This window comes from Cryptomeria japonica, chromosome 2 (assembly GCF_030272615.1).
Source record: "Cryptomeria japonica chromosome 2, Sugi_1.0, whole genome shotgun sequence".
NCBI lineage: Eukaryota > Viridiplantae > Streptophyta > Pinopsida > Cupressales > Cupressaceae > Cryptomeria > Cryptomeria japonica.
The window spans coordinates 434067297-434139385 of record NC_081406.1 but is presented as its reverse complement, the minus strand read 5'-3'; positions in this window follow the sequence as shown (position 1 = coordinate 434139385).

Genomic DNA, 72089 nt, shown 5'->3' with positions numbered 1-72089 from the left:
AGAGGGGGGTGAATCAGTGTTCTGCAATTCACAAATCTATTAAAGTGATTCTTAAACCACTGAATTCATAGGAATGAAAGTAAAGTGCAGAAATATATTTTAATCAAGCACAATACCATAACACCGGAATTTTAACGTGGAAATCCAGAAAAGGAAAAACCGCAGTGGGATTGAGACCCATAATTTTATTATACTTTGATCAGGAATATGATAATATTACTGTAGTGTCATAAATTGTACACCCTTGCTAGGGTGGTACAATTTCACACTTAGGTTAGCACCCACCTTAGTGTGTCTTGAATCTTGCATTTCTAATTCCCCTTTAAGAATTTAATTAATTAATTTAATTAAATCTAAATTCATGTTTCATCACTTTACATATTATAAAGTTGGGCCCTTAACCCTAAGTGTGCCCCTTTTCATCTTATTCCTTCAATAAATAATTTAATCATAAACCCTAATTATGTCTTATTTCGATCATTTAAGCCTAATTTCGCATATCAAAACATCTCCAAATCAATTGTAACTTTGGGATGTGCTCTAATATCATCATATCTAACTGCCCTGAAAAATTTGGTGAAAAGTTTGTAGGACCATGGCGGGAATGCACATGGTCCTCGGCTTTTTCACCGAAATTTTGAGAGCATAATCCTATGATATATTAATGCTTAACCCCAAAAGATTGGCGGGAAATTCAAATCCTAGGTCAGCCTAACCATGAAATTAATATCTAAGGTTTCATACTTAAGAAATCTCTTTCTTCATTTGAAGGGGTCTTCTTCTAAGAATCTAAGAGAAGGTTTTTGGGAGAATAAGAGCCTTCTTTGCAACGAAAGAGTAGATCTTTGAAGTCTTCAACAACATTCAGCATTCATCTACCAAACATTTGTCAAGAATCATTTTATCAATTGGTGGCTTTTGAATATGTAAAAGAACAATAGGAGATCACTGACTAATGATTGGCTTGTACCTCTCCCTTGGGGTTGGGTATGGTTTCATGTCATTTTCATGTCTTTGCATAAGCTTCATTTTGATTCATATTCATGCTTTAAGATCACTTTTCATTGTGGATTTAAAGCATTTACTTTGTCAATTATAAGAAATTAGGGTTTACTCTTTAGGGTTGCTCTAGATTGTTTGCTTTCATTTTAGGATCTTGCATGTACACAAGGTTCTTGCACACATATTTTTGGTACTTTATCGGTTATTTGTGGAGGTAGAAATCACCAAAAGAGGGGTTTGACTAAGGCAAAACCCTATATAGACACCCCAAACCCTATTTTTTAGCTTCAGGTACAGGTTCAGATTCGGGCGTCGTTGGAAGTTTCGGGACCGGGAGAGCATACAGAGACAGTTCTTAGTTGCAGATCTCAGAAAAAAAAACCCTAAGGAAGGGGGCATGGCACCCTATTCCTGTCCAAGATAGTGGCCTGGAACCATGGTCCTACCCTCTATCAACAAGATTTGGCAGAACAAAGTCTTACAGGCTTCTGAACCCATCCTGCCAGTTGCAGCTCCAGAATTGCAGAATCGGGATAGTGGCGTGGCACCCTGGTCCTGGACATTTCTGCTCAGATTTCAGACACAGGTGCACCTCTAATTTTTCCTTCTAATCTATACTTTTTTAGTAGTATATCAGTTTTCCTTTGATCTACATTCACAGATTAGGGTTTGCTTGCTTACTTGCATTATAGGTTAGATTGCATTTTTGCATCATTCCTCTCTCTCATTTACAAGAAAGGAATAGAAAACCTAAGAGGTGATCCTCATCTCTCTCTTCCACACAAGAAGTAGCCTAAAGTGTGTCACCTCCCTAGTCTCTTTCATATTCTATGAGTGTGTATGAGAGTGGGATTAGGGTTTCCATACTCGGTCTCACTTTTTCCCCTACACAATTACAAAAGGAGAATGCACTTTCATTCAGGCACATTGTCTAGAGGAAGGCTCACTTCCTTATAGATATTTCAAATTATTACGAGTATGACTTAACTAAATAATAGCATCTACTAATGCAAAAAATTAGTTCTAATTAAGCTCAATTAGACTTCTACCACCAATCTGTCTCTCTGCTCTATTATGTTGCTTTGTCATATACCGGAGCACTAAAATATTCAATCATACTCACAAAACATTGCATAGTTTCTTATACAATATTCACACACTCATACCATATCTAAAATGTTCAAATGAATCACTCTTATATATTTGCACCACCAAAAAAGATCAATTCCCATGTCGGCTTCCAAAAACCACATAGCATGCAACATGAAACGTGTACCAACAAGTTGTCTCAATTCATCCACAAATCCATATGCGAACCTAAACAAGATGATAAAAATATTCTCACGTGTTGGCATAATTACCTCAAACTCATCAACAACCACTGAAATCATCACCAAAATAACTTTGATCTTCCTGAATTACTGGATATCAGACCTTCAATATCACTCATGAATCAACATCGAATACTAGAATTACAAAATAAGTTGCCTCCAACTTTGAGTCATTTTCCTCTAATACCACAACCAAATTTATACAACCAAAATCTCTGCTCCTCTATGATCTTGTGGAATACTCTTATGATAGGCATGCATTTCTGCTCCTCTATGATCTTGTGGAATACTCTTATTTAGAGCATTCATTGCATCTTGCTTACTACTGATCAATGTATGTATCCAGGGAGTGATAAGGCTTCTTAATTCTCCAACTCTACCCAAAATTTTGATCTTCTCCTGATTTAAGCTCTTAATCTTATCAAGTATACCCATAACTTGAGCTTCAAAATTGCTAGCAGAGACTGATTGATGTGCATAGGATTGAGATATGCTAGCTAACTACCCTTCACACTCTTTTATTTTCTTGTCAATGTCAATAGTAAAATTAGGCAAAATTAGGCATGACTTATATATTTGATTGTATTCATCTAATGCATCTTGTATTCTCTTCATAGCAGTTATCATACCGACCCTATCTCCTTCAATCATCTTCAAAATTATCCTCAATCTCATAGCATTAAATTAATTCAAAACTTTAACATTTGTCGCTCTCTCCAAAGACACAAAATGAGAGTCTGTTGCATTAAGCATGCTTCTAAGATTACCAGAGGGAGTATCACCTGAATCAAGCTTAAAGGATGGCAAAATTTTCTCCAATACATTTGTGGCAAAATTTATCAACTCTTTGTCTTTGATGTGAAACTTGAGGAAGTCCTCACTTTCTTTTGCTTAAGCAAGATTTGCTAGCTTCAGTGCTTGGATGGGACATAATGAACTCAGATCTATTGGTCCTTGACTGAAATCATCCGAGTCAGTGACAATATGTTTTCCCTTGATTTCTATAGTGTTTCTTGCCACAGTCACTGGAGCTTGATCATCCTTCTCTTCTCTTATCTCCTTCTCTTCCAACTTTGCACTTAATTTATGGCTTAGGTGGAGAAAGAGGATTTTGAGCACTGGAGGTAGGTGCTAACTTGGTTTTCCTTTTCTTGGTTTTCTTGGGAGGAGTGGAGGCCGGTTTTGTCTTCTTAGGCTTTACCATGTCCTCCTCTTTCAGAATATTTTGCTCTCTTACCCTTTGAAAAACTTCATTTGTTATAATCATTTTCTCTACAAGCTCTTCTACTTCTTTTCTAACCTTCCTCTTTCTATCGGGCTAAGTGAATTTCTTATGCAAGTCTAGACTTTTCTCCTTATAAGTATTGAACCTCTCTTTCTTCTCAGCTACCGATTTCCTTAGAAGATGATGTGCATAAGCATCAATAGTGTTTCCATCCACTTCATACCCCATGGGCATGATCCATACTATTCTTGGTTCAACTGCCTCCATATGGCCTTGGTCTTTATCTACCATGAAACATATAGTATCCTCATATTTTTCAACAATGTCCTTTGGAATCCTCTCTTTGCTTTGCATCATAGCTAGAAATGATTTGAAATAATGCCATAAAGTATATTTTTGTGCTACTACATCACCCAATCCTTGCAAACCTTCTTTAAGTTGAACTGCCACTGGTTTACCATAAGCCCACTATACTTTTCCTACACCAGGGATTTCATTCAAAAAGTAAAGTCCTAAATAGATAATCAACGAACTAAACTTGAAAACTTATTTCTTATCTTTCTTAATCTTCTTCAGGTTGCTCATAAGCTCACTGAGAAGCACTTCACATAGATCATATTTCTTGTCCCCCTTGAGTATCTGATAGGCTACATATATTGCAATACCAGATACTAAATTTTGTATTCTTGATTGATACACCTTATACCCTATCACCATCGATGAAAATCTCACATCATGTTCAACTATATCACTATTTGTCATTGACCGGTTATCATGTTGGGATCTGGTTACCTCTGTCATAGTTGTGTTCTTTATATGTCTCAGACTAGGAATCTCACCAGTTGCATTTAAATAGGTTACCACTTGAATGGTTTTCTTTGTGATCTTATGAGGTTTATCTTGCCTTATAAACTCATCATGGAAGTGGCTCAATACATACCTAACCCATTTGGGTTCATCAAAAATCGAAAAGTAAACAAACTGGATAAAACCCTTGTCTTGCAATATTTCAAAATTGGGCTTCAGGTTCCCCATCTCATCCATCATATTCTTAGTTTATAATGATAGCATGTCTACATTTCCAAGCTCTTAGATGTTGTAGTAAATATATTCCCTTATGTCCTCGTTATGCAACACTCCATACGACACTAAAGAAAATGCTCCATTTGGATCATCTCATGCCGATTTGAACGATCATTTCTTAAATAGTGGCCTTTCCCTATAAGTAATCTCTACTACCACTATGATTGTTACACCAGATGATGATGCCATTTCAAAAATAAGGTATGAAAATATCTCGAACATGAATAAATACCTTTTCAACTTCAATCGGATACTAGGAATCACTGTCGGATCACTTCAAGCTCTATTTTTAATACTTAATCTAATTCATCTTGCTCTGCTTCTCTTTGGCTTCATTTGTAATGTGAAGAGAGAATGATTGAATGCCTTTTTATTCATCAAAAACATAACTTTAAGTTGTAATAAATTCACAACCCTAAAGGTTTCCCAGATACTTTGCTTCCCAAGAATTCATCACTGGATTTTCAGATAGGCATGTAGTCTTTCAGATATCAACTGCATAACTAATCTCAATCATCTGCAACCTTTTGCACTAGTTACAGATCTTAAGAGGGGGTTTTAAGGATCTTAATTGGTTTTTCCATCAATGCCAAAGGGGGAGATTATTGGCAATATAGCTTTATAACAGACAATGAAATATTGTTGGCATTTCATAAGGATATTGAGAAGGTTGTTGATGATTATGGATATAACTGATTAAGGATGTTTACTGTCTTGATATTATTATTTTGTCAATGATGTCAAGAAATTGATTTTCTAATTCAGTATGATGTTGCCATATCTTGAGAAGTATGATTTGAAAAGTATAAAGATGTTGGTAAAAGACACAGGAAAGAATATGATGAATAAGGGGATGAATAAGGTATTCAATGGGCAACTAGTACCGAGTCAGATAATGATGAGATCATGATGTTTTAGATTGTTTTAACATCATACATATGTTGTAAAATGTAAAGGTTAATACTATACTATGTTATTAAGCAAAGAACCTAGTCGGTAAACCCTAAGGTTATCGCTATCGGTTAATGAAGATGGAATGTCTATTGAGTGAAGTTTAGTATTCACCAAGTTGTTACCAAGTTGTAACCAAGCTATAACAGAATGCATTAAATGTTTTCATGCGGTATTTAATGAAGGAAGATGATGAGCTGGAACTGATCAATGATTAGTGAGCCACATAAGAAGTTTGTTAACGAATCTAAGGCAATGAAAAGTCGGCATGAAGATCTACAACTCAGATTGAACCGCAATACCCTGGCACAAGTTCCAAGACTAATATGCAAGTTCCAAGGTGGGGTAAAATATTTTCAGATCGAAAGATGCATTGAACCTGGACAAGATCGAAGATCTGATGGCTATGATTGATCATGGGAAATGTCATCAAGGAGATTAAGCGGTTACCTAATTGTTTATAAATAGGAAACTGTTGATAAACAATGGATACAGGCAAGTGTATGTACAGGGATGCTACATAGTGATTACCGAGCACCGAAGCTTGAAGACCTGTTAGAATAATAGAGTATAGAAGCCCAGCAGATAGACAAGATTAGTTCTATGTCTAGATTGTATTGAACAAATAGGAATCTGCTTTAGCATTTTAGATGTGAAGTTGCAGATAGATTTTATTACTGTTATTTTGTGAAAGTGACAGAAAATCTCTTAATCAAGTGGACTTAACAATCTTATTTGTAAAACCCTCTAGCAAGGTGACATTCTGATTGAGTGTTTGAAATCCTTTAACAAGGTCACTTCTAACAAAGTGAAGATCCTAACAGATCTGAGGGGAATCCCTTAACCGGGTCACATCTAGCAATGTGTTTGTAATCTTTAATAGGATTTGCTTTTAATCGAGCATACTCTAGAAGAGTATATTTCTTAGTGGGTCCGAAATCCCACAGTGGTTTTTCCCTATTTGGGTTTCCATGTTAAATCTGGTGTTATGAGGTTTATGATGTTTATATGCTTTTGAGTTTGCATGTTTGACAGTTTTGGTTATATTACTGAAATATATGTTACCGAGGTTGAATCTGATGTTTTTATGGAAGATTAAGTTTGTATGATTCACCCCCCCCCCCCTCTCATCTTGTTGGCTATTGGATTTGTACTTATATTAAGTATCAGAACTATCATTGTATATGTTTTAATAGCAAGGAAATTAATTCACAAGGGAAGTAATCATGGATCATTTTTACTTTTGGCATTGTTGTCAAACGGGGAGAAGACTAATGACAGGGGGAGAAGATTATGAGAGAAGAATACAGCTCAAGGATGATAGGAGAAGAATAACAGCAGTTCAAATCAATTGGAATAAATCAAGTTGGTATTGCCATCAATGCCAAAGGGGGAGATTGTTGGCATTACAATCAGTTTGTTGGTATGATGATATTGAGAAGGTTGTTGGAGATTGATGATATAATTGATAAAGGATGATTATTGTCTTAATGATATTATTATTTTGTCATTGATGTCAAGCAATTGATTTTTTGATTCAGTATGACGTTGCCATATCTTAAAGAGTATGTTTTGATGAGTATAAAGATGTCGGTAAGTGACACAGAAAGAATGTGAAAATGAAGGGGAGTAATAAGTTATTCAATGGGAAACTATTACCAAGTTAGACAATGATGAGATTATGATATTTTGATTGTTTTGATATCCTATATATGTGTATTCAAAGACTAAATAAGAAGGAGAAAAGATTTCATGCAACAGAATGAGTAAAGGTTTGATATTGTTCTATTTTACCAAGCAAGGAGCTAGTCGGTAAACACCAAGGTTATCAGTGTCGGTTAAAGAAGAAACAAGTTACCGAGTGTCATCAGCAAGCAAAGCTACCGAGATAGTAACCAAGATGAATAGAGAATGTCTACCGAGTAAAGTTCAGTATTTATCGAGCGGTAACAGAATGCATTGGATGAATAAATACATTATTAAATGAAGGATGCCAATGAGCTAGAGATTTATAGAAGATTGGAATGTCGTGCAAGAAGTTTGTTAAGGATAAAGAGAAATGAAAATTCAAGAGTTAGATCTACAGCACAAATTGAACGGTCATAACTGATCACAAGTACCAAGGAAGGAATACAAGTTTCAAGGCAACATAAAACATTTTTCAATTCGAAGGATTCAATGAACCTAGTCAAGTTTCAAGATCTGGTGGCTAAGATTAATCATGGGAAATGTGATTAAGGAGATTAAGCGGTTAGGAATTGCTTATAAATAAAGAAAAGTTGATGAACAATGTATGCGGGTAAATAGAAGAGCAGTGATATTGCATAGGTGATTACCGAGTACAGAAGATTGAAGATCTGATTGAAGAACAGATTGAGAAGCCCAGCAAGGAGGAAGATAAGTCTTATGACAAGATTATTTTGAGCACATAGAGTCTGCTTTAACATTTCAGATGTGAAGTTGTAGATATATTTTATTACTATTATTTATTTTTGTAAGTGATAGGAAATCTCTTAACCGAGTGGACCTAACAGTCTTATTTGTAAATTCTCTAGCAAGGTAACATTCTAAATGAGTGTTTGAAATCCTTTGACAAGGTCACTTCTAACAAAGTGCAAGATTCTGATAAATCTAAGGGAAACCCCTTGACCGGGTCACATCTAGCAATATGTTTATGTAATCTTTAGCAGGATTGGCTTTTAACCGAGCATACTCTAGAAGAGTATATTTTCTTAGTGGGTCCGAAATCCCATAGTGGTTTTTCCCTATTTGGGTTTCCACGTTAAATCTGGTGTTAAATGTGTTTTGATGTTTCAAGTTTATCAGTTTATGAGTTTGAATGATTTACAGTCATAGTTGCATATCAAGTAAGTTCTACCGAGGTTGAATCTGAAGAGTATCTTGAATAGTAAGTTTATCTGATTCACCCCCCCCCCCCTTCTCATCTAACTAACAAGCAACACTCATATGAAAAATGAATTGTTGTGTTGTCTTAGTTCCTCCCAAAAACTGATGACCAAAACTGACCTTGCTCCCCCTGAGCTATACATTACTTCTTATGTCCCTTGACATTTTTCACAACAACCACTCCAGTATTATCTTATGTGCTTTTATGTGTATCATTGTACCAGACCAGTATTGAGTCAGTATTTGGGTTATTTCAAGCCCTACCTTGTGTATCTCTGAATTCTCAGAATTTGTCAGAACACAGTTTAGTCAGCTATACCTATCTTCAAACAGTGTTCTCATATTTGAAAAACAAAAGACTTGTCCTACAAACCGAGTTACTTGAAACAGAGTCTATCTTGAAACATTAGACAGTCCAACAAAGTCCAGAATATTGCATGCTTGTGACCATAGGTTTTCTTAGAGTCCTTCGTGTTTGCATTGTCCTTATTATCACCCTCATTATACTCCTCATTCACATCCTTGTAATTTTCACGTCTTTGCATAGTCCTCATTATCATCCTCATTATAGTACTCATTTACGTCCTTACTTTTCATAATCTTCACATAAGTCCTTGCATAGTCATCATAATCTTTGCATAAGTCCTTGCACAGTCGTTATAATCCCATTTTTATTCCTTGCATAGTCTTCATCCTCATAAGACATAGGTTCAAATCATTATCTCCATTTTGCATTATCTTCAAAATTAGGGTGTTCCCTAGTCCAAGTCCAAAGTTGCATTGTCATTCTTTAGCATTTCATCTTGTCGTTCCTTAATCCATTTTTGGAGAGAATTGATTGAGAGGTGGAACAGAATGATTAAGAGGTGGAACTACCTACACAAAAATCCCTAACCCTATGAGAAACATGCACCTTAAACAACTAATATATTTAGCCAATCTTCCAGTCAATGTTGCTCTGCTTAACAAATATTTGAGTGGATCAAAACGTACGATGAGTTGGACTTTGTGACTTAGCATGTAATATCTAAGTTTCTGAGATACGAAGATCATTGCTAGATATGCTCGTTCTATAGGAGTGTACTTAAGCTCATATCCAATTAGGGTTCTATAAAACCCTAAAAATGGTCATCTAAACCATGGGTGTTTGATCTCAACAACATCACCAAGGTCCTAACCAAAGGGAATTAAATCAATCTTGAACACAATTAATTAATTCTTAATCATCAAATGTCACATGGCAAATAAATTACTCAATATTAATTAAATATTTATTTAATTATTTGAACCATTCCAAGAATATCATTTTGATCAATTATCTTGTTTAATTTATTAAATATCCTAGCATATTTAATTAATTAATAAATTTGCCATTAATCATGCAAAAAAGGAATTAATTTATTACAAAAAAGGAATTAATTACAAAGCAAGAGGTAAATTGAATATAAAATAAAAGAATTAAATTGAGAGAGAAATCAAACTTGAGATATTATTTCTTCTTCTAAATTGAGATCAGAAAAACAATTAAATTGAATTATTAATCATTCTCCAAAATTAGAACTCAAAGCTTTTGAGAAAAAGAAGTTCAGTTGCATTGAAAAGACTCTTTTCTTGAATAAATCAAAGAATAATTGCATGGAATTACCTATTTTTATCTCAAGTGCATGGAATTAATTAATTCTTATTTCTAATGCAACTCAAACTTATAATCTAAATGCATTTCAATTAAACTATAATTGAAATCTATCTCAAGGTTAACTGAATTTGATTTCTCAATTATTTCAATTAATCCTAAATTGTGTTTTTTCTTGATCTCTCTTGTGAAATTCTATAAATTCAGCCTTCATCTCTCATTCAAAACACCCTGGAGATTTATTATTATACACTTTTTGCTCTGGAGTCCTTGAATATATTGTGCTTTCTTTTTGAGATTATTTGCATCTTAGTTTAATTTCTTATTGCTTGAATTCATGATTGCTTGAATCCATTATTGCTTGAATTCATGATTGCTTGAATCTTTCACCCATCTTGCATCCATTTAGCTTAATATCATGCTCATATAGATTAAATCCTTCGTCTCATTGTAGTCTAGTCATTGGTATTTTCTTATATAAATCTAAGAGAAATCTTATACTCGCATCTTTTAGAAGGCAATTAGTCGATTTGTTATGGTTTTATTATTCATGCTTATATTTGTCTAACCATACATGTAATGACTTAATTGAAGTGTTGTGCCTTTCAGCTTACAGATTCTTATTCCACTTTTTCACACACACAGGTTCTACTTATATAGAAAATAGGAATGTAAAATAAACAATAAAATCTCCATATTCCATGACTGCATGTAGCTTCCATTATTCTTCTCTTCTCAGTGGTATGATGGCTCTCAGCTATGGTGTTGGTAACCTGCAAGTGACTTAGATTCAAAGTTCGTGATTGTATCATGATTGTTAGTTATTATTGAAAATGGAGATTGAATGCTCAATTTATATATTTTTGGAGAGGAATGGTTGAGAGGTGGAACTAAGGTGAGCTCACATGTTGATTGATAGTTGAACTGCTGATACAATCAAGTAAATAGGAATGTATGCTAAAATTCAAAGTTAATGTTTAATTCTATAAATTAAATGAAATTAGAAGAATTAATTAAATGAAATTAGAAGAATATGAAATTAAATGAAATTAGAATTTAGGGATTTGGAATTAGAATTTGAAGAATTAATTAGCTAATTGAATCATTTAAAGAAACTATTTAATTATTTAGAAATTTAATTTAATTAAATAATAAAGATTATTCAAATTAAAGGATTAAAATCATAATTAATTAAATAATAAATATTTAATTAATATTTACAAGAGGGTGTCCAAGGGATTGAGCTTAACTGGTTAAAACACTGGGTTCTCACTATGGAGACCCAAGTTCAATTCCCAATAGGGACATTTGAAGTGGAATTCTAAGTTGTGACTATTGGCCTTCCACGGGATGGGGAAGGTCTTGGGGTCAATCTAATCAAACATAATAATAATAATAATAATAATTAAAAGATATGTAATGGGGATGGTGCCCCCTACTATGTCCCCACTGGTTCATAGCTCCAGTCAAAACCTATTCAGGCTTCGGTCAATTAGGGATCAAAAAACAAACAAAAAAAATTACAAGAGGGTTAATGATTAATTGATGAAAAGATAGAAATTGAAATAATTAGAAATATGATGATGGAGAAATATGAATTTAGAAGAATAAGATTAATTAATTTAATTAAAGAATTAAAGAATTATTTAACTAATTTGGACGAATAATTAGTAAATGATCAATGAAATGTAGACACCTAAAAATGCCTCATTAATCATGTACTAATTATTTGTCTAAATTGGTTAAATAATTCTTTAATTATTTAATTAAGTTAATTAATCTTATTCTTCTAATTTCATATTTCTCCATCATCATATTTTTAATTATTTCAATTTCTATCTTCTCATCAATTAATCATTGACACCCTTGTAAATATTAATTAAATATTTATTATTTAATTAATTATGATTTTAATTCTTTAATTTAAATTATCTTTATTATCTAATTAAATTCAATTTCTAAATAATTAAATAATTTCTTTAAATTATTTAATTATCTAATTAATTCTTCTAATTCCAATTCCAAATCCTCAAATTCTAATATCATTTAATTAACAAAATAATTATTTTAATTTCATTAATTCTTCTAATTTCATTAATTCTTCTAATTTTATTTAATTACATTAATTCTTCTCATTCAAATTCTTCTAATTTCAAATACATGTGCATGATTTCAAAGATCAAATTGAATTCCAAAGTCAAGTTCTAAATGTATTCAAATAATAAATTGAATTTAAAATAAATTCAATATTTGAATTAAATCTCATGCAAAGATTAAATTGAAAATCAAAGTCAAAGTGAAATCACATGCTAAATTAATTAATTCAATCAATTAATTAATTAAATCATTATCTTTCCAATTCCTATTTCTATCTTCCACTTTGCTTTTTTCCAAAAAGCTTTCAAAAAGCTTTCAATCAATTAACTATTTCATCCTCTTTATTTCCTCCAATCACCCTTTTTCATCTTTCAATCAGCTTTGTTCTCAATCAGTTAACTCATTTAACAATTCAATCTATTCTATTCCACCTCCAAATCAGTAGTTCAACTATCAATTAGCATGTGAACTCACCTGAGTTCCACCTCTTAATCATTTTGTTCCACCTCTCAATCAATTCTCTCCAAAAATCTATAAATTGAGCATTCAATCTCCATTTTCAACAATCACGATGAATCACGAACTTTGAATCTTTGTGTCATTTGCAAGTTGTTAGTGCGATATCTTAGAGCCATCATACCACAAAGAGGAGAACAATGGAAGCTACATGAGATCATGGAATAGGGACATTTTATTGAATATTTTACATTCCTATTGTTTGATTGTATCATTTCATTGGTTTTTTTTAGGTTTCTTTGTTTAGATAGGGATTCGTGATTTCCCTTCGATTCTAGTTGAATTTAATGATGAATTTTAGCATACACATTTTGGTGAACCTGACATGAATCAATAGCACTCTGATTTAGAATTTTGTGTATTCCTGCAGGTATAGGTATCAGATCTTGCAACTATTCCTCTTTTTTAAATTCATATTCTAAGAGGTTGTCTAATCTTAATTGGTGTTTTATTCAAAAATCTCAAGACTAACATTGTGCATATCAGGTTCCAGGCAAGATTGCAGGTTATTCAAAGATTTTATGATATCTTCTAAACTATGGAAAATTTCTCCATGATTTTTTTACTGTAGGTTAATGACCATCTCATGACTCTTCAGTAAAAAAATTAGCTTTATATCATCATTTGTGAGTGAGATATGATAGTTGCAATTATTTTCATAAATCTTTAATTTTTGGAGAAAATAAATGAATTTCTATGAGATTTTTTTTTACAACAGGTTTAGGATATTGAGACATGGATACAGTAAAAAATTTGGATCTGTACCATCTATTTTGACCAAGATATGATCATTTTAATGTTTTTAATAAATTCTAAATTTTGGGCACAAATAAGAGAATTTTTCTAAAATTCTTACATTTTTGGAAAGCTCCTAAAATTTCACAGGTGGTATCTTCTTTACACTTTTTATTTTGATATCCAACGACGGATTCTCAAAGCAAGCCACTTAAGACTTTAGTTAAGCTTATCGGTGGGGTACCTTGCATTATGAGACAGAAATCCCTCGGTGATAAGATCTTCGGATCTTTGAGGTAAGAGAGACTGGAATGCCCAAGAAGTGTGTGTCATGGAGTGGAGTCAGTGTTGCAAAATTCTCTATATGTTCATCATGTTTAGGTATTTTACTACGAGGGCCTCATTGAATGGTTTCCGCTTTCTAGCCTAAGACTGTCTTATGTGCTTTTATGTGTATCGTTGTACCAGACCAGTATTGAGTCAGTATTTGGGTTATTTCACGCCCTACCTTGTGTATCTCTGAATTCTTAGACTTTGTCAGAACACAGTTCAATTAGCTATACCTATCTTCAAACAGTGTTCTCGTATTTGAAAAACAACAAACTTGTCCTACAAACTGAGTTTCTTAAAACAAAGTCTATCTTGAAACATCAGACAGTCCAAAAAATTTCATACTTGTAACCATAGGTTTTCTTAGAGTCCTTCGATTTTGTATTGTCCTCATTATCACCCTCATTATAGTCCTCATTTACATCCTTGAAATTTGCTTAAGTCTTTGCATAGTCCTCATTATCGTCCTCATTATAGTACTCATTTACGCCCTTACTTTGCATAATCTTCACATAAGTCCTTGCATAGTCATCATAATCTTTGCATAAGTCCTTGCACAGTCGGCATAATCCCATTTTTAGTCCTTGCATAGTCTTCATCCTCATAAGACATAGGGTCAAATCGTTATCTCCATTTTGCATTATCTTCAAAATTAGGGTGTTCCCTAGTCCAAGTCCAAAGTTGCATTGTCATTCTTTAGCATTTCATCTTGTCTTTCTCCAATTTGTCAAAAAATTCAAAAACATAGGTTGCATTTGTCATCCTCAGTTGCATTGGTCCATTTTCAAAATTCTCAAAATCCAAAAAAAAAAATAGGTTTGCACTATCATCCCTAAACTTCAAAAATCCAAAAACAAAATGGCATATAGTGCAATGGTTGAAACAAGCTCTCAAACTTCTAGGAGACAACATTACCCTTATCAAACTTCCAACTTTCCTAGGACCATCTCATTGCAGCCAAACAATCAATCATTTCAATCCGAATTTAATTCTTTTTTCAAATTAATTTTTTTTTTAAAATAATTCCTTTTTAATGATTTAATGGCAAATTGATTTATTAATTAAATATGCTAGTATAATTGATTAAAATGATTTACTTGGAATGATTAATTAATTAAATAAATATTTAATTAATATAAAATGATTTATTTGCCATGTGACATTGATGATTTAAGAATTAATTAATTAGGTGCTCAAGATTGATTTAATTGCCTTTGGTTAGGACCTTGGTGATGTAGCCAAGATTAGGGGCCCATGATTTAGGTAACCATTTTTAGGGTATTATACTTCCCCATCTTTGAATTGATGTGCGAGCAGCACATTGATTCAAAGAATAGTTGATGTCAAAGAGATATCAGTTTTGAACTTGATGGATCACAAACCGATAAAGAGCGAGATGATCAGCTTGATTTGAAGCAATGAAACTGAATAGATTGATTAAAGCGATAGCAATCCTGGACTTGATTGAACTAGGACTGATAAAGAGCAAGATACTGATCTTGAACTTGATGGATCAAGAAACGGGCATCGATCTAGAACTTGATCGAACTAGAATTGGTTGAGTGAAGAGATAAAACCAATTTCGAACTTGATTGAACAAGAATGATTAGCGAAATAGAATGTCCAGCTTGCTTTGATGCGATGAAACTAAACACTGATTTGAAGTTTGATTCAGATGAGGACAAACTTGATATGCCCCTAGCAATTGACTGAAGTTTGATTAATCTTTGATTGAAAATATTTTTTGCTCGACTTTAGATGAAGATTTGAAAAATTTCTCGACTTTTGATGATGTAATGAGTATGCCCCCTCAGGAGCAAAATCGAAAGATAGCAAGATCGCAATGATTTTAAGAATTTTTATTTAATAAAATAATTTAGCGATGATAATCTAAGCACAAAGATTGATTTGAGAATTAATTTGAGATCAGAGTTGATTCAGAAAAGATTTGAGCACTGAATGACGTAAAGATTGACGCAAAGATGAAAGTGTCAAGTGGTCAACATTGTGAAAATTTGACTAGAAAATTGACGTTAGATTTTGATTTTGATCCCAAAAATGGACTTAGGATGGTTGATTAAGCTAAGAGTACAAATTTTGTGTCAATCAGAGCAATTTTGAAAATTAAGGTTTGGCCTATATAGGGGGTTTAAAGTGTCATTTTCAATTCATCGTTACCTCTCAAAGTTCAAAATTTCAAAAACCTTCTCTGGAGAAAAATGGCAATTCCAAGGCATACCCATCGATTTGAGTGCTAGAGATGACATAATTGACCTCGAAACTACCCAGCAATAGTAAGTGATCGATCTTAAGCCTCGTTAATTTCTCATTTTGTGAATTTTTGTTGGATTTTTCATGCTAAGTTTCATTTTAGTTTGTTTGGAGTCATTTAGTTGTATGGCCAACTAGGGTTTCTCGTATGAGTAACTGGTAAATTTTATTTTCTCATATGGTCATGTATGATTTGTCATATGGTGTCTACCCTTGTATCATATGAGTTTGTTCATCATAGACCATTTTTGTCATCTGATATGGAATAATAGCTCGTATGGGATAGTTTACTCGTATGTCTCATAGAGTTTACTCATACGAGTTGCTGCCCCACTGTGAAAACTCGTATGGGAAACAATGTGTATTTTTAAAGGCATAAACATGAAATTTTTATTTCTGTGATTGATGAGTTGGATTTGTGAGCATTTTTTACACCTTTCTAACTTAATATGTATTGTGTATTGATGATTTTTCGTTTGATTTTCCAGTTTAATTTGTTGGATATATAGTTTTGATGTACATATCTACCCACCATGAGATTAGTTTGACAACTGATAGATGATCAGAGAGCTTATATTGACACGTGTGGGTTGGGATGGTTTCTCTATATGCCAGATATTTGTGTGAATCATAGATTACTCACTGCCTTAGTTGAGAGGTTTCATCTTGAGCATAATACATTTCACTTGCCTACCGGGGAGATGACTATCACTCCCAAAGATGTGTATAGAATTTTGAGGATACCATTTACAGGTGGCAGAGTACATTATGATTCTTCTCCTCAGTAGGGGATTATAGCATTGCGGAGAGTGTTTCATGATGACACTCTTATAGTTTATTCCATCACTTGGGATGACATCTTGAGTAGGTATGGAACACAGTTTCCGATTACTTGTGTGCTTGCTAGAATTATCGAGTGTTTTATTATGCTGGATAGGGGACAATAGGGGTTCTTTTGCGGCTGGGGGAGGATGTTGGATATGTTAGTGACACAGCCAAGGAGATTGGGTTGGGGTTCTTGCTTATTGGCTCATATGTATTATGAGATGCACGGGATCGCTTATCGAGAGGTGAAGACCATGGTCATTGGGGTTCTTGTTTTATATATTTGGGAATGGGAGCATATCCCAGTCTGTAGGCTAGTTGTTGAGGATTTGAGATAGCCAAATCAGCCTATTGTCTGTCGATATGTAGGTTATATTACGCAGCCCCACCTGGGAAAGACCGCTTATTGGAGATGGCATCTTGATGACTTGATTGCAGTGGTATGGAGTTCATATAGGGGTATAGAGATGTGGGATGATTGGAGGTGGGAGAGTAAGGTGATGTTCATGACTCTCCCACTCATAGGTAGATCTCAGACCATTATTGAGCATTTCCTGGTGAGTAGGGTTTTGAGGCAGTATGGGAGGCCATAGAGTATCTCCTAGGATTTTATAGCATACGCCCACTTTGTTGATGAGGAGATGCAAGGATGGGGGCCTAGACTGTCATATTCCCTTTCCATGTAGGAGTTAGCAAGTTTACAACCATAGATGTGGGAGTATCTGGAGGATGTTGCAGATGCGGGGGTAATTCCCTAGTTTAGGGATTGGTTCCAGAGACATCCATTCCCATGATTCATAGATCTTGGAGAGAAATCCCCTCAGATAGATGAGGGTGATGATGTGTTAGCATGAGCTCAAAGAGAGGTGGCACCTTGGAGGGGAGGAGGAGATCTGGGTGCTAGCAGCACCTGTCGCGAGATGACAACACCAAAGGGGAGAGGGAGGGTCCTTAGGAGCAATTGGTGGATATGTAGGTGGTGATAGGGAATGAGAGGTCATAGTAGATGTAGAGATGGATGAGGCGATGACCCCTGGAAGTGAGGATGCTCTTAGATAGGTACAAAAAAGGCGAGAGGAGCAGGGTGGTTGAGGTTGGAGCAGGAGGTCGGACACCTGTAGACAAATAGCGAAGAGAGATCGACGGATTGTGGAGAGAGATCAATAGTTGTAGAGTATGAGAGCAAAGAATGATAGCTTCCAGCATGAGGTTCTACATCAGATGAGTAGGTAAGCATACTACGTAGCAGCCTATAGTGTGGTGGTCCCAGTAGATAGGTAGATAGTCCCTTATTCATAGTATATGGCTCGGTCCGAGGGAGCTAGGGAACCCAGACAGGATGATGCCCATGTTCAACAGCCACCACCTCCTCCTCCAGATGATGGGGGAGAGGCAGAGAGTTATATTTTTGTATATCTCCCAGATTTTGTACCCCATTTTTGTAGTTTATATGATTCTTGCCCCGATTGACAGTATTTATTACATTTGATATCATTTGTACCCTTTGACATTGATATTGGACAAGATATATGTATATGAGTCCATGATTTGATCTTATTGTACTTATGTTATTGATATGAGATTATTTATGAGATGTCTTTCTATATGCTTTGTTCTATAAGAATGCATTTCTTTTCAGTACGTATGTATATAATGCGGATGAATATGGATGTTTTTTATTCTTTTCATATTAAAATAAATGATTTAATGAGTGAAAATGATGAGCTAATAATGCAAATATTTATTTATTTTATTTTTCATGTAATAGTATGAATGTAAATGAATGTGTAATGGGCTTATGGATCTATATGATATGCTCATGTATGCAAACTAGAACATGTATGCAAACTAGGACCGAGTCACTAGATTTTAATTTTCTTTTTATCATCACTAAGAGGAAATGTAGGAATAAACATAAGCACCAAGGCACAAAAAGCTAGGATGACATGAATGGCATGTCCTTTTTAATATAGCAAGCGAACATAAGCGTCAAGGCATAAAGAGCCAATATGAACTGAATGTTTCTTGCATGGAAACACACCAAACAAAGAAGAGTTCCTCCCTTTTTATATGCAACATTAATTATCTTGTCTGTAATGACCCTTTATCGTTCATATCCTAGGACAGACTAAGCATGCATCCAGATTGCATAATAAAGAAATTTACTCAAAATAGACAAGGAAATGATTCTAACCTCCGTATACCATACAAATAAACAGAGTCGAGGTATGTGTGACGATTTCACCTTGATGTGAAGGCACTTATCATAGACACCCAGCTTATGAGATGTTTCTAAATCATCGGAATCACTCCTACAAGCAGAAAATAAAGAAAAGTATTATGCCCCTAGTCCTTGCTCCTCTTAGTCAAGATAGACTTCCTCAAGTTACTCAAAGGGAATAATAATCGAAAACCAATTTAAAAGACAACACACAAAGAAAATTTCAATCAAATCTCAAACAGTTTTAGTGATTGTTTTCATTGTTCTTGTTTTGCTTGTTTACTCAGTGGTAAAACTCTGCAGTAGTTTAGAGATAGGTGACTGACTCAGATTGGATGGCCCGGTACTACCGATAGAAAATGGACTTGGTTAAACTACTTAGGACATTAAGATTGATTAGTCTATTACCCTAAGACTAGGACGTTGATCGATTTCAAGCCATAAGGGTTCTAAGAAGAACCAAGGTGCCATGAAAGCGACCAAAGAATATGCACAAGCTAAAGCAAAGATGCGACACTTTATTATAGGAAATAAGACTAACCTGGACAAAATCCAACAGCCATACTATGCCATTGTTTTGATTTGTGTGATCATTGATAGGAATGTCTGGTTTCAAAGAGTGAGTACCCTATATAAGACCGATCTGTCTAGTTTTGAGTGTACCCTTCCTTGTATAAGACATGTTGATGTTTGATAGAGTTTGACAGATTGATTAACAAGACATGCGATAAGTTTGATTGTAGACTTTGAGAGTTTGTCTGTTGTTGATTGGTTTGATGGATGGTCTATGCTTTCTTGCTTTGATTTTTCGGTTTTTTATTTTTGTGAGTTTTTTATTTTTTTGGATTTTTTCAGGATATTTTAGAATTTTTAGGCTTTTTTCAGGTGATTTTATGATTTTTAGGATTTTTTCAGCTATGCCCCTAGTATGCAAACCTATATGACATGATGATCTGCAGAATGCATGTGGAGACAGTGAATTTTTCATATGACCTATGTTAATGCAATATGCATGATGAAGATGCATCTCCTATTCAAACAAGGATGATTGTGTTTGTTTAGCACTTCGTAATACACTAATTGAATTGGAGGTACAAAACATTTCATAGATAAGAAGTCAATTGATCCTTAAGGTCTCTTGGAACATCCAGATTAACACACTTAGTAACTAGGATTTATAAATGGAGATGTAGAGAACTTCCCCATTGATTCTTGAAACTTTGATCTTCTTTTGCCCATGTGAGTACAAATGAGTTAATTCTCGCTCTTGTGTTCACTAAAGATCCTTAGCATCCTATATGAGTACCTACGTGGATTATTCTAACTTCAAAAGCATCCCAAATAGAGCCTCATTGCTACAAAGCTTTTAGAGCTCCGACGAGGTTATAGATTGTAATTTATCAAATATTTCTCCATTGCCAATAGGCATTCATAGCCCTAATGGAGTTACTCACATGTTCCCATAGTCAAGCTTTTTGTCGCACTTGTATGCGCGATATTTCAGTTATATACCATTGCTCCTTTGCCTTGAGATGAATATTTGGCATAACACTTTTTATTTTTTATTTTTCTTGCCTTGACTTGTAAGTAATGAAACCTACTTGGGTGTGACAATTACAGCAGCGCTGAAGTGGAATTTTAGATTTTCACTAGTCATATGATCAACTAGGTGTCTAGAATGAATTAGAGATTTTTTTAACGTGTTTGAGATATAGCAATTGATAGATTTTGGGTTAACAAGTCTCAAATAGTGAAATCACTACCCAACCATAAGTAAAGCATCATCACAGAGTAATATTATGAATGACCTTAGGATCTCAAAGACTTCATATCTGAATATCTAAGAAAGGAGACAACCCTTGTTTCTTTTGAATACAAATAAATGATAAACTTGAATAGTTGTCTTGTTTTATTGATTCTTTTATATGCAAATGCAAAAATTTTGTGAATGTGGTGCATTTAAAAAAGAAACTATATGTGATACAGTGATTTGAATAAAATGATATGAAATGCAAAAAGAAAAACCTAGACTAACCCAGCACTTAGATATAGTATCATTTAAGGTGCATGTTGTTCATAGGGTCAGGGAGTTTTGTGTAGGTAGTTCATTGGTCTTTATTTGAAGAGTCAGATAAAGATTTATTTTCTAATAGGATATAAGGATTCAGCTAAGTGTATATGCTCAACATCTCCAATGTCTATTTCCTTAGTTTTTGGATTTTGTGATGAAACTAGGGTAAAGTCTTATGCAAAGGATTGGATAAGGGGGGAGGAAGAGTGAAAAGGAGGTGTTGATTAATGGATCAGATATTGAAGGGTTGGTGCATGAGTGAATCAAAATGTTATCTGGATCAACATTGGTACACATCTTGAGGGATGGTGGAGTGATTGAGGAAAAGTGGATCTCAGATTTTGAGATTTAGATGGAGGAACACCTAGGGATTCTAGGACATAGGGATCCAAAATAGATGAAGAAGGTGATGGAGGAACAATAATTTTGGCTGCAAATTTGAATTTTTCTTTAGACTATTGTGCTTCAAGGAGCCGCTTAGGGATCCACACAGTTTTTTATTTTTCATGCTTTTGTAGTTCCTTGGAATGCATTGCTTCTATAAGTGCCTTAGGAACCCATATTAACTTTTGATTTTACTTTATTTTTATCAGTAGGACTTTGTGTCCTTTTAGATGCATCAAAGGTGTGCGAAGATGTATGCCTTTGTTGATCTTGCATAAATTATGGAAGGATATATGGGACTAAAATGGATGGAAGAGATGAAGGGGAAGGCGTGTATTTGGATTTTGGTTTAGTGGGGATACCGACATCTTGAGGAATGTCACTGAGGCCATGACCCTTAATATTTTCTTTAATATGGAGTGGTTCTTGCTTGTTAAGGTCTACCCTTTTGCCTATATGAATATTTTGACTTGTAGGATACACCTTGCATTGGGAAGAAGACATGGGTCCATTATGAGGTGGAGATGTAATGTAGGGAATGATATGATCATGAGAGGGCTTTGTAGGAATGATGGATCCTTGAGGTGAACATGGAGGATTATGACAAGGATATGAAGAGATACTTTGATCTTGACATGGAAGAGGACCATTGGATAGAGTAGGAATGGTGTTTGACTCTTCATTTTGAATAGGATCATTTGAAAAGGTGTAAGAGGCATCATGATCTTGCTTAGGAAGTGGATTAGGAATGGGATTTGGAAGGATTCTTTGCTCTTGAGATGGAAGGGGATCATCTTGGAAGAAATGGAAAGGTATAAGGGGATCATCATGGGATTATAGGGAGTTAGGATCTTTTTCAACCATTGGATGGGATGGCCCTTGAGATAGCCCTTGAGGGTCAACATGAGAAGTTTCATCATTAGGTTCATTATTTGAGGGATAAGGTATGGATTGTTGTTGAGAAGCCTTAGGAGATGGAGGCATCATGGAAGAGATGGAGGCTGCATGTGGGCCATTTCTAGACACAGGTTCATAATTTTGATCATGCTTGGTAATGACATATGGTTTCTCCTTAGGTGAAATTTTAGGACCTTCAATTTTAGTAACACCATCATCAACGAGGTCTTGAATTTTATGTTTTAATTTCATGCACACTGAAGTCTTATGTTTGTTATGCCTATGATATGCACAATAATTACTCAAAATTTCACATCCCCATGTGGTCTTGTTAGGCAATATGATAAGATTATGCTCAAGAAGCTCTTCCAAAGTTGACTCAATAGATTGCCCCAAAGGTGTAAACTATCTATCTAGGGGATAGATGTCTTTTTGTCTTGGTGAAAGTGTCTTGTGATCTTGTATGAGATTTGGCTTTTGATTTTAGCTTATATAATTATTTTAGCATTTTTTGAAGTCTGGTGTTCTTGATATCATGAAATTTTATCTCAAGTGGGTTCATTGAATCTCTTTGTTGGGCTTGAATGTCACATATTTCTCTTTTGAGATCTTGAATTTATTGGGCCAAAGTAGCCATGGAGATTTATGACTGTTTTGATTTGCAAGAATGGATTAGTTTGTAATGAGTAAGACTATCCTTACCTTCGTCAAAATTCTTATGAGAACTTGTGGTTCGAATAGGCATTTACAATCGATGTGAGTGAGAGCTAGGAGTGATACAGAAGTCAAGCTTAAATCAGAGCTAGTTGTTTGTTTGAGGTAATGATTGAGGAGATGAAGACCAAGTCTGGTTTTAGGAATGATCTATCCTGTATAAGACGTGATCTAAGCAAATTAGGTTGATCATATTGATGTAGGATTGATTAAACTAGCTTAGATATAATCGACAAAATCGTGTAACACAGCGGCAGGGGTACACTATCAATATTGTTTATGCTTAGGATGAAAAAGACCAGATATATGCTCATTATAGACTGATTAGGCAAGTATAATAGATTTGAAAAAGCCCACAAAAAGATAGGCTTCTGGACTAACAGAATCAGAGATTCGTACGACTGAATACAATAACTCAGACGATAGTTTAAATACTTCCAGACAACACACTGGGATCCTCGTACGAGTTGCTGCTTATACTCGTACGACAGTTTAATACTTATCAGATGACAAATTGTTAAAGTTGATGATAACTCGTATGATAGTTTAGTATTAACCAGACGATAATTCCCACTGGGTAGTACGACAAACTGGCAAAGATGAACCTCAGGTGTTAAGACTCATATGACAGTTTAATGTTAACCAAATGATATTTTTCACAGACCATGATGACAAAGTAGAAGACTCATATGACATAGGACCGAACAGGGATGAGTTTTTGACAAGCATAGATTGTTGACAATTGATTTTTTTATGTTTTTGATTGTTTTCCAGTTTTGGGGTCTCAGTTTCAGTTTTAGTTTCCAGGACAAAAACACAACAAACAAGTAAGATATAAAGTGACTTCAAGCACAACACGCTAATTCTAAGGAATTTGGCTGAGAGAGAAAACCTTTGCTTGTAGACTCAGGTACACACCCAATAGCTAATCAGAATATAGTCGTTGAGTCTCACACAATGGATTCTCAATATCATATTAGATGACTCCAAATGCTAATGGGGGCACGATATGGCAAGTATCTTGGGAGAGTTACTATCCCTCTTACACAAAGATTATCCCCGTTTCAGAAGTGAACTGGGTAGCTGTTATTTCAAAGTTCTTAATAAGGATTTATGTTTGGAATTACCCCTTTAAGTCATGCAAGCACAATTGAGGCCTATAGCCTGACAAGGTATCGAAACAAGATGTAGTCACGCAAGCGTGATTGAGACCGTGAGGCCCTACAAAATGCCCGATATGAGAGATCCCAAAGAGAAAACTCAAATAATCTCATCCTCTGAGACTTTAATCCAAAAAGGCCTATTTATTATAGTGAGTTAGAATGCTTGGGTCTAGTTGTACTCACTTCGTTCGTTCTCACAGGGTGATTACTTTTTCCCACTATGACAGGCCTGCTAAAAGGTATACAAATCTCAAAACTAGAAAAGCTTCAAGGGTTTGGATTTTTGATTGTTTGTGCAGACAAGAGCATACTCTCCTACCTTTTAGACATTTCTCAAACACAAAAGGTAGATTTGTTTATTAACCATATCACAATTTAAGTGCCTAGAAATGAATTAAAGAATACACAATGTTCAGTTGATTCTCCTTAGGCAACTTGTAAAAACAACGAATCAGTAGTCATATTGTTTTTGAGCAGTGGATTCTTTGATAGGCATAAGTTTTATTGATAGATTATTTGACAAGCGTTCCAAAAAATAAATGGTTAGGTTGTGAAATATCTCCCAGGCAGACAAAAAATAGATCAGGGTTAGCGTCAGTAAAATCAAATTCAATTCAAGCAAAAAATCCTAGAAATCACTCTATTTTTAATACAAGAAAATAGAAAATCGTACGAGTATTCTCACCAAGAAGTATGACAATTCACCATAGACCATACGATATTCCTTACAGAGCCATACACACAGAGCCATATGATTATTCTCAGTGAGCTAGATGACAAAACTAAGAATGAAATGACAGAAACATAATGTCATGCAAGTATTCCCAATGAATCAGATGACAAAACTCAGAACTTGTACTTTGTGCTTCATAAACTCGTACGACTGTTTGCAGAGATTGTACAGACAAAATCTGGAAAACAAAAAAGAAATTATTGAAAGACCAAAAATTAAATTCTTGAGCCCCACAGTGGGTGCCAAAAATGTGTGTGAAAAGTGGTAATCTACAAGCTGTAAGGCACAAACACTTCAATAAATCATTGCATGTATGGTTAGATAGATATAATCATGAATATAAAAAACCATAACAAATCAACCTATTTCCTTCTAAAAGATGTGAGTATAGACTTTCTCTCATATTTGTCTAAGCAATACCAGTGACTAGACTACACCAAGACGAAGGATTTAATCTATATGAGCACAAAATTGAGCTAAATGGATGCAGATTAAGCTAGATGAATGAATATTAAGCTAGATGAATGAATATTAAGCTAACATGATTAAAATAATATGCAATAAACTAAGAGTTAATATTCTCAATGCACAAAATCTCAATGAACCTAGAGCAAAAACAACATAATAACAAAAAATCTCTAGGGTTTTTTGAATGAGAGATGAGAGTCTGAATTTATAAAAAAATCCAGAGAGAGACCAATGGTCAAGATCGATTAATGATGAGCGGAGATATTCTCTAAGAGGAAGAACAATCCAAGTGAATTGATGTGATTGGTTGTTTCTCTCATCTTTAAAGGAAATTGAGCTAAATTTAAGATAAAATCAGAAAAACTGATTTATTTCATATTTTGATTCCATTTTGATATTTAATTAATTTAATTGCTTTTCTGAGATTTTTCAATTTATCTCAATTTGATTCCTTTTTCCAAATTTAATTCTTTTTTCAAATTAATTTATTTTGGCAACTTAATTCCTTTTTAATGATTTAATGGAAAATTGATTTATTAATTAGATATACTAGGATATTTAATTAAATAAATAGGATAATTGATTAAAATGATTTTCTTGGAAAGATTAATTAATTAAATAAATATTTAATTAATATAGAATAATTTATTTGCCATGTGACATTGATGATTTAAGAATTAATTAATTAAGTGCACAAGATTGATTTAATTGCCTTTGGTTAGGACCTTGGTGATGTAGCCGAGATTAGGGGCCCATGGTTTAGGTGACCATTTTTAGTGTATTACAGTGGGAGACATCTCTCCCTTCACCTTTTTATCCCACATGACCAAATTGCTTTGGTCAACCATGTTGCAGGATAGCGGGGGATGCAACCGCATTGTCTTTTCTTAACGACGAGCGACACTTTTTCTTTGGTCTTTACCGATGTGGGATAGAGGGAGACGTCTTTCATATAGCCTTTTGTGTTATCATGTGAGGTAGCCACTCTTTCATCCTTCACGGTACCGGATAGCAAGGATCCTTGAGCTCCTTTAATTTTGCTTACCCCGCAAGGTCTTTCTTTTGCCGCACTTTTCGACGTGGGATGGCGGGGGATGCCTTCTGGTTGTCTTATGTGTTATCCCGTGAGGTCTTTTTAATACCCAAATATCATACTATAGAGTAGCAGGATAACTACACTGCACTGTTATGATCTCCTCACACAGTCTTCCAAATCCATAATCCCTGGTTGCGGGATTGTGAGGGATGCTTGCCATATTTCTTTTTAACTCTTTCTTGTCCCGCACAATCAAAAAATTCTTGCTCATCATGCTAAGAGACCCACTGACATACACAATCAAAACAACTATTGCCATATGGAAATCATGGCTCACCACCTCCAACTTGGAGCGCGGTCACTACTGCCAACATGTGGAGACGATGAATCTGGTCAAAACCCCTACAGCATAACACAATGTGTTATGCGCAATTTCACAACATAACGTGCATGTTATGCATGACTGCTACCTACTTCTTTGCAACCATTTGACATCCCTTGACATCAATGATAATAATGAGAACAATCTCCCCCTTTGGTATTGATGTCAACACACATGCAGACCACACTCTGACCAATTTCTCTCCCTTTGACAACAATGGCAAAGGGTGAAACAACAATTTTCTAAAGAAATGAATGGAACTTCCAATTTTGATTATGACACATCTGCAAATACATTAGAAATTTCCTTTACAACTTGATGCTGCAAGATACAACAGGATTCCAATCATGGATATATACAGGATCTGATCCACACTAGGTGACTCGTCATCTTTGCTTAATTTGCATCTCGTCACCATAGGGGTACTAACTGGTTTGTTGTCTTTCATCTGAAATTTCTTCAATATGTCTTTAGCATACTTGGTTTGATAAATGAATTTTCCCTTATTTTGTCGTGATATTTGCAAACCAATAAAATATGATAACTCTTCAAGCATGAACATTTCAAACTCTAACTGCATCTGATCAGCAAATTATTTGCATAGAATATCTTTGTTTCCACCAAAGATGATGTAATCTACATATACCATAATTTTGATCATGTGGTCTCCATCAGCCTTGATATATAAGTTGTTGTCAGCATTTCCCTTTCTGAAACCTTGTCTATTTAAGTACCTATCCAACCTAGAGTACCATGCTCTAGGTGCATGCTTTAGACCATATAATTCTTTCTTCAATTTGCAGACAAAATTCTCATATTCATGCAGCTGAAAACCTTTAGGTTGCTCTATGTAGACCTCTTCTTCAAGATCATCATTCAAGAATGTAGATTTTATATCTATTTGATATACTTTGTATCCTTTATATGTTGATAATTCCAAGAACATTTTTATTGCCTCAAGTCTTGCAACAGGTGCAAAAGTTTCTTCAAAATATATGCCCTCTACTTGAGCATATCCCTTGCACACAAGTCTTGCTTTGTTCCTAAGTACTTTCACTTCTTCATTTATCTTATTTCTATAGACCCATTTAGTTCCTATGACATTCTTGTCAACAGGTCTAGGAACCAATTCCCATGTTTTGTTCTTCTCAATCTACTGCAACTCTACTTCCATAGGCTTTAACCACTTCTCACTCTTGTTGGCCTCATCATATGTTTTGGGTTCCATCTCAGTCATAAGGAATAATTTTACTTGCTCAACATTTCTGGATCTCCTTCTAGTTTGCAAACCATTATTTTTGTTGCCAATGATTTGATCCTCGGGGTGATTCTTTTGCAAATATATATTTGGGGCTTTGTTTGGCACTTCTTCTCCATGATCACTCTCAGATCGGTCTTCATCTTCAACATATGGTTCCTCAGTCTGAGTTATTTAGTTTTGTTTCCTTTTGTACATATCTTCATCAACTCTCATATGTACACTTTCAACCAACTTCTTTAGTCTTTCTTGAAGCACTTGCAGGCCTTGATGTGAGTAGAGTAGCCTAAGAAGATACCTTCATCACTTCTTGATTCAAATCTTCCTAATCCATCTTCTCTTTTGATGAATAATTTGTTGCCAAATACTTTGAAATACTTGACTGAGGGTCTCCTTTCATACCACAGTTCATAAGGTGTCATATTGATGTTCACCCTTAGTTGTACTTTGTTTAAGGTGTATACAGTTGTGTGAACTGCCTCTTTCCAATAAACATCAGGCAAATTAGCCTCACTTAACATTTTCCTTTCCATTTCTTTGATTGTTCTATTCTTTCTTTTCACAACACCATTTTGTTGTGGTGTCTTAGGGGTTGAATAATATCTTCTGATTCCATGCCTCTCATGGTAGTCTTCAAACGCATTTTATGTGAACTCTCCTCCACTGTCTGACCTTAAGCATTTCAGCTTGTATCCACTTTTTTTCTCAATGATTTTCTTAAATACCTTGAATCTCTCAAATACTTGTGACTTATCTTGCAGGGAGGTAACCCATGTCATCCTTCAAAAATCATCTATGAGAAACATAAATTATCTTTCTCCATTTAGGGCTCTTGTTCTAGTATGCCCATATAAATTTGTATGCACAAGCTCTAGAGGTCTTCTAGTTGAATATTCTTTTGTCTTAACGTTGACCTTTGTTTGCTTATATCTTTGAAACTCATCACAGAGGGTGCTTGTTGGCTTAATAATCTAAGGTATGTGCCTAATATACTGATGTAGGAGCATCCCCGGTCGATGAGTAATCTTACATCAACCAAAAATATTTCCTTTCAGCTTTGTTCTTGTTTAGTTATTTGTGCAGTTTTATGTGTTCTTACCAGTTGGTACCGGTAGTTTCTTTTTCTTTGTGGTAGATCTTATTTTTGGTTTCTAGATAGTTTCATGTGATTGATTCCATATTTTCAATTCATTTGGGTTCTTTTCTGGTCATTTATCTCTTTCGCTTGACTGTTTCTGGGTTTCAGGACAGTTCTTGTGCTTACTGGTTAGTTTTCCTTCATTACTGGTGTGATTCTTGGCATGTGGATCTATCTTGGGTCTTGTCTGATGTTCTTTGGCATGTGACCGACCATCCTGCTAAACCGCATCACTTGGTTGTTATTTTTCAGAAAGATTTATTTAATTTTTAGGGTCGACCTAATTACACATTTTATTTTCCTGCATTGGTGAATGTAATCTTATGAGGCCGACCCATATGTGTTCTGATGGGTATAAATATATTATATATTCATTTGTAGGGTTAGAGAAAGTATAACTTAGAATAGGGATTGAGATTCGCATGTTGTGATCTAGTTGATTCTTAGAGTCCCGGTTGGATTGAATTTGGCTTGAAGCTTGCATGTAACTAGTTAATTATCGGATGTTCGTTGATGATAATATGATGATTGTCAGATAATTACCAAAATTTCTAAGGCTTTAATATGATCAGTTTATGTAAACTTGTTATGTTCTCTTGTTGCATAAGTCGTTTGACTATGTTGAGGGTTTTTACCGGTTATGGCTACATCAAGTGGTATTAGAGGTGGTTATGGACTGGCTAGTGGAAGAATTGCTTGCAAAAATTGAGGCATTCCTTGGGGTGGACAAATCACCGATTCGAGGCAAGTTGCGCATGTGTTTAATAGATTGTCGAGAGGAGGCAATTGAAATCGGTAGTCAGATCATCAAGTTCAGGTGGTTCCCTAGAGTGGAAGAAGAGATGCTACGCAGGAGGACAAACCTCCAAAGGGAAGAGCAGATGATGGAAGACTTCAAGAATGAAGTAAGGAATGAAATCCAAAATGCTTTGGCTGCTTGCAGAGAAACCCTAATTCTAAGGATGAATATGAAGAAGCCGGTGAAGAGCTTGACTAAGCTAAAGGACCAGAAGATGAAACAGAGGAAATATTCACTAGAGCATTGGTACAAATGAGTAAAGTTCATAAAGTTGAGGTTTCTATGTTTTTCGGAATGCTAAACCCGGAGGATCTGATCGATTGGATCGGAAAGTTGGAGGACTACTTTGAGTTTGAGGATGTCAAGGACCCACAGAGAGTTTGGTTGGCACAAACCAAGTTGAAAGGGCATGCTGCCTTATGGTGGAAATAATTGCAGAAAGATGGAGTGGAGAATGGTGAATTGAAGATCACCTGGTGGAGATAGATGATTCCAAGATTAAAGGCCAACTTCATACCGGGAGACTATGAATTGGAACTGTTCAAGAAGTTACAGAACCTAAAATAGAGAAATGTGACTGTGAAGGAATATACTAAATAATTATATAATGTGGTGATTAGATCTAGACATACAGAGATGGACAAGGAAAAGGTGGCGAGGTACATCAATGGACTTTCTTTTAACATTCAAGATGAGATGAGTATGTTGAAGGTTTCCATAGTTGAAGAAGCTTAATAGTATGCTTTGAAGGCTGAGGAGAAGGTGAGAAGAAGACAACTGAATAAGGGAAAGGAGAAATTCAAGATTGTTTATAGTATGAAGAAACCGGTTGAAGAAGAGGAGTCAAAACCTAAGTCGAGTAAAGAACCAGAACAGAAGACACCGAGGAGAGGTAGCCATCGTACCGATAGAGAATTTTGTGGAAAATGTTTCAAGTGTGGAGAAATCGAACATAGTTTCTATGAATGTAAGCAAGGAATGGCAAGAAGTTGTGTGGCAAGTGAGGAATTGGAAGGTATGGTACCCTAACTATACACCGGAGCAAGGAGAATCCCTTATGTTCAGAAGAAAGGATACCGGATCTACTCAGAGGAAGAGTCTTTTCTAGATTGTGTGCAAATCAGGTGGTAAGTGTTGCAAGGTCATTGTAGATAGTGGAAGTACTGATAATTTAGTATCTGAGGAGATGGTTGTGAAGCTTGGGTTGAAGAGGCTTAAGCATCCTTGTGCTTATGAGGTAAGTTTGTTACAAGATGATCAGAAGATAGAGATGAAGGAACAATGTTTGGTGAATTTCAACATTGGGCCTTTTAGAGATGAGGTTTTATGTGATGTTGTATCTATGAGTGTTTGTCATGTATTGTTGGGAAAACCTTGACAGTATGATAGAGAAGCCATTTATGACTATAAAAGAAACCTAGTTACTATTGAAAAGGATGGGTAGAAGTTCACATTGATTTCTTTTAAGGAGAAAGAGAAGGAGGTGAAGAATCTGAGTCTTGAGAAAAGTTGCAGTACTGAGAAACCGGTGGAAGAGGTTATACCAGAAGGTTTAATAGAATTGGCTGCAGAGGTCATACTGAAGGTTTTGAATAAAGATTTGATAGAAATAGTTGTAGAGATTAACCCTAAGGGTTACATGATGTTGCAGAAGGAGCCGACGGATGAACCTGATGGTCAGATGGAACCAGTCAACAGAGAGTTGATGGTGAAAAAATGGAAGAAGTCATATGGTAGAAGCAAATCAGAGTTGCAAAAATAGAGACAATGTGCAGATTTGAATAAAAGAAAGAGAAACAAAGGGAGTCAAAGGTTAGAGAAGTCGGTTGAGGTACCAAATGAGCTAAAGCAGAAGTTGGCAGATAAGGAAGATGTTTGGATCAGAAATGAGCATGGGATTTTCATTTTGAATTATTTTAGATGTTCGTGAGTTGCCTCTCATGGAACATCTTTTTCTACCTATGTTGTCTGATGCGGGAGCATCCCTGATCGATGAGCAATCTTGCATCAACCAAAAATATTTCCTTTTAGTTTTGTTCTTGTTTAGTTCTTTGTGCAGTTTTCTGTGTTCTTCTTAGTTGGTATTGGTAGTTTCTTTTTCTTTGTGGAAAATATTATTTTTAGTTTCTAGACGGTTTCGTGTTCTTAATTCTAGCATTTCAGTTCATTCAGGGTCTTTTCCGGCCAGTTATCGCTTTTGATTGACTATTTATGGGTTCTGAGACAGTTCTTGTGCTTACCAGTTGGTTTTCCTTCATTACTAGCATGATTCTTGGCGTGTGGATCTATCTTGGGTCTTATTCGATGTTTTTTGGCATGTGATCGACCTTCCTGCTGAACCGCATTAGTTGGTTGTTATTTTCCAGAAAGATTTTTTTAATTCTTAGGGCCGACCTAATTACACGTTTCATTTTCCTGCATTGGTGAATGTAATCTTATGAGGTCGACCCATATGTGTTCCAGTTGGTAGAAATATGTTATTATTTATTCATTTGTAGGGGAGGAGAAAGTAGAACTTAGAATAGTGATTGAGATTCGCATGTTGTGATCCGATTGATTCTTAGAGTCCCAGTTGAATTGTATCTGGCTTGAAGCCTGCATGTAACCAATTAATTACCAGATGTTTTTTAATGATAATATGATGATTGTTGGATGATTGCCAAAAGTTCTAAGGCTTTAATATGATCAGTTTATATAAACTTGTTATGTTCTCTTACTACTTTTGTTGTGTCTCTCTTATTGCATAAGCCAGTTGACTATGTTGAGGGTTATGGGCGGTTATGGCAGCATCAAGTGATATCAGAGCTAGTTATGGACTAGCTAGTGGAAGAATCATTTGCAAACATTGAGGAATTCCTTGGGGTGGATAGATCACCGATTGGAGGCAGGTTGCATGTGTGTTTAATAGATTTTTGAAGGGAGGCAATTGAAATCGGTAGTCAGGTCACCGAGTTGAGGCAGTTCACCGGAGTGGAAGAAGAGATGCTACTGAGGAAAAGACCCAAAAGGTTTAGCAGATGATAGAAGACTTCAAGAATGAAGTAAGGAATGAAATCCAAAATGCTTTGGCTAGTTTGTAGAGAAATCCTAAATCTGATGATGAATATCAGGAAGTTGGTGAAGAGCTTGAGGAATCTAAAGGACCAAAAGATGAAAGAGAGGAAAGATTCCTGAGAGCACTGGTGCAAGCGAGTAAAGTTCATAAAGGTGAGGTTTCCCACTTTTCCAGAACACTGAACCCAGTGGATCTGATTGATTGGATCGGAGAGTTCGAGGACTACTTTGAGTTTGAGGATGTCAAGGACCAGCAAAGAGTCTTGTTGGCACAGACCAAGTTGAAAGGGCATGCTACCTTGTGGTGGAAAGAATCCCATAAAGACAAAGTGGCAAATGGTCAATTGAAGATCACCCGATGGAGACACATGGCTCCAAGATTAAAGGCCAACTTCATATCAGGAGACTATGAATTGGAACTGTTAAAGAAGTAACAAAACCTAAAATAGAGAAACATGACTGTGAAGGAATATACTAAGTAATCCTACAAGGTGGTGATTAGATCTAGACATAGAGAGATGGATAGGGAAAAGGTGGTGAGGAACATCAATGGACTTGATTTTATAATTCAAGAGGAGATGAGTATGTTGAAGGTTTCCATAGTTGAAGAAGCTTACCAGTATGCTTTGAAGGCTAAGGAGAAGGTGAGAAGAAGACAACTGAATAAGGGAAAGGAGAAATTCAAGATTTTCGATAGTATGAAGAAACCGGTTGAAGAAGAGGAGTCAAAACCTAAGTGGAGTAAAGAACTGGAACAAAAGACACTAAGGAGAGGTAGCAGCCATACCGATAGAGAATTTCCTGGAAAATGTTTCAAGTGTGGAGAAACCGGACATAGGTTCTATGAATGTAAGCAAGGAATGGAAAGAAGTTCTGAGGCAACTGAGGAACTAGAAGGTGATGGTATCGAATCTGACTGTGCATCGGAGCAAGGCAAATCCCTTATGTTTAGAAGAAAGGATGCCAGATCTAATCAGAGGAAGAGTCTATTCTATACTGTATGCAAATCAGGTGGTAAGTGTTTCAAGGTCATTGTAGATAGTGGAAGTACTGATAATTTAGTATTTGAGGAGATGGTAGCGAAGCTTAAGTTGAAGAGGCTTAAGAATCTTTGTGCTTACGAGGTAAGTTGGTTACAAGATTGTCAAAAGATAGAGATGAAGGAGCAGTGTTTGGTGAATTTCAACATTAGGCCTTTTAGAGATGAGGTTTTATGTGATGTTATATCTATGAGTGTTTGTCATGTCTTATTGGGAAAACCCTAGTAGTATGATAGAGGAACTATTTATGACTATAGAAGAGACCTAGTTACTATTGAAAAGGATGGGTAGAAGTTCACATTGATTTCTTTGAAGGAGAAAGAGAAGGAGGTGAAGAATTTGAGTCCATAGAAAAGTTGCAGTACTAAGAAACCAGTGGCAGAGGTTATACCAAAAGGTTTGATAGAACCAGTTGCAGAGGTCATATCGGAGGTTTTGAAGAAAGATCTTATAGAACTAGTTGTAGAGGTTAAACCTCAGGGTGACATGATGGGTGAACCTAATGGACAGATGGAGCCAGTCGACAGAGAGTTGATGGTGACAAACTAGATGAAGTCCTTTGGTAGAAGCAAATCAAAGCTGTAGAAATAGAGACAATGTGCAGATCTAAAGAAAAGAAAGAGAAACAAAGGGATTCAAAGGTTAGAGAAGTTAGTTGAGGTACCAGAGGAGCTAAAGAAACATTTGGCAAATAAGGAAGACATTTGGATCATAAATGAGCATGGGATTTTCATTTTGAATCCTTTTAGATGTTCGTGAGTTGCCTCTCATGGAACATCTTTTTCTACCTATGTTGTATGATGTAGGAGCATCCCCAGTCGATGAGCAATCTTGCATCAACCAAAACTATTTCCTGTCAGTTTTGTTCTTGTTTAGTTCTGTGTGAAGTTTTATGTGTTCTTCCCGGTTGGTACTTGTAGTTGCTTATTCTTTGTCATAGATCTTATATTCGGTTTCCTGACGGTTTCATGTGCTTGATTCCAGATTTTTAGTTCATTTGGGTTCTTTTCCAGTCAGTTATCACTTCCGGTTGACTATTTCTTGGTTTTGGGATAGTTCTTGTGCTTACCAGTTGGTTTTCCTTCATTACCGGCACAATTCTTGGCTTGTGGATCTATCTTGGGTATTATCTGATATTTTTGGCATGTGACCGATCTTCCTGCTGAACTGAATCACTTGGTTATTATTTTTCAGAAATATTTATTTAATTCTTAGGGCCGACCTAATTACACGTTTCATTTTCCTGCATTGGTGAATGTAATCTTATGAGGTCGACCCAGATGTGTTTCGGTGTGTATAAATATTTTATTATGTATTCATTTGTAGGGAAGAGAAAGTAGAACTTAGAATAGGGACTTAGATTTGCATGTTGTGATCCGGCTGATTCTTAGAGTCCCGATTGGATTGTATCTGGCTTGAAGCCTACATGTAACGGTTAATTTATGGATGTTCTTTGATGATAATATGATGATTTTTGGATGGTTGCTGAAATTTCTAAGGCTTTAATATGATCAGTTTATGTAAACTTGTTATGTTCTCTTGCTAATTTTGTTGTGTCTCTCTTGTTGCATAAGTTGATTGACTCTGTTGAGGGTTTTGACCGGTTATGGTTGCATCAAGTGGTATCAGAGTTGGTTATGGACTAGCTAGTGGAGGAATCATTTGCAAACATTGAGGCATTCCTTGGGTTGGACATATCGTCGATTGGAGGTAGGTTGTGCATGTGTTTAATAGATTTTCGAGGGGAGGCAATTGTAATAAATAGTCAGATTTTTGAGTTGAGGCAGTTCACCGGAGTGGAAGAAGAGATGCTACTGATGAGGACAAACCCCTGGATGGTAGAGAAGATGATGGAAGACTTCAAGAATGAAGTAAGGAATGAAATCTGAAATGCTTTGGCTGGTTTGTGGAGAAACCTTGATTCTGATGATAAATATGAGGGATTCGGTGAAGAGATTGAGGAAGCTAAAGGATCGGAAGAAAGAGAGGAAAGATTCCTAAGAGCAGTGGTGCAAGCAAGTAAAGTTCATAAAGTTGAGGTTCCCAACTTTTCTAGAATGTTGAACTTGGAGGAGCTGATCGATTGGATCAGAGAGTTGGAGGACTACTTTGAGTTTGAAGATGTCAAGGACTCGCAGAGAGTCCGGTTGGAACAGACCAAGTTGAAAGGGCATGCTGCCTTGTGGTGAAAATAATTGCATAAAGATGGAGTGGAGAATGGTGAATAGAAGATCACCTAGTGGAGAGAGATGGCTCCAAGATTAAAGGCCAACTTCATACCGGGAGACTATGAATTGGAACTGTTCAAGAAGTTACAGAACCTCAAACAAAGAAACGTGACTATGAAGGAATATACTGAGGAATCCTACAAGGTGGTGATTAGATCTAGACATAGAGAGATGGATAGGGAAAAGGTTGTGAGGTACATCAATGGACTTTCTCTTGACATTCAAGATGAGATGATTACGTTGAAGGTTTCCATATTTGAAGATTCTTACCAGTATACTTTGAAGGCTGAGGAGAAGGTGAGAAGAACACAACCAAATAAGAGAAAGGATAAATTCAAGATTTTTGATAGTATGAAGAAACCGGTTGAATAAGAGAAGTCAAAACCTAAGTGGAGTAAAGAATCAGAATAGAAGACACCAAGGAGATGTAGCAACCGTACTGATAGAAAATTTCTTGGCAAATGTTTCAAGTGTGGAGATACCGAACATAGATTCTATGAATGTAAGCAAGGAATGGTGAGAAGTTGTGTGGCAAGTGAGGAATCGAAAGGTGATGGTACCGGATCTGACTGTACGCCGAATCAAGGAGAAACCCTTATGTTTAGAAGAAAGGATACCAGATCTACTCAGAGAGAGAGTCTTTTCTATATTGTGTGCAAATCAGGTGGTAAGTGTTGCAAGGTAATTGTAAATAGTGGAAGTGCTAATAATTTAGTATCTGAGAAGATGGTAGCGAAGATTGGGTTGAAGAGGCTTAAGAATCCTTGTGCTTATGATGTAATTTGGTTACAAGCTTATCAAAAGATAGAGATGAAGGAGCAGTGTTTGGTGAATTTCAACATTGGGCCTTTTAGAGATGAGTGTTTGTCATGTCTTGTTGGGAAAACCCTGGCAGTATGATAGAGGAGATATTTATGACTATAGAAGAAACCTAGTTACTATTGAAAAGGATGGCCAAAAGTTCACATTGATTTCTTTGAAGGAGAAAGAGAAGGAGGTTAAGAATTTGAGTCCTAAGAAAAGTTGAAGTACTAAGAAACCGGTGGGAGAGGTTATATCAGAAGGTTTGATAGAACCGGTTGCAGAAGTCGTACCTGAGGTTTTGAAGAAATATCTGATAGAACCATTTGTAGAGGTTAAACTTTAGGGTGACATGAGTTTGCAGAAGGAGCTAATGGATGAACCTGATGGACAGATCCAACTGGTCGATGGAGAGTTGATGGTGACAAACCAAATGAAGTCTTGTGGTAGAACCAAATCAAAGTTGAAAAAAGAGAGACAATGTGCATATCTGAAGAAAAGAAAGAGAAACAAAGGGAGTCAAATGTTAGAGAATCTGGTTGAGGCACTAGAGGAGCTAAAGTAGAAGTTGGCAGATAAGGAAGACGTTTGGATCAAAAATGAGTATGGGATCATCATTCTGAATCATTTTAGATGTTCGTGAGTTCCCTCTTAAGGAACATATTATTCTACCTGGGTTGTTTGATGCAGAAGCATCCCCAATCGATGAGCAATCTTGCGTCAACCAAAAATATGTCCTTTCAGTTTTGTTCTTGTTTAGTTCTTTGTGCAGTTTTCTATGTTCTTATCGGTTGGTATAGGTAGTTACTTTTTCTTTGTGGCAGATCTTACTTTTAGTTTCCAGATGGTTTTGTGTGCTTGACTCCATAATTTAAGTTCATTTGGGTTCTTTTCCGATCAGTTATCGCTTTCGGTTGACTATTTTAGGGTTCTGAGACAATCCTTGTGCTTAACGGTTAGTTTTTGTTCATTACCGGTGCGATTCTTGGCATGTGGATCTATCTTGGGTCTTATCCGATGTTCTTTGGTGTGTAATCAGAGTTCTTGCTAAACCACATCACTTGGTTGTTATTTTTTGGAAAGATTTCTTTAATTCTTAGGGCTAACCTAATTATATATTTCATTTTCCTAAATTGGTGAATATAATCTTATGAGGCCGACCCGGATGTATTCCGATGGGTATAAATATGTTATTATATATTCATTTGTAGGGGTAGAGAAAGTATAATTTAGAATAGGGATTGAGATTTGCATGTTGTGATCCGGTTGATTCTTAGAGTCCCGGTTGGATTGTATCTGGCTTGAAGCCTGCATGTAATCGGTTAATTACCGGATGTTCTTTGATGATAATATGATGATTGTCGGATGACATTTGGAAGTTCTAAGGCTTTAATATGATCATTTTATGTAAAATTATTATGTTCTCATGTTTCTTTCATTGTCTCTCTCTTGCTACATAAGTCGGTTGACTCTAATGAGGTTTTTACCGGTTATGGCTGCATCAAGTGGTATCAAAGTTGGTTATGGATTGGCTAGTGGAAGAATCATTTGCAAACATTGAGGCATTTCTTGGGCTGGACAGATCATCAATTGGAGGTAGGTTATGCATGTGTTCAATAGATCACTGATGGGAGACAATTGAAACTGGTAGTCAGATCATTGAGTTGAGGCAGTTCATCAGAGTGGAAGAAGAGATGCTACCGAGGAGGACAAACCTTTAGAGGGTAGAGCAAATGATGGAAGACTTCAAGAATGAAGTAAGGAATAAAATCCAAAATCCTTTGGCTGGTTTTTGGAGAAACCTTGATTCTGAGGATGAATATGAGGAAGTCGGTGAAGAGCTTAAGGAAGCTGAAGGACTGAAAGATTCCTAAGAGAAGTGGTGCGAGCGAGTAAAGTTCATAAAGTTGAGGTTTCCAACTTTTCTGGAACACTGAATCTGGAGGATCTGATCGATTGGATCAGAGAGTTGGAGGACTACTTTGAGTTTGAGGATGTCAATTACCCGCAGAGAGTCTAGTTGACATAGACCAAGTTGAAGGGCATGTTGCCTTGTGGTGGAAAGAATTGCAGAAAGACAGAGTAGAGAATGGTGAACTGGAGATCCCTTGGTGGAGATAGATGGTCGCAAGATTAAAGGCCAAATTCATACCGGGAGACTAGGAATTGGAACTATTCAAGAAGCTACAGAACCTAAAACAGAGAAACATGACTGTGAAGGAATATAATGAGGAATTCTAAAAAGGTGGTGATTAGATCTAGACCAGGAGAGATGGACAGGAAAAAGGTGGCAAGGTACATCAATGTACTTGCTTTTAACCTTTAAGATGAGATGAGTATGTTGAAGGTTTGCACAATTGAAGAAGCTTACCAGTATGCTTTGAAGGCTGAGGAGAAGGTGAGAAGAAGACAACTAAATAAGCGAAAGGAGAAATTCAAGAATTTTGATACTAAGAAGAAACTTGTTGAAGAAGAGGAGTCAAAACTTAAGTGGAGTAAAGAACTAGAACAAAAGACACCAAGGAGAGGTAGCAGCAGTACTGGTAGAGAATTTCTTGGCAAATGTTTCAGTGTCAAGAAACCGAACATAGATTCTATGAATGTAAGCAAGGAATGGCAAGAAGTTGTTTGCCAAGTGAGGAACTGAAAGGTGATGGTACCGGATCTGACTGTGCACCGGAGCAAGGAAAATCCCTTATGTTTAGAAGAAAGGATACCGGATCTACTCAGAGGAAGAGTCTTTTCCAGACTGTGTGCAAATCAGGTGGTAAGTGTTGCAAGGTCATTGTAGATAGTAGAAATATTGATAATTTAGTATCTAAGGAGATGGTTGTGAAGCTTTTGTTGAAGAGGTTTAAGCATCCTTGTCCTTATGAGGTAAGTTGGTTACAAGATGATCAGAAGATAGAGATGAAGGAGCAGTGTTTGGTGAATTTCAACATTGGGCCTTTTAGAGATGAGGTTTTATGTGATGTTGTATCTATGAGTGTTTGTCATGTCTTGTTGGGGAAACCCTGGCAGTATGATAGAGGAGCTATTTATGAGTATAGAAGAAACCTAGTTAGTATTTAAAAGAATGGGCAGAAGTTCACATTGATTTCTTTGGAGAGAGAGAAGGAGGTTAAGAATCTGAGTCCTGAGAAAAGTTGCAGTACTGAGAAAACGGTGGTCGAGGTTATACCGGAAGATTTGATAGAACCGGTTGCAGAGGTCATACTGGAGGTTTTGAAGAAAGATCAGATAAAACTAGTTGTAAAGGTTAAACCTGAGGGTGACATGAGTTTGCAGAAGGAGCTGATGGATGAACTTGATGGACAGATGGAACCAGTCGACAGAGAGCTGATGGTGACAAACCGGATGAAGTCTTGTGGCTAAACCAAATCAAAGTTGCATAAATAGAGACAATATGCAGATATGAAGAAAAGAAAGAGAAACCAAGGGAGTCAAAGGTTAGAGAAGGTGGTTGAGGCACTGGAGGAGCTAAAGTAGAATTTGGCAGATACGGAAGATGTTTGGATCAGAAATGAGCATGGCATGTTGATTTTGAATCCTTTTAGATGTTTGTGAGTTGCCTCTCATGGAACATATTTTTCTACTTGGGTTGTCTAATGAAGGAGCATCTCTAGTCAATGAGAAATCTTGCATCAACCAAAAATATTTCCTTTCAATTTTGTTCTTATTTAGTTCTTTGTGTAGTTTTCTGTGTTCTTACCGGTTGGTACCTATAGTTGCTTTTTCTTCCTAGAAGATCTTATTTTCGATGGTTTCGTGTGCTTGATTCTAGATTTTTAGTTCATTTTAGTTCTTTTTTTGTCAGTTATCACTTTTGTTTGATTGTTTCTAGGTTTCGGGATAGTTCTTGTGCTTGTCGGTTGGTTTTCCTTCATTACTAGAGTGATTCTTGGCATGTGGATCTATCTTGGGTCTTGTCTGATGTTCTTTGGCGTTTGGCCGACCTTCCTATTGAACTACATCACTTGGTTGTTATTTTCTGAAAATATTTATTTAATTCTTATGGCTGACCTAATTACACGTTTCATTTTTCTACATTGGTGAATGTAATCTTATGAGGTCGACCCAGATGTGTTCTAGTTGGTATAAATATATTATTATGTATTCATTTGTAGGGGCAGAGAAATTTTAACCTAGAATAGGGATTGAGATTCGCATGTTGTGGTTCGATTGATTCTTAGAGTCCCAATTGGATTGTATCTGGCTTAAAGCCTGCATGTAACCAATTAATTATCGGATGTTGTTTTATGATAATATGATGATTGTTGGATGATTGCCAGAAATTCTAAGGCTTTAATATGATCAGTTTATGTAAACTTGTTATGTTCTCTTGTTTCTTTCATTGTGTCTCTCTTGCTGCATAGCCTAATTGACTCTGTTGAGGGTTTTTACTAATTATGGCTACATCAAGTGGTATCAGAGCTGGTCATGGACTAGCTAGTGGAAGAATCATTTGTGAACATTGAAGCATTCTTTGGGGTGGATAGATCGTCGATTGGAGGTAGGTTGCCCATGTGTTCAATAGATTGTCGAGGGGAGGCAATTGAAACTGGTAGTCAGATCATCGTGTTCAGGCAGTTCACCGGAGTGGAAGAAGAGATGTCATCAAGGAGGACAAACCCTCAGAGGGTAGAGCAGATGATGGAAGACTTCAAGAATGACAGAATAAAATTTGAAATACTTTGGCTCATTTGTGGAGAAACCCTGATTCTAAGGATGAATATGGGGAAGCTAGTGAAGATCTTGAGGAAGCTGAATGACTGGAAGATGAAAGAGAGGAAATATTCCTGAGAGCAGTGGCGCAAGTGATTAAAGTTCATAAAGTGAGGTTTCCAACTTTTCTGGAATGTTGAACCTAGAGGATCTGATTGATTGGATCAAAGAGTTGGAGGACAACTTTGAGTTTGAGGATGTCAAGGACCCGCAGAGAGTCTAGTTGGCATAGACCAAGTTGAAAGGGCATGATGCCTTGTGGTGGAAATAATTGAAAAAAGATTGAGTGGAGAATGGTGAATTGAATATCACCTGGTGGAGATAAATGGTTGAAATATTGAAGGCCAAGTTCATACCGAGAGACTATGAATTGGAACTGTTCAAGAAGTTACAAAACCTAAAATAGAGAAACATGATTGTGAAGGAATATACTGAGGAATTCTACAAGGTGTTGATTAGATCTGGACATAGAGAGATGGACAAGGAAAAGGTGGCAGGGTACATCAATGGACTTGCTTTTAACATTCAAGATGAGATGAGTATGTTGACGGTTTACACAGTTGAAGAAGCTTAGCAGTATGCTTTGAAAGCTGAGGAGAAGGTGAGAAGAAGACAGCCAAATAAGAGAAAGGAGAAATTCAAGATTTGTGATAGTATGAAGAAACCAATTGAAGAAGAGGAGTCAAAACCTAAGTGGAGTAAAGAACTGGAAAAGAAGACATCGAGGAGAGGTAGTAGCAGTACCGATAGAGAGTTTCCTAGCAAATGTTTCAAGTGTGGAGAAACTGGACATAGATTCTAAGAATACAAGCAAGGAATGGCAAGAAGTTGTGTGGCAAGTGAGGAACTGAAAGGTGATGGTACTGATCTGATTGTGCATCGGAGCAAGGAGAATCCCTTATGTTTAGAAGAAAGGATATTGGATCCACTCAGAGGAAGAGTCTTTTTCGGACTATGTGGAAATCAGGTGGTAAGTGTTGCAAGGTCATTGTAGATAGTGGAAGTACTGATAATTTAGTATCTGAGGAGATGGTTGTGAAGCTTGGGTTGAAGAGGCTTGAGCATACTTATGAGGTAAGTTGGTTACAAGATGATCAGAAGATAGAGATGAAGGAGTAGTGTTTGGTGAATTTCAACATTGGGCCTTTTAGAGATGAGATTTTATGTGATGTTGTATCTATGAGTGTTTGTCATGTCTTGTTGGGAAAACCCTGGCAGTATGATAGAGGAGCTATTTATGAGTATAGAAGAAACCTAGTTACTATTGAAAAGGATGGGAAGAAGTTCACATTGATTTCTTTGAAGGAGAAAGAGAAGGAGGTGAAGAATCTGAGTCTTGAGAAAAGTTGCAGTACTGAGAAACCAATGGCAGAGGTTATACTGAAAGGTTTAATATAATTGGTTGCAGAGGTCATACGAGAGGTTCTTAAGAAAGATCTGATAGAACCAGTTGTAGAGATTAAACCTGAGGGTGACATGAGTTTGCAGAAGGAGTTGACGGATGAACCTGATGGACAAATGGAACCTGTCAGTAGAGAGTTGATGGTGATAAACCAGATGAAGTCTTGTGGCAGAACCAAATTAGAGTTTCAGAAATAGAGACAATGTGTAGATCTAAAGAAAAGAAAGAGAAACAAAGGGACTCAAAGGTTAGACAAGCTGGTTGAGGCACTGGAGGAGCTAAAGCAGAAGTTCGCATATAAGGAAGATGTTTGGATTAGAAATGAGCATGAGATCTTCATTCTGAATCCTTTTAGATGTTCATGAGTTACCTCTCATGGAACATCTTTTTCTACCTAGGTTGTTTGATGCAAGAGCATCCCCGGTCGATGAGCAATATTGCATCAACCAAAAATATTTCCTTTTAGTTTTGTTCTTGTTTAGTTCTTTGTTCATTTTTCTCTTTTCTTACCGGTTGGTACTGGTAGTTGCTTGTTCTTTGTGGCAGATCTTATTTTTGGATTCCATATAGTTTTGTGTCCTTGATTCCATATTTTTCAGTTCATTTGGGTTCTTTTCCGGTCATTTATCGCTTTTGGTTGACTGTTTTTGGGTTTCGGGACAGTTCTTGTGCTTACCAGTTTGTTTTCCTTCATTACTGACGTGATTCTTGGCGTGTGGATCTATCTTGGGTCTTGTCTAATGTTCTTTGGCATGTGGTCGACCTTCCTGTTGAACCACATCACTTTGTTGTTATTTTCTAGAAAAAAATATTTAATTCTTAGGGCTGACCTAATTACACGTTTCATTTTCTTGCATTGGTGAATGTAATCTTATGAGGCCAACCCGGATGTCTTTCACTGGGTATAAATATGTTATTATGTATTCCTTTGTAGGGGTAGAGAAATTAGAACTTAAAATTGGGATTGAGATTCATATGTTGTGATCTAGTTGATTCTTAGAGTCCCTGTTGGATATTATCTGGCTTGAAGCCTCCATGTAACCAATTAATTACCAAATGTTCTTTGACGATAATATGATGATTTTCTGATGATTTTTAAAAGTTATAAGGCTTTGATATAATCAATTTATGTAAACTTGTTATGTTCTCTTGCTTCTTTCATTGTGTTTCTCTTGTTGCATAAGCCGATTGACTGTGTTGAGGGTTTTTACCGGTTATGGTTGCATCACATACCCTTTCTTTCTCACTTTGACCAAATTGTCAAAATTAATGTGTCCTAACCTTTTTTTCCACAACTAGCTCTCGTCAACTTGTCCTATCATGCATTGAGACTCAAAACATTCCTTAAGGTTATATACATTGCTATTTGTCCTTTTACCTTCAGCGAGAAGTTGTCCACCACTTACTTTTCTAATTTCACAACCCTTGGAATCAAATGTAAACTTATATCCTTTGTCACACATTTGACTCACACTTAGCATGTTGTGGTTCAAACCTTTCACATAATATACATCATGAGATTTTAGATTTCCATCAATATTTAGTGTACCTTTACCCTTAATTTTGATTGACGAGTTGTCTCCAAACCTCACTGAACCACCATTCCAATCTTCAAATTTAATAAATTTATTCTTATCTCTAGTCATGTGATTGGATCAGCCACTATCTACTGCCCACAAGTTATTTCTTTCAAATGTAGGGCAGTTTGAACAATCAAACTTGATTCACTCTTGCTTTTGTCTTTCAAACTTGTTTGGTCTCATTATTTCTTTCTGTTGTCCCATTTTTTTCTAGTTTTTCATTCGATTCAGATGTTGACATTGTTTTCTTTTTCTTGGTTGTTCCAATCTTACAGTGGTTTGAAATGTGGCCCAAGTTTTGACATTGATAGCATTTTATATTTACATTGAATGATGAATTTGAAAATCTATTATAGGACTGAGATACACGTCTCCTACATTCATAACTTATATGACCATACCTATTACAATGATAACAAATAACATCCATATCCCTAAGAGCAGCAAATTGATTTCTACTTTCAAAACTAGGAGGAGGCCTATGCATAAGCTTACAATCAACAATTTTATAACCATAAGTATTAAATTTATAGTAGTAGTCATGGAATTGAGGTGCATACCACTCATTATTGAAGTTGTTTCTCATTTGTCTCCTTAGAGCAGCATAGTTCGGTCTTCTTGAGATCTTCCTTTTTGTATCCTTGACTTTTGTGAAGCCTCCATCATTAACATTAACTTTTATTTTAGAATCAACATGTTGGTTCATTAACTGATTCTTTATAGAAGCAACATATGTCTTCTTCTCATTTGGCTTGTTGACAATGAATGTTTGTTTGACTTCACTTTCACTTGAAGAGGTGAAATGTATCTCCTTCCCTGATGAATCTTTTCTATTAGAACATTGTCCATTTTTAAATCCAACACCATTGATGTCCTTGTGCTTCTGCTTACTTAACATTTTGTCTAAAGCTTCAGTGTTGCCACCATACTTAATTCTCATTTAGATTTCATCCTTATTCTTTTCCAATTCCTTTCTCAGTTTTACAAGGTATTCTTCCAATTTTTGACACTCGTCCTTTCTTTCTAAATATGATTTTTTTACTTCATACATCCTCTTTTCTTCTTCCAACTGAATTCTCAAATCAAAAATTGTTTTCTTTGACTCCTCAAGAGATGTTTTCAATTGTTCTTGTTCTTCAACAACATTTTTATACTTGGTTATATTCTTTTCTCAGTTTTCTAAGTTCTTCTAGTGCACTCACAAGTTCACCTTCAAAGTTTACTTCATCTTCAACTTCCTCTTCTTCGTCATCAATAATATGTGTATCAAATAACTCTCCTTGTTCCATAAAGAGATTGACTTATCTTTCACCTTTACTGCAACAATCTTCAAAGACACTATATTCATCAAAGGAATCATCTTCAAATGTGTAAAGACTTCTCTTTCTCCTGAAATTTCTTCTCCTAGGCTTATAAAATTCTTCATCTTTTCGTTGTAAAAATTCTTCTGATTTTTCTTTTCATCTTCGTCCTTTTCTCCATAAGGGCACTTAGATGCAAAGTGTCCAATCTTTCCATAGTTGAAACATTTGAAAGATAAATTACCTTTGTACTTCCCTGAACCTCTTTTGAGCTTTCTTACAAATTTTTCCACAATAGCATCAAAGTCACTTTCATGTCATTTGCAACTTGTTATTTTCCTTTCTATGTGGTATTGAAGGGAACCTCTCTCTTTGATGTTTCTCCTCCTATTGTTCTCATTTCATAACCTGATAAGGAGCCAAATAATTCATCCATAGAGAATGTCTTTAAGTCTTTAGTTTCCTCAATGGCAGAGACCTTTGTGTCATAATTTGAGGTTAATGGTCTCAAAACCTTTTTGACAATAACTTCATCTTTTACATCCTCTCCAAGTCATCTTATAGCACTCACAATCTCATCCACTCTTTGTCGATAATCAACTATCTTCTCTTCTTCTTTTATCTTTAGATTTTCAAACTAAGCTCTTATATTTTGCAGTTTAGCTTCTTTCACTTTGGTATCTCCTTCATATACACTCTACAACTTGTCCCAAATTTCTTTTGCTGATGTACAATGTATGACTTTGACAAAATCTAAATCTGTCAGACCACTTCAGATTGAATTCTTAGCTTTGGCATTGATCTCATACTCCCTTTTAGCATCTGGATCAACAGGAGTTGTGGATGGAACTATATATCCATTCTTTACTGGCATCCATACATCAAACCCAAGGGAAAATAAATATGTCTCCATTCTTCTACTGCAGAAGGTATAGTTGGTGCTATCAAACATAAGTTCTTTTGAGGAGGACTCAATTCTATCCATTGCATTCACAAGAAAAGATCTACCCAAGCTAGAGGAAGCTTTATAGTAAGGGAACCTAAGGATCTAATACCAATTAAAGAACACAAATGGACACTGAGAGGGGGGTGAATCAGCGTACTTTAAAAATTTCTATGTGTGCTAATACTGAGACTACAAATTAATCAATAATACACACACACACATAAAACAAACCACAAGACAAGATTTATGAGGAAAAACCAAAGTGGGAAAAACCTCAGTAAGAATAGCTGTTGGAGTCTACTACTCCAATCCAGCCTCAAATTAAATAAACGATTACAAAGTTTAGGGCACCAACCTAAGGAGCACCAACCCCTAATTTTATGAGCACCTACTCAAAGGAGCACCTACCCATGCTTTGAGCACTCACTCAGATATTTACAGTGATTCACTAAGGAGCCACATGTCTTCATATTCTTTGTCCAAATCATACAGTTAAGGTCGGTCAGTCACCATGTAAAAACCCGTGTCTATCGGCATTCACAAATGTCATCAAATTGACATCCAAGTTACTTGATCAACCATAGTAATCTACCATGTGGACTATCTTCCTTATCGAGCTACCAATGTGTCAACTAAAACACCTCAAATGGTCATGATAGCCTTAAACTTTGTTGTTGTGGGATGGCGAGATGCACGCCATTCTGCCTTTCAACTTGCCCTACATCATTGTTCACACACCCTTTTTTCTCATGCAAGTTGATGGGATGCATCATCTTTCTGCCTTAACTTACCCCGCTAGTTCCTCTTTACATCCATCTGTAGGTGTGGGATAGCTGGATCCTTCTCTCGCTTCACTATCTTGTCCCATGCGACCATCACCCATCCATCTTGAATGGTGCAAGATAGTGGGGTCCATCCCTCACATCATCTCTTGTTTCTCTATGAGCTCATTTTACTCTGACTTCTCTTCATGTGGGATAGTGAGAGACATCTCTCCCTTCACCTTTTTATCTCACATGACCAAATTTCTTTAGTCAACCATGCTGCGGGATAGCGGGGGACACAACCGCATTTTCTTTTCTTAACCCCACTCAACCCTTCTTCTTTGGTCTTTATGGATGCGGGATAGAAAGAGACATTTTTCATTTAGTCTTTTGTGTTATCCCACAAGGTAACCACTCTTTCATCCTTCACAGTGTGGGATAGTAGGGAGCCTTGAGCTCTTTTGATTTTTCTTACCCTATGAGGTCTTTCTTTCATCACTCTTTTCGATGCAGGATTGCGAGGGATGCCTTCCAGATGTCTTATCCATTATCTCGTGAGGTCTTTTAGTGCCTGACTATCATATTGTGGAGCAGTGAGATAACCACACTGCACTGCTATGATCTTCTTGTAGAGTCTTCCAAATCCATACTCCCTGGTTGTGGGATTGCAAGGGATGCTCACCATATTTCCTTTTAACTCTTTCTTGTCCCGCATAGTCACAAAACTCTTTCTCATTACACTATAGGACCCACCAACACACGCAATCCAAATAGCTACTACCACATGGAAATTATGGCTCACCACCTCCAACTCAGAGCTCGGTCACTGCTTCCAACGTGTGGAGACAATGAATCTAGTCAAAACCCTTGCAAAATAACCTGGCGTGTTATGTGAAATTGCACAACATAACTTCCATGTTATGCGTGACTGCTACCATCTTTATACAACCATTTAAAATTCCTTGATATCAATGACAATAATGCCAACAATCCCCCCTCTTCACTCTCCCCCTCCTCTAACTATCACTCTCCCTCTCCCCCCTCTTCTCTTCATTTTTCTCCATCCCTCTATTCATCTCCATCTCTCCCCACCTTGATCTCTCCCTATATCTATCTATCTATCTATCTATCTATCTATCTATCTATATATCTATCTATCTATCTATTTATTTATGTAGCTCTCTCTCTCTCTCTCTCTCTCTCTCTCTCTCTCTCTCTCTCTCTCTCTCTCTCTCTCTCTCTCTCTCTCTCTCTCTCTCTCTCTCTACCCATCTCTCTCTCCCTCCTCTATTTCTCTATCTCCACTTCTCTTTGTTTATTAATCTCTCTACCACTCTCACTCTCCCCCTCTATATCTCCTTATATCTCTATCTCTCTCTCGCTTTATCTCACCATCTAGTTATCTATCTCCCTCTCTATATTCCTATCTCTTTCTCTACCTCCCCTCTATCTCCCTATCTATATCTATCTTTATCTCTCTCTACCTCTTTATATCTCTATATATTTTTCTCCCTCTTCTTCTATGAATCTATCTTCATCTCTACCTCTATCTTCCTCTCTTTCCTTCTATCTCTAGACATGTCTCCCTTTCTCTCCATCTCCCTCTTTATAGATATCTATATCTATATCTCTTTTATTCTATCTCTATCTCTTCATCTTTATCTAATTCTCCCTATATCTCTATCACGTTATCTCTCTAGTTGTCTACCCCTTATATATTTCCATCCCTTTACCTCTCACTTTATATGTCACTTTCTACCTCTATCTTTACCTTTCTATCTCTCTATATATTTATCTTTCATCTATATCTATGTCCTCTCCATATCCCTCACATTTTCCTTCTCAATCTCTATCTTCCTCTCCATCTTTATCTCCTTGCCCCTCTCTCTTGCTTCCCTCCTCACCCCCTCTCCCCGCTCCCGAGCCCCCTCTATATCTCCATCATTCTACCCCCCTCTCTCTCTCTTTCCTCTCTCTCCATATCTCCCTATTGTAAATATAATATGAGTCTATCGGTAATGGATCTTGATTATATTCTTGATTTAGAGATTTTGTTTCAGTTGTGTTTGGATCCGCGTAAATAGATGGATAGTTGGTTCGAAGTTATCACTACTCTATTTAGATATTTTTTTGTACAAGCAACATTATTTGCCAAATGACCTATCAATTAAGCTCATATACACCACAAATATATGAAAAAAAATAACTAAATTTTTAAAGTAATTGATCTTTGACACCTCTTAAAAAAAGAGAAAATTTATAGTTGTCTTACCAAGAACACCAATAGGAGATACAAAAATCCAACAACTACAAAGTGCGTAGAAACAAAGTAAAGGAAAAGAGATGATTGTAACAACACTTGTAGAATCAGGAGCAGAGCAGCCCAAGGAGGATACCCAACCAACAAGTGAAGTGGAAAAAGATGAAGATAGGCTTGGAAATACATATAGCCCTACAAAAACACCTTTAACGTGGTGCTCAGAATTACATGTGGATGAACTAATGGAAATGAACAAAAGACTTCAGTCTCTAGAAACAAGGGATCAATTTTAAATCAGCAATATAAAGGCGATCATAGAAATCAACTGGCAACTATCAGAGGAGAATAAACTGTTAAAAGAGAAGGTACACAAATTACAAGATAGCATGAAAAGAGGCAAACAAGAGTTGGTCTCAATAAAGTAGAGTTTAGAACACATCAAAGCAAGAGGAGAAACCAAGGCACAAGTGATAGGAGATAGTGAGTCACAAATAAAAGAGATTCAGTTTGTAATGGCCAGCATGGAGATAAAAGAGAATCAGCTAAGAGAACAACTAGAAGAGGCTAGATCCTGGACCCAAGTGGTGAAAGGACCATCAAACACTCAAAGTGAGATAGGGCAGTAAATATCATTATTAAAAGAAAGTAAGGAGACAAATAAGGGAAGAAAAAGACAGAAATGATAGGGCAGTAAATATAATTATTAAAGGCCTAAAAGACTATGGTGAGAAAAACAAAACAAAAAAGATCTAGCAAGAGACTTTCTTAAAGACCAGTTGCATTGGTCAGGAATCATCCAAGAAGCACATAGGATTGGAAAGTGGGTAAGAGATAACAAAAATAGGCATGTAAGAATTACTTTGAGAAACTTAGAAGACAAAAACACAATTTTAAAGAACAAAAGGTTCTTTAAGGGTACACAAATATATCTTGATGAGGATTTAACTATAAACCAACAGGAAGAAAGACGAAAAGAGTGGGAAAAAGTTAAAACAACAAGAAACATGGGGAAATGGGTCTGGCTATAAAATGGAAAGACCCAAATTAATGATAGAGACACACGCAAGGCATAGGAATTTGGGCCCCCCTGGGAACACCTAACAATAGTAAGTTGGAATTGTAGAGGTTACCCGTAGAGAAGAGGACCTGGGCCCATAGCAGAAAATAAAGACATTATTTTGATTACAGAGACTCATGAGCATGAAGGATGTAGAGTTCCAGAATTTGAGGGATATAAAAAAGTGTCAGTTTGGCATGAGAGGACTAACGATGGCAAAGGGCATGAAGGGATCATGATTTTGGTCAAAGAAATTTGGGGTAGATTTATAAAGGTAGAGAAAGAAGATACAAACAAGTAGTATATATGGCTGAAAATAACATAAAATCAGGTAACGATAATGTTAGCAGCTTGCTACTTCACTCCAAAAGGTTTTAAATTCTATAAGAAAAAGAATCTAGACCGATAAGATCCATATGCATCACTAAAAAAAGACATCTCCACTTTTAACACCATGGGGGGAGTCATATTAATAGGAAACTTTAATGCTAGAACTGCAAACAATTAAACCATCAATTTGAGAAGAATATACAAAGAAAATAGTGACCCATTATGGTTGGAAGAAGAGAATGACAAATTTTGGGATAGAAGTTCACATGACAATAAGGGAAACATTACTCACTATGGGGCATACTACTGGGGTTGTGCAGTTTATACAACGTGGTCATATGTAATGGTATGAGGGCATGGCCAAATTCAGGCAATATCACTTGCAAAACTTACAACGATTAGTGTGTTGTGGACTACATTATTTTCTCACAAGACCACATATCAAGAACATTAGAGTTGGTGATAGGAGAATGGCCGATAAAACTTAAATCTGACCACAATCCAATATTTATTAAGTTGGACATCAAGATCAATATGCAGCAAGAGGGACAAAGCAAAACAAATCAGAAGAATGTATCTCCACAGGGCAGAATTTTCATGACTCATGAAAATCAAAAACTCTTCAATGATGCCCTCAAACAAAATATTAAGGAACATGAGTATAGTTCAGCTTCTACAGGAAATCATTTTGTAAATAAAGTTATGTTGGTCCCCCTAATACACAAGGCTCTAGATGAATGCAAGAGGTCAAACCCCAAAAGGGATGCTAAAAATACTTTTCTAGTAAATCCTTGGTTTGATGAAGAATGCAAAATGGCAAAGAGAAAACTACAGGAAGGTGGGACAACCAAAGAAAATAAGAAAGCATACGAAAAAACTAATAAGGGGTAAAAAAGAAAAATATGTGAAAAATAGAAGAAAAGAGTTGATAGCTCTTGGAAAGAAGAACCCAAAGAAATTTTGGAAATAATTACAGTGAAAGAGAAGTCAAGTAGTAAACAACATCACAGATTGTTAGTGGCTTGAGTATGCAAATTTGTTATATGAGCGTAATCAGGATAAACATAGGCCCCCAATAGTCAAAGAAGACACTGAACTTTTTACCATTGAGGATATTAATCAAGGAATAAAAAGGATGGTAGGTGGAAAAGCTCAGGATATTGATGGGTTGCAAGCTGAGTACCTAAAATGGGGTAGAGTTGGTCTTGCACCTCATATAAAAAACATCTTTAATAAGGTCACTCAAGAAGGCTCTCAGAAAATTGGATAACTAGTGTGGTGATTCCTCTTCATAAGAGCAATGATATCAATAACCCATCAAACTACCACACCATAATGGTTAATCCCCTAATGGGGAAACTCTTTGGAAGCATGATTGAATGCAAGATTAGTAGTTGGGAAGAAAGAGAAGGAAAGAGAGCTAAAGGGCAAGCGGGTTTCAAACCAAAACACTCCACTATTGACCACGGTGTTACTCTTAGATTCTTAGTTGAAAAAATATGGAACACCTAAGGTGGTGAAGCATTTTGTTGTTTTGTAGACTTTAGAAAATCTTTTAACACAATACCTTGTGACAAACTATGGAATAGAATGGACGAATGGGGAGTACCAAATGTGCTTAGATCTATTGTGTGTAGGCTATATGAGCAAGTAAAGGCTAAAATCGGGACTACAAAAGGAATATCAGAATGTTTTGGTATCAATATAGGCATCAAACAAGGCTACCTGCTCTCTCCAACCTTGTTTTGATTATACATTGATAAGTTAGAAGAATGGTTAAACAAGACCGACAGAGAAGGAATTTAGTTGGCTAGCTATGTAATAAATTTATTGCTCTATTATGTTGATCTTGTCCTAATTGCTAAGACTACCCATGGCCTAAGGTAACACTTGAGGGCACTTGAAACCTTTTGTCAAGATGTTGGGATGCAAGTTAACACTTCCAAAACCAAAGTGATGATCTTTTATTTATGAAGAAATAAAACAAAACAATATCAATTTCTGTTTGAAAGCAATCCGTTGGAGGTTGTGAATGAATACAAATATCTTGGGCTTGGTTTCCACAACAAGCTTAATTGGGAAACATGTAGAGCTAAAAGAATCCAAGGGGTTGGAAAATATTGTATTCACTATAGAATATATGTAGGAATGCTAAACTATGGGATTGGAGAACCAAGAAAATGGTTTTTGGTTTGTTGGTCACCTCGGTGATCATATATGGGTATGAAATATGGGGTAGTAGCATGTCAAGTTAGAAATGGAGGCAAGTAGAAAGAATTCAAAAACATCTTATCATAAGCAACCTCAAAATTAAAACTGTAGTACCATATGAAATCTTATTAGCATCGGCAATGATTCGATTAGTAAGTTATTTGAGAAAAATTCAAAATATGGAAGCGCACCGCTGGCCCAAGATGGTAGTAAAAGAAAAGATAACCAGAAGGAAGAAGACATGGATGAAACAAAATGACAAATGGATGAAGAAATGGGACATTCACATGATAGAATGCCCAATCACTAATAAGGAAATTAAAAAATATGTGAGAGAAAATTTCAAACATGGTATATGGAATAAAGAAAACGGGCGGAAAAAAGATCAATATATCAAAGAATTCAACCCAATGGGAGATCAGGAGGGAAAAAGCTACATAGGAGCAAATATTAAATGAGAAGCAAAAATATTGATAGCGTAGTTAAGGACAAGTTCTCACCACTTGAGATGTGAAACAAGAAGATGGATGATACCTAAAGAAGAGTGGGAAAAAAGGGTTTGCCTTTTTTGCAATGCAGAAGTAGTTGAGACAGAATGACATTTTATTATGGAATGCTCAACGTATAATGACATCTGCAAGAATTATGAAGACATATTGAAAATTAATAAATTAAGCACATTATTTGAAGATGCTAGGTTGGAAAAAACTGCAAATTTGTTGATCAAGATCCACCACTGAAGAATTGATCTGGAAAAGAGGCTATGGGTGAACTCACAATAATGGTTCCCACTTTTTTGCCACTTTTGACACTGAGATATACATTTTTAAAATAATCTTCAACTTCCGAGAACTATAAATTTTAAACTATTAAAAATTTGAAGATGATGTAAATTAGTGATTTCTAGCATTTTGTTTGTAGATTCTATATACATTTTTTTCAAATTTTTTTGAAGGATTTTTTTTCAAATTTTCGATCTCCCTCGAAAAGTAGTTTTTTACAACAAACTACATTTTTTAAGAGTGATGTGCCTCCCGAAATGCATAAATTTTTTTCTATAAATGATAAAAACTCAATTCTTTTGAATTTTGGTTTGTAACATCAATATCCAGGGCTTGCATTTGGTTTTATAGTGATATGTTCAATATTTTTCATTTTATAAAGTTTTGAAGTCTGACTAGTCATAATTCAGACATAGGTTTACGTTTGAACACATAACTTGTTCTATATAAATCAAAATTCAATTTTATTTTTTTTGTTAGAAAGAAGACATCAATACCAGGGGCATAGATATTTTTTAGAATTTTTTTTATTTAGTTTCTTATTTTTCCCAATGCGTTGAACAGAGAAGTTCATGTTCGGTGAAAAACCAATTTTCCATAAAATTAAAAAAACAAGAACATAATAAATTCAAAATATAACAAAATTATACTCGTTGGAAAGCTTGCTCCAAGTACTACCATCTAATATTTTTGGGTTATCAAGATTATTTCATTCGTGCTCTGAACCAGAGCTCCGAATTCAACAATTCTTCACAACTCTGAAAATTTTTGGGAAAAACTTCTAATTGGAGGGTTCGAATGAACAGTATTTCAAGCGAATGGGGTTCGCTCGAACCATAAGGGGTTCGAGCGAACCCCCATTCGCTCGAACCATTGGGCTTGATTTTGGCCCGTACTTTTTTGTAACAGTCATGTTCGAACGAACCCGACCATTTTTAACTATCGGGTTTCATTCGAACTCTGGCCGACGCATTTTTCATTTTTTTTTTCATTTGTGGACTCGTATAAATGTCCATAATTTTTTTCATTTTTTATCACACAAATGATTAAAATAGTTCGCATTTTTGGATGAGAGAAGACATTTGAAAATTATTTTGAGAGCAATAATTTGAAGGTTTTTTGTAAAAGCATGGGGAACAAGAAGAAAAGGCAAAATAAGACTTCAAGGAATTATTCTCCCAAAATGGAAGAAAGATATCGAGAACAAAGAAGACAAAGATATCTTGAAGCAAGTATGTATTTTTAATTTTATTTCTATTTAATTTAATATGTATTACGTAACAATTAATTAGTTCAATATTTTTAATCTAATATTTTTAATGAAAATTAATTTAAAAAATCTTAATTAAATTAATTGGAAATAATAGGATTAAAAATAATCTTGTTTTAATTGGAAAGCATAATTAATTTGAGATAATACATGTGTATTTGCAAATTTCAAATTCCATCAACTTGCTCGTTGTGTAATTGCATTTTTCTCCTATATAATTAAGTCCATTTATAATAGATAAGACCTATTAAGTCATAAAATTAATAAGACCTATTATGTCATTAGGTTCTAAATTATATATATATATATATATATATATATATATATATATATATATATATATATATATATATATATATATATATATATATATATATATATATATATATATATATATATATATATATATATATATATATATATATTGATTATTTAATCTACATGTACAAGTAATTTCATGTGATAGGTCCTTTAATATCACATAATATATCTATCTTAAGGGGAATTAAGTATATTAATTGTGAAATGTTTTTTCATATGTGGTCATATTGATTTTAATAATAAGGCCTATCAGGATTATTACATTGATTATAGGTCTTAAATGTGACATAAATTTATAAGGTCTATTAAACATGTTGAATAATTTAGGTGAACTATTTATATGACTTCACGTACGTGCAAAAACATTTCAGATTAGGAGGTCTATTATGCAATAATAGGTCTTAAATATACACAAATGTGACAAATTATAGTCCACCTACATTATGGTCCATAACAAATTAATATGAGGTCACCTTTATCGTATGCATGCATCAAAATATTTGTACTTTTAATTTTCAAAATTGGAATTTCTAATTTATCAAAATTTTATTTTATGTGTTAAATTATTGCTCAAAATTAGAGATTGAACTTTAATCCTAACCTGAGAACAAATTGAACTTTAAACCTAAACAGGTAATTTATTTAGAGTTATAACAATAAGGTCCTGAAAGTAATTAAATTTAATAAACCAAATTGAACGGGCTAATTTTAACATGTTACAAAGCTTTAAGCCAAATTCACCCCTATTCTTAAACCTAATTGAATAATCTCTGATTAATTCAAGAACCTTACACAAACTCTTAAATTATGTTCAGAATGGGCTCGAGAAGAAGGGAGTTCTGAAGCAAGAGTCGAGGCAAATGAACCTGTTGAAGAACACAATATAGTTGATGAACATAGGGAGGAGATTGTCCAAGTTGAACCAATGGAGACCTTTGAAGGAGAGGGGTCAAGCTCCTTACCTCCTACCACTAATATGGATGAGCATATTGTGGATATAGCTAAACAGGTGAAGAGAAATATTTCTTATAAAAATTTAGATCATTTACTTGAAATGGATGTGGATGAGTTGAAACGTCTCGGTGAAGAACCTAGACATACTAAAAGGAGGTCAATGAATAGAAGTGGAAAAGAAATAATGTCTCATTTCAACAATCTTGATACTACACTAGAAAAAGCTCAATTGTTATCAATTGTACTTACTCATAAAGACTTAATAGATCCAATGAAATTGTTGGGTATAGATACAACAAGTCAAAAGAGGAAAACTTCTCAGCTACAAAAATCTATTGTTGATAACGTTAAGAAAGGTTTGGTGAACATTGGTAAAAAATCTTGAAAACTAGATAAGACCATTTCGAGAAGAGTGATGTTGACATCTTTAGTAAATGAAAGATTGTCTCAAAAAAGACAAATCTCTTCACTGTCATCTGAGTTTGGTTTTAGTAGAAGGACAATATCTAAATATGTTAAAAGGAGAAAGATTTTGGATGATACTACCTCAGAAGGGAATTGGGTAATTATGTGTAGAGCTCCTCATTCTGATAGAATTGAAGATGTTGTTAGGAACTTTGTGACAAGTTTTTGGAATGATAATACTCATCCTTCTTTAAATAGTAGAGATGTTATCAAGCAAAGGATTGGTCTTGATCGTTATGATCTCCATGTAAAACATTGGATAGACACAACAAAACATGAATTGTATGTATTGTTTACTAAAACAAACCCTCATATAAAGATTGGACAACCCATGTTTGAACAATTTCGGCCATTTTATGTGAAGTTAAACAAAGTTTTCAAAACTTGTTGTTGTCATTATCACATCAAATTTGACTTGTACTATCAGGTGTTTCGAAAGATTAGAGAAGATAGTGATGGTTTTGAAAATGCTCCTCCTAAACGAACAAGTCAATTCATAGCATCCATCTTATGTGATAAATCAGATGATAATGCAACCGGTCAAATAAATTGCATAAGAGGAATTTGTGGAACATGCGGGGACTTGGCTAAATTGCCTTTGAGAGATGAAGATACTGACATGAGGAAGATGGTAAATTGCAAGAGTTACAAGTACAAAAAATTTGAAACAAAATTTGGAAAGGAATCTACAATGCTAGATTATGTAGAAGAGGAAATACCTATTGGAACATTTATGGAAAATTTTCGTAAGTTGATAAACCATACATATGCCATGGTTTTTTTGCCAAGTGGCAAGCAGAACAATTTAAAAGATTAAGAGACACTTTCCCACTTGGAACTATTCTATCTGTAGTTGACTTCGTAGAGAATTACTCTTTTGCACATCAAAAAGAGATTCAATCAGAGTATTACTTTTCAAAGCAAATCACTATTTTGGTGCATGTGTGTTATCTACATGCATAGATGAATTTGGATGGTGTTAATAGTACATTTGAAAATCGTGTCATTAAGAAAGAGTACCACTTCTATATCAGTGATGATAAGGAGCATGACACACTTTTTGTACAACATTGCTTTAAGAAGTTTTTTGAATATTTGAAAGATAGAGGCATAACAATAGTTAAACATTTTGTTTGGTCTGATGGATGTGCGACACAATTCAAATCTTCGAGGCCATTTTATGCACTATGTAGATATAATCGAAATGACAAAATACCACATGTTTGGAGTTTTTTTAGAGTGGTCATGGAAAGAGTGAACATGATGTTGCAGGAGCTTGTATCAAACGTGCTCTAAGAAAGCATCAAATAAAGTACACAGGAGAACGTATAGAAGATGCACATGATGTTGTTGAATGGTGTAAGAAACACTTTGAGCAACCTAATCATCCTGGGGAATCATCATCGAGAACATACAAACCCATTCCATATAGAGTGTTTTGGGAGATAACCGGTACATGTTCTCTTTAAGTATTTTATTTAATTTTTAAAAAAATGTTCCTATTTCAAATGTTTCAATTTAACAACTTGATCTACATGTACATTCTTGTACACATGTACATTTTGCAGATGTGGATAGAAAATCAATGCATGGATGCAAGAGCATGGAGAGGACAAGATCTTTGCATTGTGTCATGAGTACAGATAATCGCCCATGAACACTATACACTAGGGATTATTCATGTTTTTGTTCTGAATGCATTTTCAAAAACTATGTTGATTGCAAGAACCAAGAGCTTGGATATGTTAGTGAATGGAAAATGGTGCCACTAGATGTTTTTGACACATACGAGGATTCAAATGAGGATGAAAACTTTGAAGACATTCCTTTGTTCTGGTGATTACGATCATATTTCAGGATGATTAAAAAAGGTACATACATGACGTACACATGTAAATATTTCCTTAAAAATGACATATAACTTAGAATTTATTTAACTTGTATCAAATTGCAAGAGATATTTTTGCAGTCATAGCAGAAGATGGAAATATAGAAGGTGTTAGTTATTATTTATTGCGTTGCATAGAAGAGAGAAAGAAGTTATCAAAATCTGAGATGAGTGATGGAATGACATTTCCCATATGTTTGAGTTCTGATTTGAATATGTATATGTACAAATCGCTTATGTGGAAATTTTTAATTTCTCACATTTCTTATATACATGTACATGCAAGATCAGTTGTAGTGCAAGGGACATATTTCAAAAAGTTAAAATTGTTCAACATGGGATTCATTTCATTGAATACCAAATTGACAACAAGGTATATCAGTATAGTCACTTGGTCATTGATGTTGGCCTAATTCTTCAAACAGTTCCACGTCGAGGGCGGTTTCAAAAGTGGAGACTAGATAGTGAAGATCATGACAAAATATTAAGTGTTATTGAAGAGCGTTCTGAACCACTTGATGTGGTATGAACTATATATATATTTAGTAATCCAAAGTACACATGTGGTTCAGCCCACATGAATTGAATTAATCCTCAAGATAAATTCTAGATCTCTTAACTTGTTTTGAAACTAAAGGATAAATATTTTTTAAGTTTAAATACATTATATCAAATTAGGATGTATTCAAAGTTAATTCAAGTACATGTACATGTTTAAATGCATGTTTAATTTGTATGTATAAGGTACTGTATCTAATTCTAAATGCATCTAATTTGTAAGGACCACTAGTTAAAATAATTTAATTAAAAAATGCATATTTAAATTAGAATGTAATATGTACATTTGTAAAATTGATATAATATGGAATTAGGACATTTGTAATTAGGACATGTACATGTTGTCAACTATTTAACTACAGTATACATACCTAGAAGCTCACATACCACATGTGAACTATTCAATACATGACCTATTAAGTTTAGTTTGTTCATTTCATACATACTCTTTTGTTTGAACATGTTCTTTTAAATTTTAATCCATATCTACTTGTATTTCTAACACATGTGCACATGGAATATATAATCTAACACATGTACATGTGCATGAAATATATATAATCTCTAGTCTAAACTTCATATCACATGATGCAGTGGAAATATATATAATCCTAGCATCAAACACAACGGAGATATAAAGTATAATCTAGTCTAAACTTCATTGTACATGCATGTGAAATATACAATCTAATAAAACATGTATTTAAATCTAATCTGATCAAACATGTATAAATCTAATATAATCAAACATGTATAAATCTATATAATCCGATCAAACACAATGGAGATATAAAGTATAATCTAGTCTAAACTTCATTACATACATGCATGTGAAATATACAATCTAATCAAACATGTATTTAAATCTAATCTAATCAAACACAGTATAAATCTAATATAATCAAACATGTATAAATCTAATCTAATCAAATGTATGTATAAATCTAATATAATCAAATGTATGTATAATCTGATCAAACACAAACCAGGTATAAAGTATAATCTAGTCTAAACTCCATGTACGTGCATGAATATATATAATATGAAAGTCTATAAAAAGATAAATGTAAATGAGCTATAAAGTTTGGAGCAAATCAACAGGGATCATGTCGGCTACGAACTGAGCGACCATCGGAGGGGGAGTCCTGCAAAAGTAGAATTTATTTAAATATTAAATATAATATATCTATCTCTCTAGACGTGCATGTACATCAAATCCAAGTAGAGTTAAATAAAAATTTAAATATAAATTGTAACGTGCATATATGTACCAAAAACCATAACTAACCTGTACACTAACAACATCTAAAGAATCTCTCCTACGCACATGCTCAGAGCTCAAGGAAGGAGTGACATGAGCTAACTGTCAATTTAAGGATTAGTCCATGATCAATTTAAATGATCTACAAATTAAAACTTAGAACTCTAGATTATTTATTAAACATGATATATATATATATATATAGATTTATCCTACAAATTTTCAACATGTATACATATCTTCTAAAAATTTAAATGCACATGTACATGTACATACCTGTGTATCACCTGGAGTAGGCTAAATTGTCTAATCCTGTCTCGTGATCATATCAACAACATCACTTGTACCTGCATATCTCTCTCTAGTTGTACGTATCACTAAGGAGTGCAAGGGGCTAACTAGATGAGTGGGCATCGTGGATGAAGTGTCTGACTGTAGTAGCATGTCCATAAATCCAGTATGGCTCAAATCTCTCAGCTGATCCTCAAATGAGTCCAAACCCTCATCTATGATATGGACCTGATCAACTCTTATCTCCTCCTCAAATGAATCCAAGTGGCCCTCATCTGTGATAAGGACTTGATCAGCTTGTAGCTCCTCCTCTGCAGCTACAGAGTGATCTGTAGGTGGATCAATGCCAGGAGCATATGTAGAGTGATGAGAATGTTGTGACTGCCTCGGGGTATGTGTTGATGCCACTGTAGCTTGACCATCTCTGAGAATCTCCTCTCTAACATCAGCCAATGGTATCCCAAGTTGAGATGAAATAAAACTATAAGCATGTAGTAGGTCCTCGGCTAAACACTGTGACATCTGTACATGTCTACTACCTCCGACTATAGCTGCTACCTCATTTGGGGAGGGGATGCCAGTAGAAATATGCCGATCATCTGAATCTGAAGCCCCCTCATGACTAGAAGATGCATGATCTGTGGATAATCGCGAATGTGGTCGAGTCATCATATATCTACCCACCCTGTTAGAAGATATGGTGGTTGTTGCTGATGCAATCTATCCAATCATATCAATTGCTTCTCTTTGAGAAGAAATCACAACGTGGTCCGCTATGGGTGCCATGGTTGGGACTACTATAGGAAATCTCTGGCCAACAAGCTCCATGTGTCTAGGCGGAGCCCTATCACGCCTACGATATGCATCTCTATCAGCAATCCTGCCCCTCCCCTATCCATAATATCCTGGAATATCAAGGTAGTTTGGTTTCAACTGACAATGAACCTCAACAAATAACTGTTGTGCAAAGTATAATGGTATTTGGTCATTATTAGGATAATGACCATGGGCAGCAAAGAAGCGTGGGTAAATCAGTGATGCAACCTATGGGTCGATACATCTGGTAACCTAATATCCCCTCACCTTACTCTTCTCCTGATATTGTGGAAAGAATCTGATAGTTCTGATACTTAATATAAGTAGAGATCCAATAGCTAATAAGATGAGAGGAGGGGGTGAATCATACAAACTTAATCTTTCATAAAAACATCAGATTCAACCTCGATAACATATATTTCAGTAATATAACCAAAACTATCAAACATGCAAACTCAAAACTATATAAACATCATAAACCTCATAACACCAGATTTAACGTGGAAACCAAATAGGGAAAAACCACTCTGGGATTTTGGACCCACTAAGAAATATACTCTTCTAGAGTATGCTCCGTTAAAAGCAAATCATGTTAAAGATTACAAACACATTGCTAGATGTGACCCGGTTAAGGGATTTCCCTCAGATCTGTTAGGATCTTCACCTTGTTAGAAGTGACCTTGTTAAAGGATATCAAACACTCAATCAGAATGTCACCTTGCTAGAGGGTTTTACAAATAAGACTATTAAGTCCACTCGGTTAAGAGATTTTCTGTCACTTTCACAAAATAATAGTAATAAAATCTATTTGCAACTTCACATCTAAAATGCTAAAGCAAATTCTTATTTGTTCAATACAATCTAGACATAGAACTAATCTTGTCTATCTATTGGGCTTCTATACTCTGTTATTCAAACAGGTCTTCAAGCTTCTGTGCTCGGTAATCACTATGTAGCATCCTTGTGCATACACTTGCCCGCATACATTGTTTATCAACAGTTTCCTATTTATAAACAATTAGGTAACCGCTTAATCTCCTTGATCACATTTCCCATGATCAATCGTAGCCATCAGATCTTCGATCTTGTCCAGGTTCAATGCATCTTTCAATCTGAAAAATGTTTTACCCCACCTAGGAACTTGCATATTAGTCTTGGAACTTGTGCCAAGGTATTGTGGTTCAATTTGCATTGTAGATCTTCATGCCGACTTTCTATTGCCTTAGATTCATTAACAAACTTCATGCATGGCATACCAATCATTTAATCAGTTCCATCTCATCAGCTTCCTTCATTAAATAACGCATATAATCATTTAATGCATTCTGTTATAACTCGGTTACAACTCGGTAACAACTCAATAAATACTAAACTTCACTCGATAGACATTCCGCCTTCATTAACCGATAGCGATAACCTTAGGGTTTACCAACTAGGTTCTTTGCTTGATAACATAGTATAGTATTAACCTTTACAATTTACAACATATGTATGATGTTAAAATAATCCAAACATCATGATCTAATCATTGTCTGACTCGATAATAGTTGCCCATTGAATACCTTATTCATCTCCTAAATCATCATATTCTTTCCTGCGTCTTTTACCGACATCTTTCTATTCTTCATATCATACTTCTCAAGATATGGCAACATCATACTGAATTAGAAAATCAATTTCTTGACATCAATGACAAAATAATAATATCAAGACAGTAAACATCTTTAACCAGTTCATCAACAACCTTCTCAATATCCTTATGAAATGCCACAATCTTTCATTGTCTGCTATAATGCTATATTGCCAACAATCTCCCCCTTTGGCATTGATGGCAAAACCAATTGATTTGACCTTAAAAGATTCGAATTGCTGTGATTCTAAAATGCTGAAATGCTCTCCCCCATACATTAGACTTCTCCTTTTTTTTCAGTTTTCTTTCCAATGTTTAGTCTTCTCTTAGTCTTCTCCCTCGATATTAGTCTTCTCCCCCTTTGACAACAATGCCAAAAAGTAAAGAACTAAAACATAATTTCTATCTGTATGAAGTGATTTCCTATGGTTGTGTATCAATTCAGTCTCGGTCAGAGCATTTTGTCTTCAATTCCTATTTCCTGTATTATTTCCTGGAATAATTTTTGTACAACTTTAGAAAACATCCTAAAGTGTATAATGTAGCATCAACTCCTAAAAGATATTCGATAGAGTCATCAGATTGATGCTTTCATCGAACTCGGTCAGTGAGTAGAAGATAGGGGTAGAACCCCTAACTTACTTCTGATATATTCAAAAGTGTCCCTTGGTAGTGGCTTGGTGAAGATATCTGCTATTTGTTCCTTTGTGCTAACATACTCCAACACCACTTTCTTCTCTTGAGCTTCTTCTCTAAGATAATGATATTTGATAGATATGTGCTTTGTCTTAGAGTGCATAATAGGATTCTTTGAAATATTAATGGCACTAGTATTGTCACATAATATAGTTACTAGCTCGGTAACTTTCTCATTTATACCTTCCAACAATTGTTTGATCCATGCAATGTTGGTACAATTCAATGTTGCAGCAATGTATTCAGCTTCTGTTGTTGACTGTGAAACACATCCTTGTTTCTTGCTAAGCCAACTCACTATTCTTTCTCCTAAAAAGAAAGCTCCTCCACTTGTGCTTTTTTTGTCATCAATGTTGCCTGCCCAATCAACATCAGTATAAACTTTTAAATCAAAATCATTTCCTTTCTGATATACTAAGCCATAATCCTCAGTGCCTTTCAAGTATCTAAAGATTCTTTTGATTGATGTCATGTGTGTTTCCTTAGGATCTGTAGAGAATCTTGCAACTATACCTACTGCATGTGCTATGTCTGGTCTGTTGTGAACAACATATTGTAGTTTTCCAATCATGGATCAGTAAAGTGTCTCATCAACAGATGTCGATTCATCATTCTTTGATAATTTACAGTTGGTAGTCATAGGAGTACTTACTGGTTTTGAATCCTCCATTCCAAATTTCTTCAAGATTTCCTTTATGTACTTAGATTGAGTAATGAAAATCTCATTTTTCATTTGCAGTATCTATAAACCTATAAAATACTTTATCTCACCGATTAATGACATCTCAAATTTTTTTCTCATTTCATTTCCAAAGTTCTTGCATAAAGAGACATTTCCACAAAATATAATATCATCAACAAATATGGCTGAGATCAGTATTCCATTTTCATCATTCTTCATGTACATATTGTTGTTCTCACTTGTCCTTATAAAACCAATCTTAATCAAATAAGAGTGCAATCTTTCATACCATGCTCTAGGTGCTTGTTTCAAACCATATAAAGCTTTGTTCAATTTACATACCTGATCTTTATTATTGTCTTCAACAAATCCTTCAGGTTGTTCAATACAAACTTTTTCTTCTAATATTCGATTCAAAAATGCAAATTTGACATCCATTTGATATACCTTGAAGTTTTTGAAAGCAGCATATGCCAACAATGTTCTTACTCCTTCAAGTCTAGCAACAAGTGCAAAAGTTTCACCATAATCAATTCCTTCTTCTTGAGCATAACCTTTGCAAACTAGTCTTGCTTTGTTTCGAATGACCTCTCCTTTTTCATTTAGCTTGTTTCAGAAAATCCACTTTGTGCCGATTACATTTTTGTCCTTTGGTCTTGGGATTAGTGTCCATGTGTCATTCTTCTTGATTTGATCAATCTCTTCTGTCATAGCATTTATCCAATCTTCACTGTTAAATGCCTCTTTCACTATTCTTGGTTCAAACTCAGATGTCAAACATGTGTTATGTCTCAGTTTGTTCCTTGTCATCACTGGATCATCCTTATCTCCTATAATCTAACTTGGTCCATGATGTCTTCTAACATACTTGGCTAATACAGGCTCGGTAGGCTCTGTATGATCTTCTCCATCACTCGGTAACTAGATATTCTCTTCATTTTCTTCAACAGTCTTCTCGGTAAGACTTCTCGGTTGAACATAGACAGATTCATCATAGTCTTCTGGTTCCTTGGAATTTCCTTCATCATTTCTTTCTGCAAATTCATCAATTTTCACATTTGCACTTTATACTATTTTGTTAGATGATTTGATCAGACATTTAAATGCTTTGCTTCTAGAAGAATAACCTACAAATGTTCCTTCTTCACTCTTCTGATCAAACTTGCGATTTCTATCATCTTTGTGAACATACATCTTCTTCCAAAGATTTTAAAATAACTTACATTAGGTTTCTTATCATACCAGATTTCATATTGTGTCTTCAAAGTACCTTTCTTCAATTGTACTCAGTTCAAGGTGTAAACTGTTGTGCTTATTGATTCTCTCCAAAATGTTTGTGGCACTTATCTTTTCAATCATCAGTGTTCTAGCACAATCCACAATAGATATGTTTCTTCTCTCAGCTATTCCATTCTGTTGTGGAGTTCTCGGTGCAGAGACTTGTCTTTTAATACCATGATCATTGCAAAATAAGTTGAACTCATCAGATGTGAACTCTCCTCCTCTATCTGATCTAAGACATTTCAGTTGTCTTCTTGTTTCATTTTCAACTCTTGCCTTGTACCATTTAAACATTTGAAAAGCTTCTAATTTTTCTTTTAAAAACATTACTGACATCATCCTTGAATAGTCATCCACAAATAATATGAAATATTTATCACCATAATAACTTTGAACTTTCATAGGACCACAAAGATCAGTGTGCACTAGATCTAAAATTCCCTTAGAAGTGTAAGACTTACTTGTAATGCTTGATCTTGACATCTTACCCATCTGGCATCCTCGGCACATAGCATTCTTAGGTTTTTCAAGACTCGATAGACCTCTTACTCGGTGCTTCTTACTTATTTTGATCAGATTATCAAAATTTACATGACAAAACCTTTTATGCCATAACCAGGTATCATCTAACTTTGCATGCAAACACTTATTCTGAGTTGAGTCAAGGTGAAATGTGTTACCTTTTGTTTGTGTCCCGGTAGCAGCTAACTTTCCATTCTTGTCATGAACTTTGATAATTCCTTTCTGAAATTCTATTCGGTAACCTGTGTTGTTTAGCTGTGCTACACTTAACAAATTGTATTTCAAACCTTCAACCCAATAAACATCATTGCATCTTGCATTGTCAAGAAGTGTTATAGATCCTTTACCTTTCACCAGACATGGTGCATCATTACCAAATCTAACATAGCCTCCATCATAATCTTCTAATATAACAAACTTGTGTTTATCTCCTGTCATATGATGTGAGCATCCACTATCTATGATCCAAGAATCATTAGTGTTTATGTGAGATATTAGGGCTTTTTCTTCATACCTTTCTTCATCTGATCCATCTTTGATAGCCACATAAACTACTTCCTCTGTATCAGTTTCATCTGATTTATCATCATTGGATTCCTCTTCAGTTATTAAACATGTCTTTCTATCTCTTCTTATGAAGTCTCGGTGTCCTCTGTAATGATTATCTTTATGTCTGTCATCTCGGTAATCTCTCTTTTCAGTAGAATCTTTGTCAGGACAGTTAGAATCCATATGTCCTATCTTATCACAATTGAAACATTTCAAAGGTAGCTTTCCTTTATACTTACCTTTGCCTTTCGGTAACCTTTTGGCTAATAGTGCTTCAAACTCTTCTTGCTTTCTGATTTCCTCATACAGTTCGTGTACTGCCTCCATGTTCTTACGAAATCTTTCACTTGCTCCACTGTGATCTCCTTCAGAGTACTTATACTTTCTTTCATTGAAATCATTAGATTCATCAAGATGAAAAGAACTAAATGCATATTCAACTTTATTTACCGAAGATCCACTGTTATCAAAGTTACTTAATTCAAATGCATGTAGCTTACCAATAGTAGCATCTAAAGAAACTGGCATATTAGGTATAGACCTCAATTCATTGATTGCAGAGACTCGGATTGCATAAGCTGGTAGAAGGGTTCTCAACAACTTACTTGTTATATCCTTTTCTTCAATAGTTCCACCTGCTCCTTTGATTTGATTGACAATCTCCTTTAGTCTTGTACTATACTGAGTTATGTTCTCACCTTCATTCATCCTCATAGATTCAAGTTGTCCTCTTAGACTATCTACTTTTGCTCTTTGAACATGTTCATCTCCTCCATATACTAATATGAGCTTATCCCACATTGCCTTTGCATCATTGTAGCCTTCTAGATCATTAAACTCTGAGTCGGTCAATGCAGATGTTATTTCAATCATTGCTTGAATATGTTCTTTCTTTGCCTTTATCTCTTCCATAGTCAATGGATAGGTGCTCGGTGTAACAAAATCATTCTCCAGATAGTATATAGCATATTCTCCAACTCCTGATAGATGTACCTTCATCCTTTTCTGCCATGTAAAGAAACTTGACTTGTTCAGCTTCGGTGCATCCCTCTTATACATCTTTGGATCTTTAACTCAAGTGCCTTTAAACTTTCCTTCCAGAGTCCAAAGCTCTGATACCAATTGATATTTCTGATACTTAATATAAGTACAGATCCAATAGCCAACAAGATGAGAGGGGGGGGTGAATCATACAAACTTAATCTTTCATAAAAACATCAAATTCAACCTCGGTAACATATATTTCAATAATATAACCAAAACTATCAAACATGCAAACTCAAAACTATATAAACATCATAAACCTCATAACACCACATTTAACGTGGAAACCCAAATAGGGAAAAACCACTGTGGGATTTCGGACCCACTAAGAAATATACTCTTCTAGAGTATGCTCAGTTAAAAGCAAATCATGTTAAAGATTACAAACACATTGCTAGATGTGACCCGGTTAAGGGATTTCCCTCAAATCTGTTAGGATCTTCACCTTGTTAGAAGTGACCTTGTTAAAGGATTTCAAACACTCAATCAGAATGTCACCTTGCTAGAGGGTTATACAAATAAGACTGTTAAGTCCACTCGGTTAAGAGATTTTCTGTCACTTTCACAAAATAACAGTAATAAAATCTATCTGCAACTTCACATCTAAAATGCTAAAGTAGATTCTTATTTGTTCAATACAATCTAGACATAGAACTAATCTTGTCTATCTGTTGGGCTTCTATACTCTGTTATTCAAACAGGTCTTCAAGCTTCTGTGCTCCGTAATCACTATGTAGCATCCCTGTGCATACACTTGCCCGCATACATTGTTTATCAATAGTTTCCTATTTATAAACAATTAGGTAACCGCTTAATCTCCTTGATCACATTTCCCATGATCAATCGTAGCCATCAGATCTTTGATCTTGTCCAGGTTCAATGCATCTTTTGATCTGAAAATGTTTTACCCCACCTAGGAACTTGCATATTAGTCTTGGAACTTGTGCCAGGGTATTGCAATTCAATCTGCGTTGTAGATCTTCATGCTGACTTTCTATTGCCTTAGATTCATTAACAAACTTCATGCACGGCATACCAATCATTTAATCAATTCCAGCTCATCAGCTTCCTTCATTAAATAATGCATGTAACCATTTAATGCATTCTGTTATAACTCGGTTACAACTCGGTAACAACTCGGTAAATACTAAACTTATCTCGGTAGACATTCCGCCTTCATTAACCGATAGCGATAACCTTAGGGTTTACCGACTAGGTTCCTTAGGGTTTACCAACTAGGTTCTTTGCTTGATAACATAGTATAGTATTAACCTTGATAATTTACAACATATGTATGATGTTAAAACAATCTAAACATCATGATCTCATCATTGTCTGACTCGATAATAGTTGCCCATTGAATACCTTATTCATCTTCTAAATCATCATATTCTTTCCTGTGTCTTTTACCGACATCTTTCTATTCTTCATATCATACTTCTCAAGATATGGCAACATCATACTGAATTAGAAAATCAATTTCTTGACATCAATGACAAAATAATAATATCAAGACAGTAAACATCTTTAATCAGTTATATCCATAATCATCAACAACCTTCTCAATATCCTTATGAAATGCCAACAATCTTTCATTGTCTGCTATAATGCTATATTGCCAGCAGAATCTCTCCTTGATGGTCTCCTTTGAGACCACCCCCACCACATCAGCAAAAGAATGAGGACCCCTCACCTCACTCCTCAATTGTCTATATATATCCTCTATAACCTCAGGTGAGAATGAGGTATGAGAAACTAAGCGGTCCCTCAATGTCCACAAACTATCAAAAATGGACGTGCATGTACTCTTGTACACACCATTAGTACAAGGGTCATCTAATATGGCCCTCAACCTATGCAACTCCCGATCACTATACTGAAAAATAGTAGCAATGTCGGACAAGGGGAAATCCTACTGTGGAGGATCCTATTGTGGAGGATCAACATCATCAATGTGTGGCTCCTGATGTGGAGCCTACGCAGGTGGATCCTGATCAGGAGCCTACGAAGGTATATCCTGGGATGCCATCTATCTAGGTACATGTCATAAAGTTAAAATAAATACGTAAGTAGAGAGAGAGAGAGAGAGATTATACATATAAATCTTCATGAGAGAGAGAGAGAGAGATCATTTTCATTTTCAAAAAATACATGTAAAAATTTCAAATATTTTAGTGAGAGAGAGAGAGAGAGATAACATATATTTCAGATCTAGAGATAACATATATTTCAGAGAGATAGAGAGATCTAACACGTGTATATTTAAATCTTTGACATACATAAAAAATTCAAGAACATGATATATAATATTTGGGCTTGGATATGATTATATTTGGGCCCATATGATTATAAAAGTATTAAATCTGCAATATGTGATCTTAACGGGAATGTAATACAACCCCTTAAGACACTATGTGATGGACTAAGGGGTATTTCATTCACACTAGGATTTTATAAGGGGTCATATGTGGTTCTAAGGGGTCATGCATATGTTAGGACACTATATGATCCTAAGGGGAATGTCATATGTACAGTAGGATGTTATAAGGGGTCATATGACCCCTTAGGACACATAGGAAATGTCATATGTACAGTAGGATGTTATAAGGGGTCATATGTGACCTACTAAGGGGCCATGCATGTGTCAATGCATGTGTGACCCCTTAGGACCACATACGACCCCTTAAGACACTATGTGATGGACTAAGCGGTATGACATTCACACTAGGATTTTATAAGGGGTCATATGCGGTTCTAAGGGGTCATGCATATGTTAGGACACTATATGATCCTAAGGGGAATGTCATATGTATAGTAGGATGTTATAAGGGGTCATATGACCCCTTAGGACACATAGGAAATGTCATATGTATAGTAGGATGTTATAAGGGGTCATATGTGACCTACTAAGGGGTCACGCATGTGTCAATGCATGTGTGACCCCTTAGGACCACATACAACCCCTTAAGACACTATGTGATGGACTAAGGGGTATGACGTTCACACTAGGATTTTATAAGGGGTCATATGTAGTTCTAAGGGGTCATGCATATGTTAGGACACTATATGATCCTAAGGGGAATGTCATATGTACAGTAGGATGTTATAAGGGGTCATATGCGACCTACTAAGGGGTCACGCATGTGTCAATGCATGTGTGACCCCTTAGGACCACATACGACCCCTTAAGACACTATGTGATGAACTAAG